At 35.0% G+C, this 72,089-nt stretch overlaps 8 protein-coding genes across 10 annotated transcripts in view; 4 read left to right on the top strand and 4 right to left on the bottom strand.

Moving 5' to 3' along the window:
* The window catches only part of LOC109185821 (exocyst complex component EXO70A1-like), a 1,885-nt gene extending 1,796 nt beyond the window's left edge, over window positions 1–89 (top strand). Inside the window, exon 2 of the mRNA XM_019335769.1 lies at window positions 1–89. This exon is cut by the window's left edge and continues 1,485 nt beyond it. The gene's annotated coding sequence lies outside the window, so the exon portion shown is untranslated.
* A 170-nt stretch (window positions 90–259) lies between these two features.
* Window positions 260–1,939, bottom strand: LOC109185786 (exocyst complex component EXO70B1-like). Its single transcript, XM_019335734.1, has one exon. It carries the CDS (start codon window positions 1,937–1,939, stop codon window positions 260–262), a length of 1,680 nt encoding a protein of 559 aa, XP_019191279.1.
* A 5,436-nt stretch (window positions 1,940–7,375) lies between these two features.
* LOC109185815 (putative disease resistance protein RGA4) lies at window positions 7,376–19,952 on the top strand. 2 transcript variants are annotated; one of them, XM_019335762.1, is made up of 2 exons: window positions 7,376–7,399; window positions 16,607–19,952. In XM_019335762.1, exons 1-2 carry the CDS (start codon window positions 7,391–7,393, stop codon window positions 19,481–19,483), a joined length of 2,886 nt encoding a protein of 961 aa, XP_019191307.1. In that variant the 5' UTR covers window positions 7,376–7,390; the 3' UTR covers window positions 19,484–19,952. The 2 variants fall into 2 exon arrangements, with proteins under 2 accessions (XP_019191307.1, XP_019191306.1); XM_019335761.1 differs by lacking the exon at window positions 7,376–7,399 and adding an exon at window positions 16,397–16,542 and having other exon boundaries at window positions 16,578–19,952.
* Window positions 19,953–21,602: 1,650 nt separating this feature from the next.
* Window positions 21,603–24,432, bottom strand: LOC109185803 (probable pectinesterase/pectinesterase inhibitor 46). The gene is made up of 2 exons (XM_019335746.1): window positions 23,306–24,432; window positions 21,603–22,443 (listed from the first exon to the last, which is right to left on the bottom strand). The coding sequence occupies exons 1-2, from the start codon at window positions 24,369–24,371 to the stop codon at window positions 21,764–21,766; spliced, it is 1,746 nt and encodes a 581-aa protein (XP_019191291.1). The 5' UTR covers window positions 24,372–24,432; the 3' UTR covers window positions 21,603–21,763.
* Window positions 24,433–27,534: 3,102 nt separating this feature from the next.
* On the bottom strand, window positions 27,535–32,638 carry LOC109185931 (ubiquitin-like modifier-activating enzyme atg7). Its single transcript, XM_019335921.1, has 14 exons — window positions 32,257–32,638; window positions 31,477–31,694; window positions 30,978–31,169; window positions 30,839–30,893; window positions 30,640–30,734; window positions 30,292–30,481; window positions 30,088–30,193; window positions 29,664–29,808; window positions 29,435–29,593; window positions 29,165–29,353; window positions 28,808–29,020; window positions 28,602–28,717; window positions 28,348–28,507; window positions 27,535–27,828 (listed from the first exon to the last, which is right to left on the bottom strand). Exons 1-14 carry the CDS (start codon window positions 32,396–32,398, stop codon window positions 27,658–27,660), a joined length of 2,151 nt encoding a protein of 716 aa, XP_019191466.1. The 5' UTR covers window positions 32,399–32,638; the 3' UTR covers window positions 27,535–27,657.
* A 1,490-nt stretch (window positions 32,639–34,128) lies between these two features.
* Window positions 34,129–42,184, bottom strand: LOC109185867 (ethylene-insensitive protein 2). 2 transcript variants are annotated; one of them, XM_019335826.1, is made up of 9 exons: window positions 41,962–42,184; window positions 40,049–40,882; window positions 39,306–39,392; window positions 39,090–39,200; window positions 38,765–38,977; window positions 38,429–38,614; window positions 35,680–38,325; window positions 34,624–35,550; window positions 34,129–34,518 (listed from the first exon to the last, which is right to left on the bottom strand). In XM_019335826.1, the coding sequence occupies exons 2-8, from the start codon at window positions 40,295–40,297 to the stop codon at window positions 35,164–35,166; spliced, it is 3,879 nt and encodes a 1,292-aa protein (XP_019191371.1). In that variant the 5' UTR covers window positions 40,298–40,882; window positions 41,962–42,184; the 3' UTR covers window positions 34,129–34,518; window positions 34,624–35,163. The 2 variants fall into 2 exon arrangements, with proteins under 2 accessions (XP_019191371.1, XP_019191372.1); XM_019335827.1 differs by having other exon boundaries at window positions 41,899–42,184.
* Window positions 42,185–68,539: 26,355 nt separating this feature from the next.
* Window positions 68,540–71,055, top strand: LOC109185921 (pentatricopeptide repeat-containing protein At2g37230). Its single transcript, XM_019335909.1, has one exon. It carries the CDS (start codon window positions 68,629–68,631, stop codon window positions 70,846–70,848), a length of 2,220 nt encoding a protein of 739 aa, XP_019191454.1. The 5' UTR covers window positions 68,540–68,628; the 3' UTR covers window positions 70,849–71,055.
* Window positions 71,056–71,273: 218 nt separating this feature from the next.
* Window positions 71,274–72,089, top strand: part of LOC109185788 (pentatricopeptide repeat-containing protein At1g09410-like) — a 1,205-nt gene continuing 389 nt past the window's right edge. Inside the window, exons 1-2 of the mRNA XM_019335735.1 lie at window positions 71,274–71,279; window positions 71,499–72,064. Coding sequence (XP_019191280.1) covers window positions 71,274–71,279; window positions 71,499–72,064 — 572 coding nt within the window. The remainder of the gene's footprint in view (window positions 71,280–71,498; window positions 72,065–72,089) is intronic.

Consider the following 72,089-nt stretch of genomic DNA (forward strand, 5'->3'; position numbering starts at 1 on the left):
TTCATTTTATGTGTTTAGTCCGGTTGAGATAGAATTAAATAAATAATTGTATTAGTATTTTGAATAATAGCCAATAGAGGATTCTCTGTGTCTTATTGCATGACAATTTACAGATATGCAGTGGCACAAGTGTATAAGCTAAGGTTATACCATCTAAGACAACCTTAAATGTGACAACATACTGCAACAGTATCTACTGAGAGTTAAATTTGTAACTTTATAGTCACTAAATTAACTAATTGCCCCCGAAAAGACTATATCATTTTGATCGAAAGGGTGATGGGGGGCGGCCCTCGAAGAGTTGACAGCAGACTGCATTCTCCAAATCCTCAACAGAGTATTTGATCAACTTTGTGGCCTTTCTGGAGGATCTGCACTGGGAAAGTTGGTGAAGAAAGGAATCATAAGCTGGAACCAATCTCTTCAAAATACATTGACGAAGCCCTTCCCTGAGCTCCCAATCACGCACAACCCACCGACACTGCGTTTGCTGGATCCTCTCAAAGGCAACATTAAAATCTTTAAGGATTCCCTTCCTCCTACAAGGACCCGAAATCGACATCCCCAGAAGTTTTATTTTCTTGGGGACTAATCCCTGCTCCAAACCCTTCAGAACTCTATCCCAGGTTGAGCTCAGGTGGGCAAAGACCGTGGATTGGAGAGCATTTTCCAGACAAGATTTGAAGTCCTCCCCGACAACTTTTACTAACTCAGATTCCTTTAACTTCTGAACAACATGGTTGAGGTTAACCATCATGAAAAAACAGGCAAACCCATCATCCAATTCCTGTTCTTTAGTCTTGCCCCGCAAGTTGCACAGCAGATTAGCAATCACCAGTTTGATATGCGAGGCTAGCGGCGGCTGGTCACAGCAGTCATGAACATTATGCGGCGTTTTGCCGCTGAAAGTGTCGCCGATCCAGAGGATGTCGTCGATGTTCCTCGCCACGATCCACTCGCATTTCCCGTACCCCGACACGATTCTTGTCAGGTAGTCCATTACGTAGGTTGTGAGATGATGAACACCCTCTCTCACGTTGTCCACACACGACAAGTCCCCCACCACAGCTCTCTCGAACCTCAAAAATGTCTCCCTGGCCGCCTCTTCCAAAGCTGACAATATCTGTTTCGCCTGCTTTACCAAAGCCTCAGCTCCCGGCAACTTTAGTAGCTCTAAAGGGGGCAACATTAACGTTAAACAGCCGTGCAAATCCAGCATCCCGAACAGGCGTTCCGACGAACGGCGACCACGCGCCACTGCCGAGACAAAATCCAGGAACGGATTTACGTAAGCCCTTACAATCTGCATCAGAAATGGGGCGTTCTCGACTTTAAAGATTGATTGGCAGGCGTGGATTTCCATGGTAATGAGATGAACATGGAAGGGAGCTGCTCCAACCCAGAGCCCGATCGTCCTGTCCAATTCTTGCCACACCATTTTCTGCACATCACCCGCGCTCAACTTCGCAATACCGAATCGCGTTAAAGTGGCATCGAAAAACGTCTCGCGAATGGCGCTGTAGATTTCCTGGCAGTCCCGGAGGCACCCCATCGACCTCAGCCGCCGCGCAATGGACCGGAGATCATCCAGGACAGAGCTTGTGGGATCATTTTCGAAGCAGAAACCAAGAGAATAGCTACGAGTGGTGCAAGAATATGTACTGGGATTTTCTGAAACGGTTTGTTTGGTGCTGAGAACATGATTGAGAATGGTTTCGAACTCGTCCAAGAGCTGCCGCCGAACAGTTCCAGCTTCCAAGCTCCCGCTTTGCATGAACTGCTGAATTATGTAGTCCACAGCCCAGAGATATTCATCGATTTCACTCCGGCAACGTTGGAAGATCATTTTGCGCCTATAATCATCGCCTTGTGCACATTTGGGATCATATTTGAGGACAATCTCCCTCGCTCTGTCATCATCCGTCTTTACCACTTCCATTTCTGCAGATTACAGTGTTGAAATCAGATTATTATGAGATGAAATCTTTTTCTGTAGAATAAGAAGTGAAATATCAGATGCGTGTGTATCTATTTAACTAGTTCTTGTTCTTGATTTCTTGTTCGGCCATCAAAGGGACAGAAAAGAAGTCATCGGATCCATTGTTTCAACATATTACAGGACAAAAATGAGGAAGAAGATCAGAGGACCCACGCGGCATTACTATAGGCTCTTACAAGGTCATGGGTCCAACAAGAATATATAGACTTGAGTGCAGAAAACTGCAGGTGTTTACAATTTAGTAAAAAAGTTAGCAGTCTCCGACGACTCGACCAGAAAATGGTTTAAAACATCTCTACAACCGAGTGGAAAAAATCATTTTGATTGAAAAGATGGTGGATGGCGATACTCGAAGACTTGAAAGGTCGCCCTGTTGTTAGTGTGTATTTTTGCTTAGATTTTTTGTTAGACTTAGTGTTTATAGGAAAATTGTTGGATTGACTCATTCTGATTTTAATTGATGTTTATTATTTCATATTGAATAATTTTATTTGTCAGTCAAAATTTTAACTTACTCATCCTATCTTTGTTGTCTTCATTAAAGTTTTAGATCTTTAATTATCTTTTCAATATGGTTCGAATCACTTGATTTAGACATTCTTAGGATGAGATATGCTTAAAATATCAAGACGTCACCTGCTTGAGAAAAAAAAAAAGAGTAGAATGTAGTCATGCTAACACTCACAGCATATGAGCCCTGATCTTCACTCTAAAATGCATGTTTCTTCATCTTTTTTGTTCCTTTGGGTCTCACATCATGTCATGACACATCCAACTCGTTCTTTGGCACTTTCTTGACATCTCATGACTCCCAAAAACATCTTTGTACCAAAATGACTTCAAAACACATACAATTGAGCTCCAACTTGCTTGATGTTATAATCAATGCCTCCAAATCACCTAAATGACATGAAGGTCGGGATCAAATATGCATCATGAGAGGTCAAAAAAATGAAAAAGATTGAGGTGGAAGTATCATATATGACATGATCCGGGGATCCAAAGGAACAAAGGAGATGAAAAATATGCATTTTGGAATGAAAATCAAGGTTCACGCCGGTAGTCACGGCGTGACTCCACTCTACTTTGCATTTTTCTCTGTCGGGTGATATCTCAGTATTTTGAGCATATCTCAGGCTACGAGTGTTCAAATGAGGTGATTCAAGTGGCATTGGAACAAAAACTCAAAGTGCTACAACTTTCATGAAGACCACAAAGGCTAATTAGAGCGTCTATAAGGTAAAAAATGGCCTAGGAATCAGAACTATTGCGCAAAGTGTGTGGTCACGATCGAGGTCATGGCGTGAACTTGACCTTGTCCTCTAGAACCTACGAACTGTGCTAAAAATTCATGGTGGAACTCACACCGTGAGCCCCATGACCACCAGAATCCTTTTAAAATTGTATTTTTAGCGCGATTTGAAGGGTATAAATAACCCTATGCAGTTATTTTTAGAAAACTTTTCATTCTCCCCTCTTTCTCCAGGGTTTTCTTGTAGAGAAAATCTCTCCAAACATTTCATTTGTATAATCAATCCAACTTTGAAGAAGATTTGAAGAACAATTTCAAATATTATCTTGCAATTTTCAGATTTCATTTCACTAGTTCTTAATCAAAGCAAGTCTTTCTTGTTGCTTTCTTTGCATTTTCTTTCTTTCAATTGTGATTGCAATGTCTTTTGTTTCAATTGATGCTTTAATTTACATTTCAATCCATGATTAGCTAGATTCAATTAGGGATTCGATTAAGTCATCTTTTGTGATTGATGCTATGTGATTGAATTGAGCTATGAGCTAGTGCAATGACTTGATGATGGCTCTAGTTGTGAGCTTGGTGGTTTGTATTGATTCTTGTATGCATGGTTGTGGCCAAATTATGCAAGATGTACATGGAATAGGTGTTGCCCCTATGAGAATAGAGAAACACTATAGCCACACCTCTCGCTAATCCAACTCACCTTTGAGAAATGGGGGTTGGAAGGAGATGCGAACATCACATGTTTGATAAAATGCTTCAATGGCCTTAAGTCACCATGAGAGTGGGGCTTGAAGCTAATTGAGAGTCCAATGACCACGAGAGTGAGGTTGGGACCTAATAGCATCTCCCTAGTTCCCTTATCAATGCATTACATTAACTCTAACCAATGATACACTATATCATTTATACTTTAATGGCCTAGTCAAAGCCCTTAGTTTTTACTATTGATTGTTAATTGTTGCTTGATCTTTCATTACAATTTGGTTGTCATTTCCTTTATGTTGCTCTTATCACATGAATCACACCTATTCATTTGAACTAGCTACCAAACACTGTACACTCATGTGATTAACCACCTACTATTCAACTCCCTTTCGGTCCACTCCTTGAGACGATATCCGGTGTGAGGATATCCTCTCACACACACTCACTTTCCATTCCACCACTTTTACACAACTTCCAAATGATGCCATTGCCGGGGAGTGGTGTAGGTTTGAATAGTTTGTCCATTTTGGTTAGCATGAGTAGGTGTCCAAGTTAAGGAGTCTTGTTCACCCTTTTTACTGTCTGTTTGCACTTTACATTGTGTTTGTCTCTTTTATTTGTTTGCACATATTTTGTGTTTGTTTTTGTTGTCTTATTGTGTTGTTTCATTTGCGTTTTGCTCTACTTGAAATTTCCATTACACTACTAGCACTTGCAACTACTTTAGGTGTAAAATCTTTCTCTTGTCTTTGTGCTTGTAGATTGATCCTTGATGATGTATTCTCAAGCAAGATTCCAACATGAGGATCAATATGATGACTATGAACCTTCTTTCTCAAGGACATTTAGAGCTTAACAAAAAGAATATCAACTAAGAAGGCCATCACTAAGGACATATGCTGATGAGTATGACCAACCAAAAAGGCAACCACCAAGAGTTCAATATGATTATATGGGATATGTTGATTACAACTACTCAAGGAGATCTACACCACCACCTCAAGAAAGATATGCATATGATGATCCACCGGAGAACTACCAAGTTTCTTATTATAGTCATGATTATGTGCATTCGAGGAGGCCGTGCCCAACCACTAAGGAGAGATCTATCCTATGATCATTCTAGGGACTACCAAGCACTTAGGTACTACCAGAATGATTATGAGGAGGGATATCATGATCAAGAACTCTAACTTCCAATCAAAATTTGGCTCTCTTAAGTTCATAAAAATTAGGTTTTATAATCTTCGTAAATGTTGTAGATCTTTGATTTAACATTTCAATGTCACTAAAATCACCCCAATTAGGTCTTTCTACATCAAGTTATTAGCATTTGATCAAATGTTATTTTGGATGATAAATGTAAATTTAATTTGTTTTACTTCTGCATTGGTTTTCTTATATCATCCAAGATCATTCAATGAGCTAAATTTAAGTTCATTGATGAGAAGGTTTTCATACTCAAATGTGATCCTTGCTTAGTTTCTTCGCTCTAAAATGGCCTAAATATGTCTCAAAATCATTCAACTTATTCAATTTAAATCATTTTAATTAGCCCAAAAGAAATTAGAACAAATTAGAAATCAATCAATAAATACATTCCAAAGTGTGTCAATTTTGTGTGCATCATAATCATTAATTCATTAGAGTACATTCACGAAGATGTTGCCTAAGCTGCGCATTTATCTAATGCCAACCACCCAAGATTAAGTTTGATGGATTCTTCAAACATATATAGAATTGAACTCCCCAAGAATTAATAATAAGTAAACAAAAAGTGATCCCTTAGCTTTTGGACCACACGGCACTATTGCACAGTAGACTTGGTCCAAAGAGGGAGTTCCTCGACTCTTTCCAACACTCAGAATCAAATAGATGTCTTGACTCTTGAGGTTGAAAGTGATGACACTACTAATTTTAAGTAGAAGACATACAATAACAAGTTTTACTAACAAAAATCTTTATTTTGCAAGGGATCTCTGCAGTTTCCAAATTGGCGTTGTGCCTGAAACTCTCATCTATGGAGATACTCAACCATTTCAATTCGCTAAGCTCCTCGCCTTCAAACATCATTACCTTCTCCTTGTCGTGGTCTACTTGTGCAGTAGTAGTAGTAGTATACTTGGCCACCATCTCCACTGCTCTTTCCTCATCTTCAAACTTCTTTGTTGCTTCCATTTTCTACACATTTAAGGCAGCTAGGCACAAATGACAAACCCAATATGCTTATCCGGCCTTGGATCGAGGCGAGGCTAAAATTGATGTTGCTGCTGCTCCATTTCTGCCACTATAGTATCAGTCAACGGAGGAGTGTGTGAACACAATAGAAAGATCGGACGTTGTTAACTTCAAGGATGCTTCCTCGTCCGTAAAAGGCAAAATTTTTTGACTCAAAACCTGTGATCAGACATGATTGTAAAGCTACAAAGAGTATGGTGTCTATAACGAGTCATCTTCACAAATTGTGAAATTCCATAGTTGATAGAGTTTAATTATACGTTTTTACTCACAACTTGTCACTTTAAAATCAATTGATCTAGCCATAAGACATAATACTAAGAATGTTTATATGGTTTTCACCAAAAAAAAAAAAAGAAAAGAGAACGTTTATATGGCTTAACCAGATTCAAAGATGTTTCCTAATTACAAAGGTGTATGTTTTTTTTTCAATTTCTCACTAAAGCATCTCCTCTAAAGTCTTATATTGATTGGGAGTGTACCTAATGGGACAATTGACTTCATAGATAACAATCCAATCTTACCAATTACAGGATCATTTAGTTGATTTAAAATGTTCTCTATGAAACTATCTCAAATTTGTGAAGAGGTAAAGCTCAAACTCCACGTCAAATTATATATTAAGAAATAAATATTTATAATTAATTTTTGAACTTTACCGAATTCAAAGAGTTCAATCAATGACAGAAATTACGACAACTCAATAGCTCAGCGGACAAATCAAATGTCAAGGTTTGAACCTTGGTTTCTTCTTCTAAATACGGCTTATTAAACAAGTGAGCTAAATCCGTGGGTGCAACCAATGCTAATGATAGATGCTTGTCCTTTCCCCTTTCTTTCTTTGTTGCTGCATTTATATTGTAAATCATTCTCCATTCTCCCATCAATTGAGCAAACAAAAAGTTACCAGTTTTGGACCACACAACACTATTACACTGCGTTCATAGTCCAAACAAAAACACGAACTTTCTTGTCTTTTTCCAACAGTCAGAATCAAAGAAATTTCTTTTGAATTAGTTAGTGAATTACCATCCAATTTCCCAGTGAAAGATATAACCAGTTTCTTCTTTCTTGTTGTTGATTATGCAAAGCCCTGGAGTTTCTTGAGGCTATTACCCAGTTCATCTTCAACCACCACACTATTCTTATTCCTTCTTCATCTTCCCTGAACTCACCCTCTCTTTCAGAAAATGACCGAGGCACTGATTACCGTAGTCCCCATCGAGCTAACTCAACTGATGGATTAGCAAATCCGCAAGCAGTTGCGTCTGGTAACAAGAGTGGAAAGAGAAGTCCAGAAGCTCAACAGCTCCTCACCGAGCTAACTCAAAGGTTTTAGGAGCATTATTGATATCAGAGGTAAATGGCACAGCTAGAGCTTCTCAGTTTACCAAAGAAGATTGAAGAGCTTGCCAATGGTAGCTATAAGGATTTCTTGCTTACTTTAGTTGCAAAAGAATCAAAAGCTACATGATCTGATTCAATTAGGATATTCTTTTTAGTTTTGGGGGTCATATTTCCTGTTTTCTCTAATCATGTTATGTAGGACCTTGAAGGCAAATTGACATTGTTTCTTTGTTTTTCTTAGTCTATTTGCAACCATAGAAAGATCATCTTCTTCCTCCATTCCCCCCGGCTCGTCCCCCAGCGGCGCATTCTCAAGCTTTCGGGCACGCAACAAATTGGGTATCAGAGCAACGCTCATCATGGTATCAGAGCAACGCTCGTCATGGTATCAGAACTAGTAGCGGCAACACCATGATGGTCAAGGTGCGAATTAACGCATCCCCAATAATGGCTTTGATTGACTCTAGGAGTACGCATAATTTCGTAGATGCAGGCACAACTAAACGCTTGGGTTTACCAGTATGTGAGTGTCCGTACTTGCAGGTGGTTGTGACGAATGGAGAGCGCATCATCGCGACTGTCCGTACACGACCATCGCATAATCACGAGGCACAGACCCGGTGGCCGTTCGACCTTATCGCTATCCCTAGGCGTAGAAGGATGAAATCGAGCGTAAGTCCAACTCCAAACTCCTCAACAATATAATACAATAGGCGAATCATTAGGATGAAGTTCTTCAACCTCCTTTCGCACCTTCTCGCATGAAATATTATGATCAGTAGATAATCGTTATGTTATAACAAATCTCCTCTCCCCATCAAAACCTCTCCTCCTAGAACTGCTCTTGAATCTCCTAAATTAGCTACATAAAATTCACCATCTGAAATTGCATCTACAAGACAACGAAATCCAACAGAAGCAATCTGTGGCATTACTGGCAACGATCTCTTAACTAATCGAATAAAATCTTCTTATGTGGGATGAAAAGCCTTCTTGATTACATCCGTTGACAGTCTTACTTGCTCCATTGCAAATTCTGACCAAATTAGAACACTCGAATCAGTAAAACAGAACCCCAAAAAAACCTCATATACTGCCTATATACATTTCAAACTTCAAAATTCAGAATGAGCTTATGCTAACAAAAAGGAGCAGAGTTGAAAATTCATGTTAAAGCTAGGCTTCATTTGACCTAGTCGCTTGTCGTATTCCTCCTTGGTTTTACTAGTGCTTAAACACGATCGCTCGTGACGATTTTGTATCGATTACCGGGATTTGAACGCAAAAATTGTAAAAGATAAATTTTCAATTCTTGTGATTGAGGAACTGCTGCATGAATTGCATGGGATGCGTTTCTTCACGAAGTTGGACTTACAGACCGGGTACCATTAAATCTGCATGAACCCAGATGACGGCGAAAAACGGCCCATCCAGAGACACCACGGTCACTTTTGAATTCCTGGTAATGCCGTTTGGACTCTGCAATGTGCCATCAACGTTCCAGACTCTCATGAACGAGGTTTTTTCTTCCGTACTCTGTAAATTTGTTTTAGTATTTTTTGATGATATTTTGATTTACAGCAGGTCTTAGGCGGATCACATCTCTCATGTGAGGACGGTTTTCAATCTCTTGCTTCACCATCAGTTAATGGTTAAACGATTCAAGTGTTCATTTGGAGTCGATATATTTTGTTACCTCGGCCATGTTATCGACGCTGGTGGCGTTTCCATGGACTTAAGCAAAGTCCAAACTGTTTTAGACTGGTCACAGCCCCAATCCGCCAAGGGTCTGTGCGGCTTTCTAGGATTTGCAGGCTTCTACCGCGGGTTTATCAAGGATTTTGGTGTCATAGCAGCTCCCTTACTCTGAAAGAACTAATTTCCTGTGGACTGACAAAGCGATTACGGCTTTTCAACAACTCAAAGTAGCGGTTACCTCAACTCCAATTTTGCAACTTCCAGATTTTTTCAAAAATGTTTGTTGTCGAATGTGACGCATCGGGGGTGGCGTAGGTGCGATTTTGCACCAAGAAAACCATTTAGTGGCTTTCTTTAATTGACGCCTCACCGCTCGACATCACAAACTAGCCTCATATTAACAAGAATTGATCGGACTATCTCAGGCGATTTGTCATTGGTGGCACTACCTGTGGGGTCGTCAATTCACCTCTGATCATTATAGTCTAAATTTCCATCTGCAACACCGCCTCACCACGTCTCCCCAACATTTTTTGAGGTGGTTTCTTCTATCATGGCGCTATTAGCGAGATATCTCCTGTTTTTTATTCCATTCGTCGTGAACTTGCTGCTTCAGATGACGCTCAAATTTTGATTGGGAAGATCATGGACGGCGTCGAAGGCCATCACTAGTCACTAGATGGCAAGCTCATACGTTACAAGGGTAAGCTCTTTATCCTTATGAATTTTCTACTAATCCCGGTTATTACTGCAGGCTTTCACAACGTTTCACACTAAGAGGCGCAAAAGACCATTTTTCACATCTCTTGGGAATTCTTTTGGACTGGAATGAGGGGTGTTGTTCGCGATTTCGTATGGAAATGCCCGACCTGTCAATGTTGCAAATGGGAAAACCTCAACCCTGCAGGGCTCCTCCAGCCACTGCCCATTCTGTCGCTTATCTGGAGTGACATTTCGTTGAATTTCATTGATGGTTTACCGAAAGTCCACGATAAATCAATAATTTTCTCGGTCGTTGACCGCCTAGCCAAGTACGCGCATTTCATTCCCCTCGGCCACCCTTATACAGCGGCCACAATTGCAGGTACATTTTTGCACACATTGTCAAGCTTCATGGCATTCCGGAGCCCATCGTTAGTTTATCGGGACGTGATGATGATGATGATGATGATAATAATAATAATAAGAGTTTTTCGCACTTTTGGTCCCACGACTATGGTGTCACTAACAACTTTGATCCACGACTTTCAAAACTTGCAGAATTAGTCCACGACTATTACTTTCTTAGCGAATTTGGTCATTTCGGTGCATTTTCCGTTCAATTTTAGCCAGAATTTTTTTCATTTTGGACTTTATACTATTTATTCCCTTTCAATTTCAAGTATACCAAACGTTAGAATTAAAATTCTCAATAATTCTATTCCAATTTAAATTTAAATTACCACTATATTTCCACGTTATTTATCTCCCATGAAATTACAATTCTTTTTCCATTTATTTCTCTCCTTCCCGCCAAACACTAGGGGTGTGCAAATTTTAGAGAATTTTCGGTTAACCGACTGAATCGACAAAGTTCGGTTAACCATTTTTTAACCGAATTTTTTCGGTTCGGTTAATGGTTAAAGGAATTTCAAAATTTCGGTTAACGGTTAATTCGGTTCGAAAGGTCGGTTAACCGAATTAACCAAACATCTAACCGAAGTTTTTAATATATATATAAATAAATAAATATAAATAGTAATTGTGTAATACTAATATAAATATATAACGGACTATGGATGTTTAGACTTTGGATTTTTGATTGAAGATTTGAAGTTAGGGATGAATTTATTATGATATGTATTTTATTTTAATTGGATTTATTATTTTAGGTGATTTTTAGAAATTTAAATTTTAGCTTTAAAAACATCGATTAATCGGTTAACCAAAAAAAATTTTGGTTCGATTAATTCGGTAACATAAACTTCGATCCGATTAACGGTAAAAGATTTTAAAAATTCGATTAATTCGGTTCGGTTAACCGATTGAACACCCCTACCGAACATCCGACCTTTCTAGTCTTCGAGTATAGCCCTCCACCATCATTTCAATCAAAATGATCTTTTCCACTCGGTTGTAGAGATGTTATAAACCATTTTCTAGTCGAGTCGTCATAGACTGCTAGCTTTTTTACTAAGGCTCTGTTTGGCAAATCTAACTGGAAAGCTGGAAAGCTATAAGTTTGGAGCTGAAAACTGAAGAGCTGTTAAGATACCTGTTATGATTAAAAGTGTGTGGTAAAATTAACTTTTTGATAAACTGATAAATGTAAAAAGACTAAAAATGAATCTTCATAAAATTTAGAGTTAATTACCGAAATGGTCCCTTGACTATAGTGAAATTACCAATTTGGTCATTGACTATTTTTTTTGATCAATTAAGTTCCTCAACTTTAAAAATCTTAATCAATTTGGTCATCCGTTTGTTTGACCGTTAGTCAACCGTTAACTTGGGACCAAATTGATAATTCACTATAGTCAAGGGACCATTTTGGTAATTAACTTTAAGGGTGGGCAATTCCGTTCAGTTTTCTCGAACCGAACCGTACCAAACTAGTTAGATTCGGTAATATACCAAACAACCGAACGATAATAGATTCTTATATACCGAACGGTTCGGTAAAAACTCGAACCGAACTGAATTGTTCGGTAAAAACCGAACCGAACCAAATACCGTTTGAACTTTGTATTGCTATTTTGTTATATATTAGACTTTGGATATGGATTATGTAAACAACATAACACATAATATAGAACTCTTGATAACAAACCATAAAGAAATCAAATAAAACATTTACGAGAGATACCCGTGAGAATATGAGCTGAACGGTAGAGCAAGCAGCAAGGGACTTGGATTTACTTTTTATTTATTTATTTATTTTATCGAACCGTTCGGTATACAAGAATCCAATACCGTTCGGTTGTTCGGTTTGGTACAGTTCGGTTCGAGAAAACTGAACCGAATTGCCCACCCCTAAAGTTAATTACCAAAATGGTCCCTTGACTATAGCGAAATTACCAATTCGGTCCCAAGTTAACGGGTGACTAACGGTCAAACAAACGGAGGACCAAATTGGTTAAGATTTTTAAAGTTGAGGGACTTAATTGGTTAAAGAAAATAGTCAAGGACCAAATTGGTAATTTTGATATAGTCAAGGGACCATTTCGGTAATTAACTCTAAAATTCAAATTAGTTTTTTTACATATTAAAATTTAACATTTTATCTTTAAAAAAAATTAACATTTTGAAATAAAACTATTAACATAATCATAATCTAGCATCTCATAATGAAGTAGCAATATTGTTGCAAATCTCATAATAATAATAATAATAATAATAATAATAATAATATTATTATTATTATTATTATTATTATTATTTGCGGTGAAAGTAGCGGATAAAGGAGAAGAGAAAAATTATTTTAATTGAAAAGTGTAAATTATGTCATTCCTTTAAAATAATAAGGGTAAAGATGAAAAAAAAAAAAGTTAGGAAGCTAGTAGCTTATTTTGAAATGCTACCTTATCAAAATAAACTCTTATTTTAAGCTAGGAGCTTATTTTAGGAACATTACCCAACAGAACTTATAGCTTAATAGTAGCTTAAAATGAATTACAAGCTCCTAAATAAGCTCTGGCAAACCGAACCTAAATTGTAAACATCTGCATTTTCTCACTCAAGTCTATAAATTATTGTTGGACCCTTGACCTTGTAAGAGCCTATAGTAATGCCGTGTGAGCCGGGTCCTCTTCTTCCTCATTTTTGTCTTGTAATATGTTGAAACAATGGATCCGATGACTTCTTTTCTGTCCCCTTTTAATGGCCGAACAAGAAATCAAGAACAAGATCTAGTTAAATAGATACACACGCATCTGATATTTCACTTCCTATTCTACAGAAAAAGCTTTCATCTCGTAATAATAATCTGATTTCAACACTGTAATCTGCAGAAATGGAAATGGTAAAGACGGATGATGACCGAGCGAGGGAGATTGTCCTAAAGTATGATCCCAAATGTGCACAGGGAAAAAGACAAAAATATGCGGTCAACAAGGAAAAATTCCCAAAATGTGTCGTATTTTTTTTTTTGGACAAAAATATGCAAAACTCCATTCGTAGTTGCGTTTTTGATGTATTTCGTATTTTTCTTGTATTCGTAGAAAACGCAAGAGGCAGTTGCGTTTACGTATTTGTATACGTAAAACGCAATAGGCTCTTGCGTTTTTGCGACAATACCGTATCCCACAATACACAACTATGTTTTGCGTTTTACGTATTATACGTAAAACGCAAAACCAAGTTGCGTTTTTGTGAAGTATTTGTACTCCTCGTCGCGTACGGCGGTAAAAAGAGAACCACGCTACAACTGGATTCATTCCCGTTTCGGAAATGTGGATCAGAGAAATAGACCGCGAAAAGCATACCTTTGAAAAATAATACTCCGTAATAATAATGATAAGAATGCAACAGATAACAGCGATGAAGAAAAAGTGAGGACAGAACTCACAGAAGACTTGGAGATAATATTCTATCGCGAATTGAAGTTTTCTTCCTTCACCTGCGGAATTCTTTTCCTTTCCTTTTTCTTTGGTTCTGACTTCTGCGAGTCAAGCGAAGAACGCATACGAAATTTGGGTCTTGCGTTTTACGGCGGTAAAAAAAACGCATTTGGGTCTTGCGTTTTACGTATTCACAGGTACAATACGTAAAACGCAAGACCCAAATGCGTTTTAGCGTATTCCCTACGTATTTTGAAAACGCAACCACCAGTTGCGTTTTCTGTATTTAACAAAAAAAAAAAAATACGGATGAAATACTTTAAAAAACGCAACTCTCAATAGAGTTTTGCATATTTCTGTCAAAAAAAAAAGTCATTACATATTTTGGCTAATTCCCAAGCTTTTCTACACATTCTAGTCTTTTCTCCAATGTGCACAAGGCGATAACTATAGGCGCAAAATGATCTTCCAACGTTGCAGGAGTGAAATCGATGAAATAATTTAATTTATTTCAACCAAACTAAACACATAAAATGAAGAGAAGAATGAGAGTAGTAAATAAACTAAGAAGAACAACAATAATGCAAGGTTGTTCTTGACTCCATGTATGTTTGACAGAGAACATCATGTGGGAGGGCGGCCCTGAAAGAGTTGAGAGATTGATTTCTTCAAATCCTCAACTGAGTATTGGATTTCAGTGGTGGGATTACCAGAAGTGTCTGAGAGTTGGTCAAGAAGATGCTCATAACTTGGAACCAACCTATCCAAAATAACTTTTCGAAGCTGTCCCATGAGGTTGGCATCAGAACCCGACCACCTAGATTGAGTTCGATGAACTTTACCAAACATTTCATTGAAATTCCTAAGAGTTTCCTTCCTCCTACTCTGCCGGGAAAGCGTGACGCTGAAGAGCTTGATCTTTTTGAGACTGGAGCATTGCGCCAAATCTTGTATAATTCTGGTCCAAGTCGAACCCAGGTATTTCAGTTTTCTAGCACGTAGGCCAGTTTCAAGATCACGCAGGAAATCACCCTCTTCTACTATCTCTCTTAGACTTGGCTGCTCAATCACCGTCTGAACAATGTAATTAAGGTTATTCATCATGAAAAAGTGGGCAAAAGCATCATCGTCCTGGTGTTGGACGGTCTTGGTTTTCAACCTGCGCAGCAACGAGGCAATGACCCAAAGAACGTGAGACGTAAACGGCGATACGCCGCGACCATCAATAGTTTTTTTGTCACAGATATTGCCATCGATCCTTGTGCTTATTTCCACTTTTCTTGGCCCTGAAACTATCCATTCACACTCCTCACTGTACTCAGATATCAATCTGATCATATAATCCATGACATACTTTGTCGTGGTATGAACACCGTCCTCTTTGACGCTACTAATATGCATAACGTCACTGTTCACAGCTCTCTCGAAATTCCGGAAACTCACTTTTGCTGCCTCTATGAGCTGAGAAAAAACTTGTTCCACCTGTGTCGCCAGAGGATCATCTCTGGGCACCTCGAACAATACACACGGGCTCAAGGTAGTGTTTAGGATGCGGTGTAAATCAAGGAATCTGAATAGTTTTTGTGGAGAAGGGTGACTGGTGGCGAATGCCTGTGTGAAATCTAGGAATGGTGAGACAAAAGCCCTCACTATTCCCATCACAAGTGCTGATGAATCGTCTTTGAAGATTGACTGGTGGGTCTGTTTTTCAATGGAGATAAGATCTACACAGAACACAAGTGCTTTCAACCACAGCCCTACAACCTTGTCAAGTGTTTCCCATTCCATCCTCTTCACCTCAACCGCACTTAATTTCTGAATTCCAAATCGCCTTAAAGTGGCATCGAAAACTGCCAGGCGTTTGGTCTTGTAAATCTGCTTGCAATCTTCGAGATATCCCATGGCACTCAGGCGCTGTGCAATGGAGGGAAGATCAGCAGGGAGAGTTGCGGTGAGTTCGCCCAAGGAGAGACTAGCGCTGCTCACAGAAGTTGAATAATTTGCAGAAACAGAACAGCAGACATTAAAAGAAGCAGGGAGATGAGTATTACTATTACTGTTAGTAGGATGAGAGAGCATGGTTCCAAACTCATCCAGCAGCTGCTTCCTCATCCTTGTCCTCTCTGTACTTTCCAAACTCTCATGTATGGGTATGGAGATACTCAACCATTTCAATTCGCTAAGCTCCTCGCCTTCAAACTTCTTTGTTGCTTCCATTTTCTGCAGGCACAAACCCAGTATGATGATCCGGCCTTGGATCCAAGCTAGGCTAAAATTGATATATGTTGCTGGTGCTCCATTTCTGCCGCTCCTATAGTATCAGTCAACGGACAAGTGTGAACTGAAGTAGGACCGACACGGCAAACTCTGGCCTATCATGATTATGGAGAACTTGTTATTAAAAAAAAAAGTGCTTAATCTTAGCTCCAAACTTAAAATCTAATAGTTTACCTTCTTTGTAATTTCCCCTTCCTTTCCTTGTTGCTGCATTTATATTGTTTATCATTCTCCATTCTCCAAACAATTGAGCAAACAAAAAGTTACCAGTTCTGGACCACACAGCACTATTGCACTGCATTCAAACAAAAGCATGAACTTTCTTGTCTCTTTCCAACAGTCAAAATCAAAGAAATTTCTTTTTGAATTAGTGAATTACCATCCAATTTCCCAGTGAAAGATGAAGCCAGTTTCTTCTTCTTGTTGTCAATTATGCAAAGTCCTAGAGTTTCTTGCGGTTATTACCCTTCATCTTCAACCATCACACTCTTCTTCTTCCTTCTTCATCTTCCCTGAACTCACCTATTCTTTTAGAAAATGACTGAGGCACTGATTACCATAGTCCTCACCGAGCTAACTCAACTGATGGATCAGCAGATCCGCAAGCAGTTGCGTCTAGTAACGGGAGTGGAAAGAGAAGTCCAGAAGCTCAACAGCTCCTTCCGATCCATTCAGGCCGTTCTCGCGGATGCAGAGAAGAGGCAAGTCAAGGACGAGTCCGTTAGGGTTTGGCTCATGAAGCTTCGAGACATTTCCTACGACATGGATGACTTGTTGGCCGAATTGAGCACAGAAATCTTGAAGATACAAATCGAAGGCGTTGATGAAAACCCTACTTCTTCTGCTCCTAAGAACAAGGTATCCTCATTTCTCTCATGCTTCGGATTCAATAAGGTTGTCCAGCGTCGCGATATAGCTCTTAGGATAAAAGGGATAAATGAGAGACTAGATATTATAGCTGTTGAGAAAGATAGGTATAAATTTGACATGATTATGGATAAAGAAGAATATAGGCAATACCATAGTACATCTTACGTTGATGTGTCAAAGATATATGGTCGGGAGGGAGAAAAGGGTACCTTAATAAGCAAGCTCTGTAACAATAATAGCAGTGAACCAGAACAAGAACAAGGCCTCCATATAATTGCAGTTGTGGGTATGGGAGGTATCGGGAAGACAACACTCGCACAGCTTGCTTACAATAGCCGCGAGGCGAATTCGGGGTTCGAGATAAAAATGTGGGTGTGTGTATCCGAGCCTTTCGATGTGGTAAAAGTTGCAAAAGCGATTGTTGAAGAGGTCCAAGGCAGTGCACCGAATGTGTTTGAACTCGAGACCATATTGTGCAACCTTAGGAACTCGATTTCCGGGAGGAGGTTCCTGCTCGTGCTGGATGATGTGTGGACGGAGGATTTTAGGAAGTGGGAGCCGTTGAGGGACTCCCTAACGACGGGTGCAGGCGGGAGTAAGGTTCTGGTGACCACACGCAACGAGAGAGTGGCGAGGATAATGGAAACCACATACACATTGCGTTTAGAGGAGCTGCCGAGTGATGATTGCTGGTCGTTGTTCAGCAAAATTGCGTTTCTTGGGAGGGGCAAAGATAAATGTGAGGAGCTAGAAGAGGTGGGGAGGAAAATCGCGCTGAAATGCAAAGGATTGCCTCTAGCTGCAAAGACTATCGGGAGCCTGATGCGGATGAAAAACTCTGTTCAAGATTGGAAGAATGTTTTGGAGAGTGAGATATGGAAGTTGGAAGATGCAGAGAAAGGTCTGTTTCCACCTTTGTTGTTGAGCTACTATGATCTTCCCTCAGCTCAGAGAAGGTGCTTCTCGTACTGTGCTAACTTCCCGAAAGACTACAAGATCGAGGCCGATAATCTGATCAAACTCTGGATGGCTCAAGGCTACCTCCTCAACCCGAGAAGCACAGAAGAAATGGAGATCACGGGACGAGGCTACTTGGAAGATTTGGTCTTGAGGTCGTTTTTCCAAGAAGTGGAAAGATCTAAAGATGGCGAGACGATACTAAGATTCAAGATGCATGATATGGTTCACGATTTCGCACAATATCTTACCTATTGTGAATGCCTTATCATGGAAGTTCATAGTAACTTGGCATCAAGGTTGGATAAATTGGAACGAAAGGCTCGTCATCTTACCTTAGTTCGGGCAGAGGAGGTGCCATTTCCTGCTTCGATTGGTGAAACAAGAAAACTTCACAGTTTTTGGGTTCAATCGTTCTATGACTCCCCACCAATCGTTAGCGAAATAGATAGAGTGACTTCTGAGTTATTCCAATCTTTAACTTTCCTGAAATCCTTAGATCTTAGCCGGAACAGATTGTATCAGCTTCCAAAAGAGCTCGGGAAATTGACCAATTTGAGATATCTCAACTTATCCCACAACCCATTGTGGGAACTCCCAGAAACATTATGTGGTCTCTACAATTTGCAGACTTTGAAGATCATTTCCTGTGATCATCTCCGAAAGCTGCCTCAAGGGATTGGAATGTTGAAAAACTTAAGGCATCTCGAGATAGATCGCACTGAGAGCCTCAAAACATTGCCAAAAGGTGTTCGAAACCTGGATAATCTTAGAACACTGAGCAAATTTATCATGGTTAGTAGCAGCGATAGCGGAGACTCAATTTGCTGCTTGCAAGACTTGAAAAACTTGAATCAACTGCAAGGATACCTTAAGATCGAGGGGTTGGGATTCGTGGAAGATGCGATTGAAGCAGAACGAGCTGAACTGAAGAACAAGAAGCAGCTGGTAAATTTGCATATGGATTTCAAGCCTTCGGTTGAAGATGAGAAGACAATGGAGCTGATCGAAGCTCTCGAGCCACCTCAAGAATTGAAGCATTTGCAGATAAGTTTCTATGGAGGTTCTCAGTTCCCGAGTTGGATGGTATACTTAAGCAATCTAAAAAAACTCCATCTTCAAGATTGCCAAAACTGTGTCCATTTACCTCCACTGGGAAAACTGCCCGCCTTGGAAACACTCACCATAGAAAACATGCAGAATCTGAAAACCATCGGGCTCGAATTCTTAGGAATTGCAGATGAAGTAAAGAACAATGGAAGCACAGAAACAGGTTCACTAAAGGGGGCATCATCATCAACCATTATCGGGTTTCCTAAGCTAAAGAAATTGAAGATTGTAGGGGCAGGAAACTGGGTAGAGTGGGAAGTGATTAGCAGAGTTGGAGAAGAAAATATGAAGATCATGCCATGTCTACTTTATCTGAAGCTTTCTGATTGCTGCAAGTTGAAGCAAGTACCACTGGCCCTTCTCCAGAAAGCGCCCTTGAGAAAATTGAGAATACAGAAGTGTCCAATTTTGCAGCAGCAATACCGGAAAGTAACTGGACAGTTATGGAGCAGCATATCTCACATACCAAAGATCCGGATATCATAGGGAAATTGACTGTTATGGAAAAGTCAGCCCCATATTTGACAAAAATACGAGGCTGACAAATTATGGACGGTCAAGGGAAAACTGAGTTTGGGAAATACGGTTGGGCTGAAAAACGCATTTCCCAAACTCGGTTCTATTCTTCTCTCTCCCCGTTAATATCAGACGCATTTTCCAAACTCGATTTTCCCTTGACTGTCCATAATTTGTCAACGTCCTATTTTTGTCGAATACAGGGCTGACTGTCCTATAACAATCAATTTTGTGCTTGCTTAGAGGAGTTGAGAGGTTCCTTGGATGCTGGTAACTTTTCTCTTATTTGTTGGTTTACTGCATACATTTTTTTTCCCAATACTTGTGGGTCGCACGCAAGGTGAAGATATGCAGTAAATGAGACTATGCTATCACTTGTATTCACCATGTCAGCATATTATTACAGGTAACATGTAGAAAACTTGTAAAAATACTAGACAAAAAAAAAAAATTAATGGTAAGTGACTCAAAATGAATGTTATAAAAGACTATGGTGCGGCTTAAACAATTTGATATAGTTCATGGTGCGGGATAACATTTAACTCATTTTTTATTAATCACTTCTTAACATATCATATTTCCTTAAAAAAAAAAAAAAACATATCATATTTGAATACATAGATTTGTTATTAACTCATGGTAGGATCAGTCAATTTATTAGTAATTCATGAATATTTTTTTGAATGTTAATGACTCTATTACATTGTAATCAGTGGCGTATCCAGAAAATCATCTGAGTGGGGGCCAATATTAAATGACATTAGAAATGTTGACAAAATATCAAACAATCATAATAAGGTTAAAATACAAAATACATTATAAATTACAATATATTTATGAGAAAATATGAAACATAATCAATTAGATAAAATAATTTGAATAACAATATATTCATAAATACTTTTAAATTTTAATTTCTTTTAGTTAGATCGATTTTTCTAAATTAATTCGAATACAATAAAGTATATTATAAACTTGTATACTACATTAATTAAATGATTTATAAAAACTAGACTAAAAGAGCATTTAATTTGTTAATTAAATGATTCATAAAAAAAGTAGACTAAACATATTTAATTTATCTTGGGAAGAAATGAAAGAGAGTTTTCAAAAAAGTGAAAGAGGGAAGATAATGAGATTTGACCCCATGTCATAAGCCTTTTATAGCATAAAATTTGGAGTTAAACTAACTAACTACTCAAACTATTAATATTTTCAACATAAATATAGATTTTATATAATATTTCATGCTATATATGTATATATACACATAAAGGGGTGGGGTGGGGGCAGCTGCCCCCACACTAGGTCCACCCCTGATTGTAGTATATGTTCAAGAGTGAACAATGCCTTCACTGAAGCTCAATATCATGACCTTCCACATGAAAAAGGTCACTACATGCCATCTCAGCACAAGGTGCTTCGTAATTCATAAATATAAATACTTTTTCTTTTTAAATTCGGAAGCCATAATTGTATGAGTATAGTGGGAAGCATTTTACTAAATTGAAAATGATGGTATTGCCCAAACGGCCCAATGATGGTGAAGACCCAATATACATAAGACAATTTGATCCATGAAATTAGCCTAGTCAAAGACTCAAAGTAATAACAATTGTTATACCATGGACTATGGTTTATATTGCATTGTGAAATTTGATACAAAATTTTTGTACTTTTAATTAACACATTTTGTACCTACATATAAACAAATAACTTATAATTAAGGATAGCTACACTTACAGAAACTACCAATTACAGATACATAATTTTTTTTTGAACCCAAGAAAATATTAACTGTAGGTACATGAAAATATGGTAAAAGCTTAAAGTTATAGATACAAAATCTGAATGTTGTTTTTGAACCAGGATCTAAAATGCAAGGGAGATCCCGGTCCATGGTATAATTTGCAGCAAGGCAATATAAAGCTTTAAGCTTTTATCCTAACTATACAAACATAAATACAAAAATGTTATATTACATGGGAGAACTAGTTTCAAAATTTTAAGTTTAATTTTGGATTTTTTGGGGGAATCGTTGATTGTTATTTTTTGTCAATTAAGGTCACAAGAGAAAACATTTTATAAGTGTAGAACTCAAAATCTGTATTTCAAGCAAATACATTAAATAATGTAACGAACATTACAATAAAAAATGAAAAGCAAACTTACATATGGACCAATTCAAAAGAATATATTGCAGATAAATAATCAAGAACGCAACTTCAATTCATTGCATTCCAAACTGAATTAAAGGCCAGCTTTGAACGGAACACCGGCCGCCGGCAGCCACCTATCGCCGTTAATGAAAGGTTTAACGGTGAATCTGCTAAATGTTCTGGCGTTAAGGTTGAGCCTCAATCCCCTCCACTTAACCCTGTTCTTGGTGACAGCCCCTGGGCCCCAGTTCTGAAACTCAGCATAAAATATGGTGTTGGGGGCGGTGGTCCCCACCCACGGCATCCACCCACTGGGGTGGATGAGCCCTCCCAGTTCCGACTGCATGAAAACGGTGGTGGAGTAGTTCTTCCACGGCCGGCCGAGGAAGGTGTTGACGCCGGTGAGGTTTCCGAGCGGCGAAACGGTGCAGTTTTGGATTGAAATGCCGGTGTTGTGGTTCGGGTCGGATTTTCCCTGGGCGGTGATGGTGTCCTGCTGGCCGTGCATGGGTTTTCTGGGGAGGATCCGGCAGTTCTGGAGGACGACGGCGGAGTTTCCGAAGATGAAGTCGACGGTGCCGTAGACGGTGCAGTCTTTGTAAAACTGGCGGTTTGAGTGTGCGTAGAGAGTGTCCTGGAACCCGTCCATTTTGCACCGGTAGAAAACGGATTGGTCGGCCGTCGACATTAGCGCCACCGCTTGGTGCTTGGCTGCTCCGGCGGTGTTCTGGAATCCCATGTCTCGTGCTATAAACCCCTTGCCGAAAACCGCTGCATGCAATGCAAACTCAGTTATTAAATAATATAATGACCACATGCATGCTTGCTTAGCACCATGTATATGAACATTCTTTTAAGTTTTAACCCTTTCATGGTAGAGGTTTTTTCCACTATTGATAGGAATATAATGACTCAAATTGATTGGATCGCTCAAACCAACAAAATCAATAGACAGACGGATTAACTGTCTAACTAATAATTTGATTAATGTTGTCCTGAATTTGTTAGATCAAAAGTATCAAAAACTCATTTCAACTAATATGAAGTTGAATTAGAACTAAACTTGTGTATGTTTAGTGAACTCTAGCCAATTCAAGTTGGTTGGAAGGTTTCCAAATTCAAGTCCTCATGAGATAGTTTATTGGCCTTCTCAATTTAAATCGTGAGACAGGGCCTATGGACTATATGCTAGTTTATCTCGTGAGTTTTTTCTGAGGCACCTCAACTTCATATTAGTTGAAATGAGTTTTTGGTACTTTTGATCTAACAAATTCAAAACAACTTTAATCAAATTAGTTAGACAGTTATTCGGTCTATCTATTGAATATATACTAATACCATAACAAAAAAGTGCACTAATAAAATAAAAGACTAGGGGTGTAAATGAGCTGAGCCGAGCTCGAGCTCGATAAACAAAAGGTAGACTCGAGCTCGAAGTTGAATGAGCTCGAGCCAAGCTTTGACCAGCAACTCGAAGAGCCACGAGCTTAAAATATTTGAGCTCGAGCTCGGCTCAATTACGAAACGAACAGACTCAAATTCGAAATTGATCGAATTTGAGTCGAGCTTTGATCCAACCCCTCGCGAGCTGCTCTGATCCCCTCATTTACACCCCTACCTATAAAAGACTTACCAAATGTAGCGGATTGGAAAGTTGGAGTTCCATCAACAAAGTTGAGGTTGGCAGAGACAATGGTAGCATCCATGCCATCACCAATCATCATCACATTCCACATATTCTTCTCAACCCTAACATTCTCATTGTAAACCCCTTTCTTCACATATATCACAAACCTCTTCTTGCTCTTCTTTGGAACATCTTTCAGGGCATCTTTAATCCTCTTGTACTTCCCCGAACCGTCCTTCGCCACCACCACATCCGCCTTGATCTTCCCCGGCTTCGCCTGAAGCAGCCGCCTCCCCTCCGAAGACAACCACACCTCCGGCGAGCTCATCATCAGCCGTCTCCGCCGCCCAACGCCGCCGAGGGCGCTAATAGACTCCACCACAGAGCTCATAATCGCCAGGCTGTTGCTTGTGTACTGAGTAACGTTGCTAAACGCATGAGCCGCGGCCGTTTTCACCGCCGCCTCCGTCACGTTCTCGAACCCGTCTATGCACGTTTCCTGGAAGGTCCCGGCGGCGCTCAGCCACGTTTTCAGGTCGTCAAACGCGCCGGCCACCGTGCTCTTTTCAACCGACAATGAATCGTTGAGATGATCCATGGCTAACGACAACAGCTCGTCGCAGCTCTCCAGAGCTTTCGCCACCACCGGATCTCCGCCGCCGCTCTTGTTCCACGCGCCGCCGCGGAGGAACTTCTCCGACGAGGCGGAGAGCTCGTTAATGGCGACTTGCACCGACAGTTTATAGACGTCTTGAGGCGTGAGAACCGACTTCGACTTGACCAAAGGAGCGAGGCTACTGTAACATGAGTCTGGGTACAATGTAACGTCGCAAATAGCTTTGATGCTCGCATAAATGGACTTGTCGCCGTTTCCTTGTCTGTCGCCGGAGTCTCCGTCCTTGGCGGCGCGTGACACTACTCCGACGACGGCGGAAACGGTGATGGCTACAAGAAGGACTGAAGAAATGGCGATGATTATGATTCTCTTCCTAGTCTTTCTACGGGCCATTAGCCTCTCGTTTTCTTCTTCGTTGATTTTTCCCCATGGACTGGGAGAAGAGACGGCGGCCATGACGGGAACTTACAAGCTGAAATTATTGATAGATAAATGGAAGTTGAGATGAGACTTGAAGTTGCAGTATAAGTGGTTGTGTTTTATAAAGAAAGAAGATGAGTTTAATATGTATATTATGTTAGTTTATATATAGTATATTATATGTATTAGGTGATAATACGTGAGTCCATGATCTTCCAAGGGAATGATAGATCAACGTGCATCTCATTACTTTTTTCAATTTTCAAACCATATATATATATATATATATATATATATATATATATATATATATATATATATAATTTATGAGAAAGCTCACAGATACTTACTGGAATGTGTGTTATCGGTAAAATTAGTTTTGTGATAGCCGAACAAAAGATTAAGAAGTAAACATGCATTTATATGGGTTGTAGATTACTTGCTCAAACCCGAGAATATACAGCAAAAGATCATACAAAAAAATAAATAAATATGGGTTGTAGCTTACTAGTTCAAGTTGAGGAAATACTACAAAAGATTACAAAAAAATAAACAAACATAAATTGTCCATAATTAACTGGCTCAAGCATCTGGGTATATATATATATATATATATATATATATATATATATATGAAACATTTTTATATTATATTATATTATTTAGTAAAACTTATAAAGGAATTGGAAATTATGTACTTGTATGTATAAATCTAGCCATTTAATTTGTTTATTTATGAAGGCATGCCATTATATTACCCCCTTTCTTTACTTTCCTTTAAACAGATAGAATAATATGTATATTAATTTTTGGGAAAATGACACTTTTTACTCCTGAGTTATATACTTATAGCACTTTTTCCCCCTCAATTCTTTAGGTAAGCACATTAGCCCCCTCAATTATTCTAAAAGTGGTTCTTTTTCCCCCCTGATATATTAAATTGACATTTATACCCTTAAAGTAAACATTTTATTTATTTTACTACTCCAACAAATTATTGCGTATACGTAGGGATGACCACGGTTCGGTTTGAATTGAACCGGATACTAAAGCAATAGAATTAATAGTTTCCGGTTATAATTCAGATCTAGAACTCAATATTTAAATGTCAATTTATTAAAATTATGTATCAAAAAAATTGAATCTTGAACCGTGAACCGGCTGTTCCGGATCCGATTCGCGATTTTGCACCGTCTTTATTTTAAAATTTTATTTTTTATTTTTTATTTTAAAATAGTCTAAATTCAACAATAAATGTATTTTTTTTTCAGTTCGTAACATGAACCGTCCGTTCCGGTTCATGGTTTTAATAAGCTCTAAATATCGAATTTCGATTCTAAATTGTAATTGGAATATTTCAGTTTGGTTGCTATAGTGTTTGTTTAGTTTGAACCAAATTATGGTCATAATTTCTTGAAAAAAAAATAAATTAAATATTTAGTTTAAGGGTAAATATGTCCATTTAACATTTTAGGGGAGAAAACAGCCACTTCAATAATTTAAGGGGAAAAATGCTATAGGTATTTAACTCAGGGGGAAAAAGTGCCGTTTTCCCTTAATTTTTTTACTAATGTATAGATTTTGGAAAGAGTGATGCTAGATTATGGTACTAAATCAACTTGCAATTAATATTGTGCGTGGCATATAACTTGCATACTTTTATACTAATTGTTACCATGTAAATTTAGATCGAAGATGAATATTATGAGATAAATTTATAAGGAAAATTTAGACTAACTTGCAAATTCACTCGCTTTCAATAATACTCCCTCCGTCCCAATTTATATATCTGGTTCGGTTAATGAGACTTGACTGAAGTTATTTTTAATCTATTCTTTCATAATATTAAGTTTAGTATTAGTATACAAAATTTATGTATTTAGAAATTACACTAAAAGTACTATTAAACACAAAAAAATCAAATTTAAAAATAAGTAAAAAATACTAAAGAAAATAAATAAGAAAAAATTAGTTTGACCAATGAATAGTAAATATGACAGATAAAATGAGACAGATGAAGTAATAATAATAAAGTATGTACAAAGTAGTCGTCATGTTTAATTCATTTGTCAAATCAATTATTTCTACTCTATTTATTTATTTTATTATTTTTAATATTAATTTTGTGTTTAATAGTGTTTTTAATGTAATTTTTGAATATATGAATTTTTTATATGTTAATACTTGATAGGGACATAGGATTATAGGGCAATCCACTTGACCTATAGAGCTCATTAGTGTATTTTTCGACCTAAGTAGTGCACTTCCCGAGCGTACCTACTTCCCGATCTCATTATTAGTAAACCTTCCCGGTCTCATTATCATTAGACCTTCCCGGTCTCATTATTAGTAGTCATTCCCGGTCTCATTAATTAGTAGACCTCACCGGTCTCATTATTATTAGACTTTTCCAGTTTCATTATCGTTAGACCTCTCGGTCTCCAAGCAGCCCTTCGCGTTTCAAATCTCTAAGGACATTTGGCAAGCATATATAACCTCACCATCAAATCTACCTAGGACACGTGGAGAGCATGTCGAACACCCGACATGTGTCCCCACTTCTTCCTCTCTATATATAGGACATTTATTGCACACCTTTGGGGAGGACTTTGGATTCCCAACCTACACCACTCCACTCGGAGCCTCCCGACCTCGCACGAGGTCGAATCCTTACTTATTTTTCCAGTCACACCGATCACATCTATTTATCTTTCTGACCATATCCTTTTAGTCCCAATTAATTTGCCGTTCACATCCAATCCGACCTAAATTATCTACCACTGGATTCCCGATGACATCCAACCTTACCGAAACAATTTACTCTATCAATACTAAACTTAATATTATGAAAAATTAAATTATAAATAATTTTAGTCAAACTTTGTGAATCGAACTAAACAAATAAATGGCAATCCTGGTGGAATGGCAAAAACAATAATCTGTGACTAAATTTGAAATTAAATGACAAAAACGATAGTATGGGACTAAATTTAAAATTACCACCAAAGAATTTAAAATTAAATGGCAAAAACGATAGTATGGGATTAAATTTAAAATTACCACCAAAGACAAGAGACCTGTGGAATTAAATCTTCTTATTTACTACCAAAAGAAGTAATTCATTAGCATGGATTCTCATTACCATTCTGATTCAAAAATTTGAACCAAACAGGGCCATAGTCTTTAAGCTGCAGCTTGATTTAGAGCAAACAAAATAATAGGAAGAAATGAGAGGAATTTGAGGATAAAGCTTTGGCAATCCAGCACAATTACTTGGTAAAATGAATGAGTTAGTTTATATTACAGTACATAAATATATTTACTATAATTCAACACAATCTTCATCGTTTTCAATCTCCGGTTCCCAGTCGAGTTCAAAAGATCCAGCAGACTTCATCAGCTCTGTCAATCCAGTTAGATCCTCTAGATATGTAGGGTGATTGATGGCTTCAAGGACAAAATCCATCCCCCTCTTCTCATATTCTGATACAACCTGTAATGTCATATGATGAGATTTAGGGCAATCGAATATGGAAGTGTTCAAGAAACAAGCAATGAAATGGTGAATGATCTGCTAAAGACTTCGATGTCACCCAACCGGACAACATCCTAAGAGACACCATACGAGGATATTAAAAGGATTGACGCTAATGTCAGGGGAGTTCAGGTCATAAACTACTGTAATCCGAATCTAGATGACAAACAAAACTGAAAGAACGGTGAAATATATGTCTGTTTAAGGGAAATTGAAGCATGTGCTCCATCACATTTATATTTGTATATATTATATGCTCAACACGCCCCCCCACGTCAGTCACGTGTGAGGTTCTCTTTTTCATCGGGTGACGCGGAGATTCAAACTCATGACCTTTGACATGGATCTGATACCAAATTGAAACATCTATCTCAACTAAAAACCTAAGCTTATAGTTGGATTGCACATTTATGTTTGTATATATTATATGCTCAAATGCTCAACAAGGGATTGTTTGCATTGAATCACGAGACTCACCTTGGAGGAACAAGCGGTGCAACTAGTAGAAGCATGACCTACGAGCATCATTTGAGAGAACTGAGACAAGGAGCCGCGGATCTGATGAGGTAGTATGCCAAGAGGTTGTTCGTTGCTCCCGTTATCAACAGAATTCGCAAATTCAGCTTTGGCATGTAACCTGTCAGTATTGTTCAAGAAGAAAAGAGTTTAATAGAAAGGGAAAAGACGTAAACCAGTTTTTATATAATGAAAATCTCGGTATCTTCATTTACCCCTGAGGATGGTGCAATATTCCCACCAAAAGTTCAGCAGCAAGGGCAGATGCAATGGGAGCAAGCCCGGGACGAGTAACTGTGCACTGCTGGTCCAATGTACGGTTGGCAGTTGACTACACCAAAGACCATAATAGCAAACATCGTTATTTCAAAAAATTTCTGATCTACGATGACCACAACTATTTTAGTTTCAGAGTCGTTACATCAATAGGCGCAACTACATCATTGCAGAAGTAACACCCCAATCTCTCGCCTCCTGGATTTTTGTCGGTGAGTGTGAGGTTTTTCATATTGGCAGTCGTGGCAGGGCTAGAATCAGACGTCTCATCGAGTAAATTTTGTGTAGTGCTCGTAGGACCCGCTCCGTGACGCATGACAAGAAAGCTATCGAAACCTAAAGCTGCAGTAATAGTTATCTGCAGGTAAACCAGCACAAGAACGAGTCATGCAACTATATTAATGTGGGGTTCAAACATTAGTTGCAGAATAGACACAGAAAAATAATCAAAAAAATAAACTTTCAAAGAAAATATTGATAAGAGAAAAGAATAGCGACAAACCTTGTTGGCACTGGCACAAAGCAGACTAGGAAGCCACCGGCTTTCTCGAGTATCAGTCAATAAAAAGATCACATCATGTGAAGAGATCAAATCTTGCAGGCGCCTACAGTCCTCGAGTATATTATTCTCTTCTTGTTTCGGCACTGGGTGACCTGGCATTGGAATAGCCATCACAACGCTATCGGGTTCCTGAGGAGAAAGTATAGCACATCAACATTTGAAGGGAAACCTTCCTCGAGGCTAAATTATATGGAGAAAACATGTCGGTACCACAGCTGGAAAAATTCGTTTCAGACTTTCAGCAGCAGCCTCTGCCTTAAATTTACCCCCACTCAAGCAGTCATCCAGTATATACAGAGACTGTCTCAATGGATTTGACATCGAGACCTTTCCACTGTCAACCAATGTAATTTTTCGAACACCCCATGCCTGCAAAAATACCTGACTTCAATGCTGCCTCGCATAGTACAGTAGCTTTGAATTCAGCGGGAATACTCACCATAAGCATTCTAGCCACCTGGCATCCAAGTGTACCGGCTCCCAGTAGAAGACATTTAGTAGCAGACAAGATATTAAGATTCAACGAAGGCAATGCACGCCATCTCATTAGTTTTAAGTTCAAATCCGCAGCAGAAATTGCCAACCTGAGAAAAGTGCAAAATAAAATTCTGAGATGACATGTATAGTTCAGTTTAATTGAAGCATATGCTTCATCTCAACTAAAAGTCTAAGCTGATAGTTGGATTGCACATGGCCGATTACTTTTTATGGGCTCCAAGCAACACGTGGCATGACTCTGATACCAAATTGAAGCATGTGCTCCATCTCAACTAAAAACCTAAACTGATAGTTGGATTGCACATTTATGTTTATATATATTATATGCTCAACAAATACGACATCTTCAAGATCATTATGCAAACCTTGTTGGATCCATAGATTCGGCAAGGCTGACACATCTTGAAGCCATCTTCCCCTTGTTGGTCTCCCACCCCACAACTTTAGGAATATTATGATGATCCTTCCATCCTAGATTCACATGTTTGAGAATACGAAAGGCAAATAAATACCGAATCCATAAAGAAGTATGGATCAGGATAAAGCAAGTCACCAGTTTCTGTTGCTACCTTGAGAAACGGATATAAATGCTTCTCCAACAAGGGACAATCCCAAATCTGCACAGCCACGGTTCTCTCGGTAGCAGAAGAATTTAATCTTTTCAATTCCCCACCTTGTACAAATATATGCAAGATAATTGCGCAGTGGCCAGCCAGGATTATTTGGGAGGTTACAAGGATCATAAAAACCAAAAAGAACCTGACAGGGATAGAAACCTCTGTCAACAATACTCCCAAAAAAATAAATAAATAAATAAATAAATAAATAAAATCACCTACCATATTTGACTCCTATTTATTAAATGTACATTTAATTGTTTAAAAGAAACTTTCAAGTTAGAGATACTGTGGACAGACCTCATGACCCTCATCTTTACAAGTTCCCCAATCTCCCAGTGGCCTTAGAGTGAAATGAGAATTTGAAGCAATAGATACGAGGAAAAATGGAACATCTGCAACAAACTCATGCTTTAGTATCCCATGAAATTGGAAGCGGTGTGAGGGATACATAAAGATTGATAACAAGACCACTATATGAGAGCCAGAACATTTATACCTGTTCTGGAACTTGTGTTACGCCAATCATTGCAAGCTGCGGTTAAGTATTCAACCTAAACAACAGAAGAAGAAAATAAACATTAAAAGTGATTTATTTCCGTAATCCAATAAATGTAAAATATCCATAAATACAGAACCTGCACGGGGCTGAAGCACTGGGAAGCTGGCTTCAAATCAACTAATGTTGCAGGAGGATCAAGAACTAGAGCAGGGAACGCAAGCCAATAGTGGAAGCTCCACTTCTTCAAGTCTGCAAATGATATAATCAAGAATCTCAAAAGCAGACCACTATCTTCCTCCACTTTACCAGAGTGAATGTCATCCCATATCTGATTTGCAATAAAAACGAACATTAACTGCCCATATAAGAATTACTTTGTAAAATGACCTTTCTGCATTAGTTACATTCACAATAGCCTATTTTGACCAATAACCGACTAGGAAAATTTTGTCCCAGACTAATTTAAGGCTACATTTGATTGCATGTCATAGAAACAAAAGAATAATAAAATTGGAGAATAAGTTATGCGCAAGATAGCTCTTTCTCTATTAATTTTTAAACTACCGAGCATGGTTAAAGAAACAACTTTCACATATAAATAGCAGAATTTAGGAACTGTTACACAAATACAATACCTTTTTAGCTTCTTCCTTTATTAGGCTTTGCTTATCAAGTGCGTGGAAGGCCTCCAATGTGTTTGTGTTGTAAAGGGTGCCAGGAATAGGGCATCGGTTCCTATTCCCCTTACTTCTCAGATTCGATTGCGATTGTTCACCATGCTCAGGTGGCAAAGATTCAGAAAGAAGAGTCAAGTGATTAGAAACTTGACGATACGAGCAAGGTGCATAAAAACCTGCCATAAATCATTAAAATTGGCTTACATACTTATCAATTAAAATGATTAGCAGATAGAGGGAAACAAAGAAGAGAACATTGGGACAACCCCAGCCAAATTAGTCGGGTTGTTGGCTTGGTAACCAGAAGGTTACAAGTTCAACTCCCAATGGAAGCAGTCAATTGACCATCTTGATTTGAGCCAGTCAATTATAGCCTATTGGCAATCTAGGCTGGTTTACCTTCTCGTGGTCCTTTGTCACTTAGGGTCACAAGGCAAGGTTACCAGGTGCACAACCTTATAGCCCAAAAAGAAGATAAATCACAGAAACCTCAGGGAGACTAAATCAGACAAAGTGAGCATAACCTTTAGCTCTCAAAAAATGGGTAAACTCAATTTAGTTCCATAGTTGTTCTTTAGGAGTAAATGCTATGAATTATACATTAGGGGCATAATTTCACCTCCCAATAACTGGAAAATTTCCATTCAGCTCTAAATTGTCCATTAAATTTTACAATTAAAAAGCATAAACAGAAAAAAGCAGAATTTTGATCAAAATAAAGACGCAAGTAAAGCATACCAGTGATGGGAATTGGGGAATCATCGAGCCCCAACTGGTTGAGCTTGAGCGAAGAGAATCTGTGCCAGAAACCCACATCTACCAAGCTCTGAAACGGCGAGAATTGAAGAACCTTGCTTGCCTTCTTCGCATCATCGCCCATGCCTCCGATTTGCCTTTTCTTTAAATTACTATTATTGCTTCAGATGCATCAATGGCGTCTTTGCTTTAAGCTATTTTCTTTTCTTGCAGTCTTGCACAACAAAACAATAATTTTAAACTGTGAAATACAAACAGTTGTTTTATTCCCTTCCTTGACTCCAGTCTCCAACCAGATTTAAACCTCTGAAGTTCAGAAAAGTTTTACACCAAAAAGGAATAGAAGAAAACTCCAAGACCCAGCCCGTTTATAAAAGATTTGTTTTTTTTTTATGTATTTTTATTTTTATTTTATTATTTTTAAATGAACTTTTACTATTTAAATTTTTAATATATTAAAGTAGTATTTATTAATGGTCCACTTAAAAATATAAATCGTGGTATACAATATAATTTCATCTATTTTATGTGCACAAATTTTAAATGTTCAAGTACTTACAAAATTTATTAAAAAAAAAAACTATAAATATATGTTGGTGGTGAATAAGTCGATACACCAAAAATATAAGAAATATTAGATTTTAACCCAACAAAGGAAAGGAGAAGAAGGAGAAAAAATTTGAGTCTGTGTGATACTCACACTTTCCTTAAATCTGATCCGCTACGCCCTGAGGGTGCTAGGAGCGTTGTAGCATCAGTCTTCCAAGATAAAAATGGAATACAACTTTAGTGTTTGAGCACTTAAACCTAAAGTTCGGCGAACTAGAACAAAGTTGAGAACTCCGTACAAATTTACGAAATTATTGGTAGAAATTTTATCTGTAAGAAAAGAGTTGAGAGGAGAAGAGAGAAAACAAATTTTGCAAGTTGAACTAGCAAAAAAAACAATATACCAACAACTAGTTTGTTATAAGAGAAAGAGGAGTTAATAATATTAACACATGGCATTAACAAATGAAATAATTTCAGCTTTGTAACCTTCGTAACTGACAACTTAATCTAGAGTTAAACACAGCTGTTACAATCATTAATATTAAACCGCCGTCAAGTTAGACAGGAAATACAAGTTCATGCCATTTTGCTCCAATTCATTCTTTCGTAATTATTTCTCCATAACTTTGATTGTGCAGCTTATACTACTTGAGAAAATTTAGGAAAATGATGAATCATTCTTTTTCTTCTCATGCAAACTCTTCAAGTGTTCCACAAGAATAAGAATAAAAAAAACAGTGTAATGAAGAGAATATAATGAGAAATATATGAGTTACAACTTCTCTTTCTCTAACAAAAAGAAAATAATGAAGAATTTCTCTCTTGATAGTAAGGAGACAAAAAAATAAAAATAAAAATAAAAAATAAAAAAATCAAGGGAAGATTAGAATGATTTTTGGATAATAAGAATGGCAAATGGCTAGACTAGGTGGAGTTTAGGGTCTAATATTTTAAATAACCTAAAATCCGGATATAGAAATTAATTTTTCCCTCAATAATTTGCTATCACTTTGCATGGAAAATATAGTATCTCCTCCATGATTTGCCATCACCTTATATTCAATAATTTGTCATCCACTTGCATGATAACTATTGCATTTCATGTCATTTTTTACCATGGTAACATCCGAATAAAACCCGATTGTCTTCATAAAAATTGTAGCCATTCAAATTGTCTTTCTACTAGTTCAAGAATCATTCAATTTAGACATTTTTACGACGAGATATGACCAGAATACAGAACAGTTGCCAAGTTGGGTGAGAAATACTTCTATATTTCCAAAGTGAAGTTGAGACCGAAAGTGGAATAAATTCTATTTATTGTATATATGCAATAATTCCTCAATTTGGTTAAAGCACGTTGGAACCATATTATACAACTCCATATTTACAACAATCCATCCACACACAGAAATAACATAAAATCTAAAAAAAGTTAAAATGTAGAGTTAAACAGACTAAGCAGGTTCATGCTTTCCATGTGTGGTTCACACTAGAGTTTCAGTGACCAGAGCCGAAAAGATTGCCGGTGTTCCGGTCAGGCGGCGACCCCTTGACCTACCAAATAGGTAACAAACAATGGCCACAATCAACACAAGGAGGATAAGCAGCAATGATATCACTACAACATTGCTCCTTATGACATGATCTCTTCTTTCCCCCTTTCAAGAAGACGATCGCGTTTGCTCTCTTCTGCATTCAGATCGAAATGGGCAAACCAAAAGAGCAGTTTATGAATCGGTACAAAACGAAATGAAGGGATCAAAAGAACATTGAAGAGATAATAACATAGCGTACCTTGCTCGAGTAGACAGAGATGGCCTCCTGGTTGAACTCTTTCATGGACAGAAACAGAACATGGGAGCATTGCATAGGAAGGAGTGAGGGACAAATATAGCAGAAGGTAAGGGGAATATGAAACTTTATGCATATCATCCCTGGACAACAGGACAAGGATACCTTGTAAATGTAAGATTTAGCATTAGCAGAAGTCAATGTAAACACTTTTTGGCACCCTTTTCCTGCTCATTTCCCCATACTACTGCAGTTAAATAGCATTCAATAACACTTGCAGCTGCAGTAATATACAATTCAAGACAAATTTCCCCTTTTTTTTTTTCTTTTTTTTTTCGTTTTTGGATCCTGTGATGCATACATGATAAACGTACAGAAGGAAAAAGAGTCAAGACCAAAAAAACTACCACAATACACACAGGAGAGGGGAGGAGTTCATAGCAACTGAGCCACAGTCTGAAATTGAGAACAGGATACACAAGAAAAAAGGAGTGAATACATAGCTATCCTCTGTATACTCAGCTGCTGTGAACATCGCAAATGCTACAAGGCATAAAGGGTTGTTGATGATGGTGCTTTCCGTGACCCAGGCCCACCCTCCTGAGATGCTACTGGCTTATTTGATAATCTGCGTTTGTAGCGCTTGAGTACTGGGGCCAGATTTTCTTTTCCTTTCGGAAAAGCCACATCACCAGCTGCAGTACCGGTTCTCCCCTTACGACAAGAGATGGCAATCTCAACGTCTTTGATTATTTCTAAGAGCATTGCTGCTGTAGTGCATTTTCCGCGGTTCTGTTTTGCAGCAGGTGGGGGCAAACTTCCATTTGAAATAGGCATGCTGGACCGTGGTTGCTGGCCAACCGGAATTTGAAGGCAAAAGCAGGGAATCATTGGCGAATGAGGCTTGGAGAATGCCAAATCAATTATGCCCTACAGTGGGTAGGTAGGTAAAGATATAATTATAGTTATACAAAAAACAACCAGAGAGCCAAACAGAAAAAAGAGAATATAATCTGAGAAAGCCACACAAGCCTAAACTCCTGCAGAGGGAATTTTTACCTGAAGACGATTCAGTACATAGGTGTATTTTCCCCAAAGCTCTGGCCTGCTTTCCATGAGTGAGAGTTCGAGAATCCTGTGAATGCACCAGATCCCAAAGCTTACTATCAGATCTACTCTCCAAACACAGCCTTCTCCGCAATGAGGAACTGACATAACCAAGAACTTGGTGAAATCTGCCTCAGCACTTTTCGCTGCAGAGCCAGGTTTCATGTTAGATTGAGATTCCACAATGTTAGACAACCTATTAACCTCCCTAGTTTCAGCATCATACAGAACTCTTTCCCTTGCAGCAACACGAGATATTAGATCCTCGTCAGCTCCATCATCCTGCTTAAACAGCCAGTCAGAACCTTCGAGCTTCAGAAGCTTCAATATACAACTTCTAAAGGACTGAAGTAGCTTTGCCTCCAAAGTTTCCTGTGTAGATGAACTTTGCATAGCTCCAAAACTATCAGTACCAACACTAACACTTTTATCAACGCCAAATTGCTCAAAAGGCTGTGTAGACCATAGGGACCCACCAGTCCCAGGATTTGGATTCAATTGCAATGAAAAAGCCTCTCTGCACACTTTGGAAGGAGAAAGTTGATCAAACCCTGAAGGGCGATAAGCCATCTGTGAAGCACGTGAATATGCTGGGGCATATACTGTGTGCCCAACTGACGGCCCATATCCCATTGAATTATCCAACTGAGCAGTCCTCTGTGACAGTGAAGAGTTGCGATGAGGTACATAGAGTCCTGATATGTCTGGTAAGCTGTAAAATTTCTTAGTGGTGGCTGCACTCTGACCATTACCAGTAGAGTAGAGATCATTTAGATTTTGTCCAGACTGCAATGAATTATTTCTGGATACAGACACATTTGCAAAACCAGGAGGTGCCCTAGTACTCGAGATGGTCTGTGGTTTTTGCCTGTAAGCACCAACATATGGCTCCACATAGTTTGATGTAATAGGTGCTGTAGATTTTGGAATTGGTGACTCCATTTGACCATTAACATAATCAGCACACCTTTCTTTGCTGATTCGGTTAAGGTATGAGGCAAATTCATATCCATGAATAGTAGCAGGCTGTTGATCAAAGCTTGCAGATGAAGCTGGAAAACGCATACTGGAATAGCGCTTCTCACCAGTCTCAAGAGAATTATGGTTTGAACTTTGTCTGTATGCATCTAACATTTGCATACGACCAGACCATGAAGATGGCTCCTGAGCTCCATAAGGTGACTCCCTGCCAGTTTTCCCCATTTGCCTGGGAGAGTATATATCTGAATTCATCATTGAATCAGATCCTAGGGAACCCATAGTTGATAAATATGCATTAACATCCTTCCTAATGCTATCCAGTTTCAGAGATCCAGAAGGAGGTTTTGGATCTATCTTTGAGTCGACACCCAACAATGCATCCAATTTATTGGATTTTGCTTCTGATGTGGCCTGCCCATGAAAATCAAAAAGTTGCCCCCAAAACTCATCAAGAATTGTTGTTAACTGCCGTCTTGCTGCACGACCAAGTCCTGCTAATCTTGATAAACTTCCAGTGCCACTCCCTACATCATCAGTTTTTCCACTGATACTCTTAAATGATCCCGGGCTGTCAGAAGTCAAAGATTGATTATTTGTAGAGATCTCTTTTGTTGCTTCTTCAGGCTCCCAAGAATCTCTATCATCATCCTTATCATTCTGAATATCACCTTCAATTTGAAGTGTCTTTTCTACAACATCAAATGGTTCAGCAGGCAGGATTTCAGCATCTGTTAGTTCACCAATTGAAATTTTGTCAGGAGTTTTGCTGACTGGATCAGCATCTTCAGCTGGTGTTGTTACCTGTGGATGGCAAGTAGAATTGCTTGCAAATGTTATTTCAGATTTGTTCTCATCAATGGTTGTTAGCTGAGGACCCCTTTCAAAATTCAACAGAGATTCAGGCAGGTTTGAATCAAGTTCTCGAGTAGGTAAATCTAAACGACAGCCAAAGGATTTATCAAATTGTAATGCAGGTTCCTGACTATGCATAGGAATTCCTAAATTAGATATAGATTCATTAGCATTAGGTTCATCCCCGACTAGAGATGACTCGGGCATAGGAGGATCAAATCTAGAACTAGCAGATTTCAGTGGAGTAGCTGCTAACCACAGCATCAAACAAAGGGAACTAGAGGCAGCAATGAGAAGGATAGCATAAGGGCTACTCCCAGTATTCCACTTCAAATTGTTCACCCAATCACTATTTCCAAATATCATCTCGGTGACAAATATAATTTTGAGGCCAAGCATGGCAAAAAATGTACCCAGGGCTAAGAGCTCCAAGATGTGAGAAATTTTGTGACTGCCCATTATTGATCTGGATGAGGCAACTCTGAAAAGGGGGATGACAGCAGATGGAAGCACAAGAGCAACCCCAACCTGAGTATATATCAGCAGTTGATAAAGGCCTTCAGCTCCAGAATTCCAAACACAATACAGGGCTGGCACAATTGCAATAATTCGGACGGTGACATGATGCAGCCAGCCTGGAAGGTCCATTCCAAACAAATCATGGACTACTACTTGCTTACCAAGATCCCAAGTTAATGCAGTGATTTGATTTGAGGAAAGCAAAACCAGCAATATCACAAATGGTGTCATTGAACTCCCAAAAACCTGCATTAACAGTTTGGTAATTATTCTAATAAGCATCTAATGTGTTCAGAAAATCAAGTTATATCTAAATGAAAACAAATAGGCTTGGTTGTCAAACTTGGACCTGATCAAGCAATGACAGCGCCTCATGGAAGGTAAGCAGAACAAGACCAGTACTGTAGAATGCACTAGCTGCCAAATTCAGTAGTACATAATTCACCAGGAAAATGCCACTGAAGACACTTAGAATCGCAAAAAAGTGGTCTTGGCACAGTGCTCCCTTGGAAATTCTTTTTGATACCTGGTCTTGCTGCAAAAGGAAACTCTTGTATAAATCTCAGAAGCAAACAAAACAAGAGACTACATTTGTAATTATGAAGAACCAAAATTTACACATTATAAAAGCAGCAAAATAATATTTTTCACGTGCATGCATGAGAGGTAGTCGTAGATAGAGAACCTGTACAATTGAAGAATGCAGATAAAAGTTGTGGGGCATTATGCTTGCTCCAAGTAGACTCATCAATGCAAATGCACTTTCTCCATTTAATTTAGTCAACATTCCGCCAATGGTGAATGGATTTTCAGGTTTACTTATGAGCACTCCAAGAACATAAGCCAGAAGTATGAAGCTCGTCCAGCCAATGCATAGGAGCTTTGCACGACCATTATCCTAAAAATTGTATGAACAAAATAACATTTTCATCAATTCTTTTCCAACCCTTGGTAAAGGAGCAGCGTAAGATAGCAAGGATAGAAGATCAATCCTGGAGAGCAAGGCTTACCACAAGAGAAGAAATGAGTGGAAACAGAACAGCATTAGTTGCTGTCAGAAAGACACAACTAAATAAATCAATTCCAAATATGACATTTAGTCCATGTGCAGTTCCCAAAACCTGTCAGAATCAAAAAATTATTAATATAGGAATAATCAAAAGTAATTAGAATGGAAAAGCAACCAAATAACAAAACCAAGGGGGAATCATGGAAAGGTGAACTACCATTGTAAGCTCCAATGCTACAATAGAAATCTCAGCTTGAAGTCCAAGAAATATGCAAGTTATTTTGTCATACTCCTCGCTGCAAATCTTTAACAACAAGTAGCAAAGGAGTTATTACATGGCTCACTGATAGGAAAAAACTTTAAAAGAAAAAAGAGAAACATAAGATTAAGGCCATATGTTGATGCAACAAAGTCTAGAGCACAATTTTTATTTTAAAGTTCACAGAAGCAGTGCGTGGAGGAGGGAAGAAAGAAGTTACTTCAAAACATTAATTATGGCATCCCTCAAGCCACATGCTTACTTTTAGGTAATTATCATAATCTATCTTTGAAATTTACGTCTACAACCTTACCATCTATAAAGGTCTAGCAGTTTCATGGCTAGTTCATAAAGGTCTAAAAGTTAGGTGAGAAGAACTACTCTATAGGTTATGGACATCACCTTGTAATGCCACATTTTTAAATGTGTTGGAATTACTTTCAAACACTTATAATTGATAGTGTAACATTCAATTCAAATTTGTACTAAGGTTAGAAAGATCCCAAATGCTCCATAAAAATACTGACAGCAACAATACAAACACAGAAATAGATCACACGATATGAAGGACTGAAATCAAATTACAAATTAGGTTCACAAACAGATAGAAATAACAATCATAAATATAATCCAGGTCACTTAATTACAATGTCCACAGGCATTATAATACAATCAGTAAAGCAGCACATGGAAATTACTACCTGGGCCAGATCTCTACCAGTGACCACTGCTATACGAGCTGACAAGTATTGGCATAGAATAGCACCTAAATTGAACAGCAGTAAGACCATTGTCAAATCAAACCCAAAGCGACCTCCTCCCTCAACAACTGCAGCCCATTTCCCTGGGTCTACATAGCCAATTGTAATAAATAGCACAGGTACAACGGCAGAAAGAAATCGCTGATATGTGCTTGTTTGATGGTGACCAGTTAATGCCTCAGATTCCATTTTTCAAAAATTCCACCAATAGAGACCAATTCTTCCTTAAAGGTTGTAGTTGACTATCCAAAAGGGTGAAAACTGTGCAAAACTAACTAGCTATAATTACATTGCCAGAAGTAGCAAACTCAGATTTATAATAGATCCCACCTCAGACAAGGATCCTTCTGTAGCATTAGCAACAGCTATGATAATTCATATCTGGGTGTGGCCAAGGAAAACAGGATTGTGAAACCCTCACAGTATTTGGAAATTCTTATGAACAGTTGCATTTGAGAGATTGAGATAAAGCAAATCCTGTGGGCTAGAATTTGTACCCATCTATTTAGAATTCAACACTTATAACACAATCAGTGACATAACTATAGTCAACAGAGAACAATTTGGATATTTGAAGGGCTGACTTTTAATAGCTCCTTCATGCCGATATCTAAAATCACCTCATACTCCAACAATCTCCGAGAGAGGTCAAACAAAATGAAACATAATCATCTCAGTGAACTTCAGTGAGGCATTTAGGTATCAAGCACCAATCCAATGATTACTTCCATACAGCTGAAATAACCCCCCCGGCCAAACAACATTTTGCTGAATCTGATTCAAAAAGATTATCAATGTTAGCATGCAATAAACAATTTTTAAAAACTATTCATTAAAAAACAACTCCCTTAAGACCAAGCTGCAGGGGAGGCCTCTAATCTGAGTAAAAAAGGGTCAAGCAGATTAAGAAGAAAAATAGGATGTTCACAATTTCATGCATCATGAATAAGCTATTATATCTAATGTCAAGAAAAATACCTCTCAAACAAAAAGAGAACTAGGGACTTAGTAATTAAATTAAGTGGCATACAGCTCAACTCATATAAGTTTTACTCCCCTAAATAGTTGGGGCTAGATTCGTGGACTGAACAGCTCAGCTCTAACTTCAGAAAAGTAGGGATCCGGGGGAATGGACCACCACAATAGTTGAGATAACAGAAGGTCAACAGGTAATGAATGATGAAAATTTAAGGTGCTTTTAGAAAACAATACAAATACACCCATAGGGAAAAATGTAGGACTTCAGGCAAGATTATCAATGACCTATTCCTAGCTTTTAAATATATTGGTAGACATCACATGAACTGAAAGAACCATCAAGATAAAGCAGATAAGAGAAACGTCAATCCAACATTATTAAGCACTGGCAATGTCAGACACAATTTCATTTTAGGGGCAACGACACAAAAGTAAACCCAATCCCAAAGAGAAAAGGGATGAAGCAAAAGATAAAGATTAGCACCACAACTTCACCCAACCAGATCCTTATTACATACCCACACAAGGGGAGGCTGGGAGAGAGGAGAAAAGAGAAAATTGACAGAGCAAAACAGACATATCACCAAAGAATTCCCAAATAAAAACCCTAACTTCCCAAACAAAAGAAACACGAAGACCCAAAGACCTAAACCCTGAAACGGATAACAAATGACAAAAATCAACCCCAATCAGCTACGAATTCAACGCCGACCACCATGGATCTGAAACTAAAGGAAACGAAACACCCATTTCACAGTCATTTCACACAGATACCAATACACACACACAACATAACAAACAAATTGAAGTACTTCATCAGCTTCATCGAACACAGACAAGTGGCCAACGCCCATTAGGGATTCCATTGCTTTTACCTGGCGCTATCCGTGCTCAGAGTTAGATCAGAGGCTTTAAAGAAGCCACGCGTTGATTGGCACCTACAGATATAGTGCTCAGGCTATAAACCTATACATACATGTATAATACAACCATACATACAGAGAGAGAGAGAGAGAGAGAGAGATAAAAGCAAGAAATAGAGAGAGAGAGAGAGAGAAAGAGAGTGAAGAGTTATGGGGTCTGAAGCTCCCTTAAGACTGAAGAGAGAGAAAATACGAATAATCTTTATATATACATATATATATATATATCTGAGCGTATTATATCCAAGCTATCTTGAAGACTGAAGAGAGAGAATATGGGAGTTTTCACTTTTAACTTCACGATTGGAGCTTTGGGTTGTCCAAAGCCATAAAAGAGAGAGACCCAAAGACAGTTAAAAAGTTCTTTTTCTTTTTCTTTTTATTTTCTTTCTTCCCTTTACATCTATCTATATCTATATTATTATAATAAGATAAGATTTTTATTATTATAATAATCTGAATCGATCTTAAATTATGTATGAATGCATCATATATTTAGTTATACAGTAACGGATCAAATAAAAATGCAATGCCTACGTGTATTATAAAATTACTAAGTGCATTCGTTCATATATAAAAGATATAATTGTATGAAAGATTTTGATCATGGTAAAAATAGTTAGTCTATTGATTAATTTTAATTTGTTTGATCATTATTAATTATTTAATTTAATTAAACAGTCAATATTAGTATTTGATTAATTAACTTTTGTAAAAGTTTATTGAGCAGCTTTTTTGATCAGTTTTTTGATAAAATTATTTTGTATGTAATCAGCTAACAGCTAATTTACTAAATATTTTTCTATAATCAACTAGTCAAATCATTAACCTAATAAGCTAACAGCTAACAGTTATTTACCAAACACCCCCTTTATAATTTTGTGCAATGCATTTTTATAATTCAGTATTTTTTGAGTTACACTTTTTTAGTATTATATGATGCTTTTTTTTGTTCATGTTTATATTTGACCACTTATTATCAACTCAACGTGCCTTTACCAGATATTATTAACACTAATATTTACATTATTTAATATAACAAAAAATAACATATATAATTATATCATATTGTATCTGCATTAATGTCGATCACGGTAATAAAAAATCTAATTACATTATTATTATTGTTGTTATTATTATCAACTCAACGTGCCTCTACCAGATATTATTAATATTTACATTATTTAATATAAAAAAATAACATATATAATTATATCATATTGTATCTGCATTAATGTCGATTACTGTAATAAAAAATCTAATTACATTATTATTATTATTATTATTATTATTATTGTTTTTGAGACAAATTTCAGGTGAGTCACACCCCACTCGTGTACTGTGTATCGCTAATTGATAGTCAAAAAATTTGGGAGTAATCCCTATATATACTCATATATAGAGTTGACTATTATTTGGATTAAAAGTTGTGTGGGTTCGACCCGATTTAGTATTGTACAAATGACCTAACATTAAATGTTGATTTGTCAAGTAACTTGTGATTTGATGACATAACTTTATATATATATATATATATAAAAAAATCTAAAAACATAATAAGTTTCAATTCAGGTTATGTTTCTGATTTTATGTCCGTTTTTCTGTACCTTATGCTATAAATGTTGTACTACGTAATTTTTAGGACAAAAATATCTCTAGCGTTATAATTTCAGTTAACTTTTCATATTATTATTACCATGCACATGCATACACAATATCTTTTTCTTACATTCTTCAATAGTAAGTTTGATTTTATTTATATTTTAATTAAATGTAACGACACATAATTATTTAAAAAAATATTTTAATATAACTAAGATTTTAACATTAAGTATTAATACTGGGCATATATTTTTGCGCATCGCGGATATGAAATAATACTAGTATATATGTGTGTGTGTGTAAACTATATAGGGCACCTCTATTTAGTTTTGAATTATCAATTTAATCAAGTTTAATTCATTAATCTTTTAATTGACCAAAACCATTCAAAATTATAATTTATTTACATGTTGATACAAGTATACAATGGGTCTGTTAATACAATAATTTACAATTATACAATGGGTCTACTAATACAATAATTTGGTGCCGATCAAATATGAACACTCAGTCTCCAAGTAAAAAAGTCAATTACAAAAGTCCAGTGTCATCAGAAAGCAAGTTAATTCCGTCACGTATGTTACAATGCCAATATCCAACACGCATCACAATCAACTTGAACCACTAGTCACACACTGTCACGTCAGACCTGTTGGCGAGATTTCAATAATTTGGTGCCGATCAAATATGAACACTCATAGTCTCCAAGTAAAAAAGTCAATTACAAAAGTCCAGTGTTATCAGAAAACAAGTCAATTCCGTCACATATGTTACAAATATCATGCCAATATTGAACACGCATCACACCCGACTTGAACCACTAGTCACACACTGTCACGTCAAACCTGTTGGCGAGATTTCAATAATATGCTCTTTACTCCACCACTATAAATAGAATATCCTCCAAGTAGTTCAAAGATCTGATTTCTTACTTCCTTGTACACTTTCTTTCATAGCAAGCTACCGAGCGACTCATTGTGTACTTAGGACATTATACTTGGACCCTTTAATACTAATAATAATAAACACTTTTTCTACATTATACCATTTCTACCTCATTTATACTTGCATTATACCTCATATTTTACATTGTTACAGATTTCATATCTAATTGCGTTATTACATGAAACAAAAAAGAAAAGATTTTTTATTTTTTTTGAAATATCACAAAATTATGATGTTTCAAACATTTTGCACTGAAATTAATTGCTTTGAAATGTTAAGGATCACGCTTAGTTAAGTTGATACTATGAAAATATTATTACAATTGAGAGCTACTAGCCTAGTATGCAGAAATTAAAAACTCTCAAGGGTAATCATTTTTACATTTCAAAAATATTTCCTCCCACCATATTTATAGAAACTCGATAAAACATTTTAAAATTGTTTCCTTAATTTTTTTAAAATCACAAATCATTCCCAGGGGTGTTTGGTTGGATGGAAAACATTTTTCATGGAAAATGTTTTCCTAAAAGTGAAGGAAAATGATGTTTTATGTTGTTTGGTTGGATGGAAAATTTTTTTCATTGGAAAAAGTTTTCCTTAAGAACAAGGAAAACAAATTCCTAGCTTATGCTAGGTATTTTGTTTTCCATGGAAAAGGTTTTTCATGAAAAATTAATATGACAATTTTACCCTCACCATTCTTTATTAATTACTCTTATTATTATTATATTATTATTATTATTATTATTGTGTAGGGTTATAATTTGTCATTATACTCATTATTCCTTACCCTTCCAAACTCAACCAAACAATGGAATTCATATTCTCAGTAATTTCTTTTCCACCAACCAAACAATGAAATCTGTTTTCTTGGAATTTATTTTCCATGAAATTTCAATTCCATTTCCCTTCAAATATTTTCCAGCGAACCAAACGTAAAAATAAATAATAAACAATTAATATTTATGTATATTTATATATTGTAGAAAAAAAAAACATTTGAAAACACACACTTGTATTTTTTTTCATTTTATATTGGTACGTGTCTCTTATTTATTCACTAGTTTTTTACGCGCATTGCGCGATTGGAATAATGTCCAATGTTTTTTTTTAAAATAAGTACTTTAAAGTATATTATCCAATGTTTTTTTTAAAATAAGTACTTTAAAGTATATTAAGGCAAGATTATATTGAAATTGTTCATGCATAGATAATTGAAGGTTGAATTTGCGTATTTAAATAGGTAATTCTTCTCCCAAAGGTTGAGTTCCCAACCCCAAGGCCCCCCCCCCCCCCACACTCCGACCCGACAGAGCATTGTGGGAAGTTGTAAATCACGGTGACTCAATGGTTCAGCAGACATGGCCAAATGCTGGTACGCACAAGGAATCTGCCCACTTTGGACATAACTCACGCATTGCCGCCGCCGAGGTTCAAACCTTGGTCTCTTCTCCCAAATACTACCCACTAAACCATTGAGCTAAGCCCGTGCAGGTTAAATAGGTAATTCTAAGTTTACAAATGCAAGATAATATAGTCAGATTATAATTATCAATAAAATAATTGTATAGGTATGGTTGAAACCAAATACGGGACATAAGGGAGAACAAATAAAAATTAGGGCATAAAATATGAAATATATATACTAATATTGTTTGAGGAGATTCCGACATTAGGATTTGTGGTTAAGTTCTATTAAGACTTTAATATTAGAATTAGATTAATGATGTAGTTATAATTCTATATTAGACTTTAATATTAGAATTAGACTAACGGTGAATTAACGGAAAAGTTAAATGGATAATCATATAATTAAGGATAAATTAGAAAATCTTAAAATAAAAAAATTAAAACCTGAACAATATGAACCATTCATTTGATTTAATAATTTGGCGGTCATTTTTTCTACCCAATGTTAACAATTAAATAAATTCGCTGGTCAAATCCGCTTGTATAATCCGCTAACGTTAACCGCTAACTGCTGATTGTCAAACAAGGACATTGCGAGGTAGTTCTCATTTCAATTTGTTGTGTGATTTGAATACTCTCTTTGTCATAAAATCTCTCAAGTAGTTAATATGGTTGGCTTTATTATTTATATTTTTTTTAATTTTTTCATGGTATTAATAAAATACTTGGTAAATAAATATATAGCATTATTTTATGTTATAACTTTGATATTTAATTAGAAAAATAGTGCACAAAAAAGATAATAAATAATGTAGTGAATATAATCTATTAATGAATTTGAATGTAAAAATTTGTACATTTGAGAAAAATAAAGACAATATAACTAATGAAAATATTTCTTTTAATTAATTTATTGATAATTAATAATTTGTTTTTCACTGAATAAAGACATTGTAAGGACAATGTAGCGAATATAATCAATTAATAAAATTGAATATAAAGAATTTTTATATTGAAGAGAAATAAAGACAATATAACTAATAAAATTATTTATCTTATTTAATTTATTGATAATGAATAATTTTTTTTTTTTGAATAAAGACATTGTGAACACATAATTCTAAATTAAAGAAATGCATATGTATTATTTTTTGTTGTAACTACTAAATTATTATTTATATAATTTAATAAGAGTAAAATAGAGTACTAATTATGCCAACTTTGATTGGGATGAGGTTCGAACCTAAGACCTTTTTTTTTTTTTAATTGAAATCAATGAGTAAGTTAACGATGAACTAACGGCAATTCTTAAAATTTTAACGGAATTAGTAACGGTGTGTGGGTATTTTAGGAAATTTTAGTGTAAAATTTAAATCTAATCAATATTTTAATCAATCTGAGCCATTCATTTGATTAAAATCTGTGACCGCCATTTTTTCTACCCATTATAGGCCTAACTCCCTTGGGCTCTTATTAGTATAGTAGATAGTAGATATAGATATAGTAGATAGTAGATATCAAGTGTTCTGTTTTCATTTTCTATTTTTGTGCTACCTAAGTTGAGAGATTAAATATGATTTTAATCATTTTTGTTGATTACATACCATATTAATTCACTTACTCCCCACCCCCTCCACAAAAAAAAAAAAAGAAAAAAAAAAAAAGAAAAGGACTAAATCAAAACTTCTGATTAATGTAATATCAAAACTTCTGATTATACCAACAAAGAAAGATCTGAACATTTAAATTGTTAAAATTCGGTGCAAAATTGAGAGTTGGCACAAATTAAACATGTTCCCAATCTAGATTGGGTTTGATAAATTCAGTGATAGATGATTGATGATGGCACTCAAATATTATATTCCTTCCCATTTTAAGAGTTGACTATAGAAAGAAAAGTATAGAAGTACACTGTTAAAATGATAAGCCTCCCGATAATTTAATTAGTCGATTAATCAACATTTGATATTGTATTTAGCAGTAGGGTGGGTCTCGAACTCCATTGGGAGCATGAGGGTACATAAACCAAGGTGGTGGATACCTATTGTACACAAAATTGTACAAATGATAGGAGAACCCAGCTAGAAACATTTGAACAACTCAGAATTTATCGATAGACCTTGGGACAGGTTCAATTCAACTGTCTAAGAGCATCACATCAGTTGGGGAGAATTGGGGGATAATGTAAGAGTGATTAGGAAAGAGAAAGTGGGAGGGGAGAGAAAAAAAGAAAAAAAAAATAGAGAAAACTGAAATTAAAAAAAATAAATAAATAACAAAAGTGAAGCGTCAGGCGCGCTGTCAGCGCGCCTGACGCATACACCGCACGCGCCCGTGTGGCCATGCGCACAGCCTGTGTTGCTTATTTTTTTTTTTTGTGTCTTTTTTTCTGACATTATTTGTGTATTTGCAGGAGCATTCTTCCCTCTATTAACTCTACTCCACATCTCTTAATATCTCCATCCAAATTTATTCATCTGACATTATCCCCTCATTCACCTTTGGTGTGGATGCTCTAAGAGGTTTAAGATATTGTCTGGCAAGACCGGGAAACCTATGTTATTAAATAATAATAATAATAATAATAATAATAATAATAATAATAATAATTAAAATTAAAATTTGTTTTTGGTAGTAGGATCAACGGTATTATGTTACGTGCATACTAACTAAAGTTTTAAAAATCCCGCCTAGATACCAATTAATTGACGCTTAAGCACTAGGCGCTGGCCGGTCACTTAGCGTATCACCATAATCGGTGGTCTAGACGACTGACTAGGCCACTTAGGCGCTGACTGCCTAGGCCTTCTAGGCACCGATTAGGCCAGCTTGGCACCGACGGCCGATTAGCTATTGTTCTCTTCTTTTTAAATAGATTATTTCGAAATAACCCTAAATTATTCAAACTCTGGATTTTTGAAGATAAATATTTAATATTTTAGTATTAACTATTAAAGTATTAAATAGTTTATAATTATTTACCCTAGGTGCTTAACGATTTTTTCAACCATGATACTAACAACATGTTTAGTTCATAACATAAAATAATTGAGGAATAATTGAATTTAAATTCCATATAAAATAAATTATTTGGAATATTAATTCCATTGTTTTTTTAAAGCTATAATTCCATTGTTTGGTTAGTGAGAAATAAATCCTTAGAAATAATTAGTATAAAGATTCAATGTTCCTACATAATAAATATATTTGGGGGTAATATAATAATTCATATTGTATATTTTATCCCAAAAAAAATTTGTGGAAAATAAAATACCTAAGAAAAAAGAATTCATTTTTTTTTTTAAATTGAAGAATTCATTTTCAAGGGAATAAATTTTCATCAACCAATCTGATCAGCACTTTGCTCATTAATGGACCGGCTCAATGCGAATGCGGATTAATCTAAATATGATACGAACTTAAAGGTGTCTGCTATAGTTAGAACATGCTTAAGACACTTCATGGTCTGACCAAAAAAAATTATTCATCAATCAAACAAGGTAAAATGTATTTATCTCTCATTTTTCTATGAACCAAACATGACATGATTATGAAAATTAGAATGGGGAACTAAATGAGTTTAACCAAGGCTAGGGAAAGGCCCTTGATTTATGGTATGTATATATATGAGCTCTAAACTACCTTGGTGGCACTAATTGTTACGGAATACAATCTTAATAGGATCACAATAGATATGAAACCTCTCAAGCAAGTTTCTAATTCCTAATATTATTCGAGTCATAATTAATTCATAATATTTACATCACGAAAACGTATTAGGGTTCCAAAAAGTTAAGAAAAAATAATAACAATAACAATAACAATAATAATACTAATACTAATAATAATAATAATAATAATAATAATTATTATTATTATTATTATTATTATTAGGCTCACAATATTAGTTTCACTAGCATAATTAACTATGTATTAGTAATTTAATATAAATATGTCTGATGTATTGTATTGTATATGTATATAGTTAATTACTAAGACATAGTTAATTAAGCTACCACAATTATCCTAACTATACAAAGCGATAATTCTTTACATAATTTCCTCATAATCGATGCCTATAATTTGCTGATTTCATGGTTATTGTCATTTGTCATGATCTAAAATAAATAAACAATAGATTAACCAAACAAAAGGGGACAAATAGCCTTCCAAATATTTATATACTAGTTCACATCAATATTTTACTCCAATCTATCTATCTATCTATATATAAAAGTAAAATCCTCCAAACCAATTTTCCCCCCAAAACTTAAGGCCATTTATGTAAATTCATATATATTTTGTTTATGGAAATAATAATTATAGATATTAAAAATTTATATATATAGTCATTTATATATACGTGTGATATTATATATATTAGATGTATATATTGGTAGTAATAATATATAAATTAGGTAGTAAAACAATAATTAAATAATTAAATATAGTAAATATTCTGTGTGATATATATATATAGACATTATATACAATTAATATTTAATTTAATCTATATATACTAATAATAATAATAATTTTATTACCTTACTTTACTTTCTATATTTTTTAAATAAATTATTATACTTTCCTTTCGAATTACTATTTTCACCTATAAATACAAATTTTTAGACTTTAACATTCATTGATCTTCCCTCACACTACTGGTTCTTCATGATTTTCAATATATTCCTACGTTTTCTTCAATCCTAGCAAAACTCATTCACTTAATCTTTACTTCAGGTAATTGTTACTACTCTCCAAATTCTTTTGTTTAAATCTAAGTTTGTTGAGATTGATGATGATGATCAATGAATAATATGCTTCGCTTATTATTATTATTGGATTTATTTGATTCACATGCAGGTTTCTTATCAAGGTGATATTATGAGTGGTGATTCTCGAAATATCGAGAATGAGTTTCGATTTGTAGAACTCGTGCGTTATGTAAATACTTGGCTTGAAATTTTTGGTGTTGTATAGATAGTAGTATTGTGAAATTGTATTAACATTATTATTTCTAGTTTATCATTTGTCCATTTGAACTATAACTTGCAGTATTTATTATTTAGGCCAATATCTCAAATTTTGTAGGTAAACACCAATCACATCATTCTCCATGATCCATATAGTAGGGGACTAGGAGAGACATCTTACTTAGGTAATGGATATTATTTTGTTGTGATTTTAGTATGAGATAGTAACACTTTTCATGCATATAAAAATTATATTATGCATATCATACTTCTATTTTACCTCATATTTTTATCAGTTTAATAGTCTTAATTCATTATTTATTTATTTATTTGTTTTTCCATTACCTTCTACTCCGATCAATACATGTTACATAGTAAACCAAAATATTTTCGAAACTACAAATAATATTTCTTCAATATAAAAACCTTAAAAAGAATAAGTAGTTCTGTCACTGTTCCCCTTTTCTCCTAACAAATGGGAGAGAGGCCCAAATTTTAATTATTTTAAGATTCAATTTTAATTATTAAGGAAATAATGTATAACATTGGCGAATAAAGCTAAACATGTACGTTGTCATGATTTCAGTGAAGTTGAAACTTGATTGTCTTCAAAATTGACTTTATTCAATGAATCAGATCTGAGAGAGAGTTGATCTTTGTTTGAGTGGGAAAGAGCCTTTCATTGTTCACTTGCATATACTGACGTTGGTGTTCCATCAAACGATTTTGTTTTGTTGCAAGCCTATAATAAAAATAACGTAGACCAATCAAAATCATTTGTTTTTCTTCCCCCCCCCCCCCACCCCCCCCTCTCACCCCACCCCACCCACCCACCCTCTCATCACTTTGGGTCTGATCTATTCAAATAACCAGAGAGAAAGAGATTCAAGAAGTTCTTGTCTTTTTCCTCTTTGTCCAATTACCCATCCTTATCCTCATTTTCATTGCATGCCCACTTCTGCTATCCAAACAATGGCCGAAAGTGAAATTAAAAAAGACTCATAAAGTACAATCTTGCTAAAAATACATAACATAAAAGAACACCAATAAAAGTATATTTAATAGTACTTTTTTGAGGGTTATGTAGGTATATATAATTATATATGAGAGTAATCACTTAAATATGTTGTAATATTTGTATTCGTTGAGTGAAATATATACAATCTATTCGACCCATTTTATATATGATTCGATTAACGACACTTGACTTGAATTATTTATAATTTGATTTTCATAACGTTTAATTTAGTATTAATATATGCTTCGACAGCTCCGCATAGTACAATTTATATATTTAAAAACCACGTTAAAAATGCTATTAAATATTAAAAAATTAAACTTAAAATTATAAGAAAACATTTTTAAAAATAAGTGGGGATGAAAATAAATAGTTTGGTTAGTACATAGTAAACAAGACAAATAAAAATGAAATAAGAGTAACCTCCAGGGCAATGATCTTGTGAATGAGCAACTACATTTAAAACTCCTTTCCAGTGACAAGGTTGGAGTTTTGAACTTTGAACTCCACCATAGATGATCTGGAGATGAGCTCCACCAATTTAATTTGAAATTCGGATTGGATTCCTTGTATGCAGAATGAGATAGTTTGGTGTGAGTCACAATAACGTATGTTGCAATTGCGAGAAGATAGGCACTTTACTCTCTCTCTCTCTCTCTATATATATATATATATATATATATATATATAGTTTGGTGTGGGTCACAATAACGTATGTTGCAATTGCGAGAAGATAGGCACTTTACTCTCTCTCTCTCTATATATATATATAGACTTAGGATCCCATCCGAAGTATTCCTCATGTGAAAAATAAATATGGTGAAACAATAGCCACGGATTACTCTTGATCTAACGACACACAGATGCTACACTTGTTTTATTTTTTAAAGGCAAATAAATACTTTATGGTCTTTTTCTTACTTTCCATAAATGCTTTTGTTAATCGTCTTTTACTCAACAAAAACTTCACCATTAGTTCCTTTTCAAAGCTATGTTTACCTTTCAAATCTAGTTTTGTTTAACATCTGATCAAACAAGTTTCGGTTACCTTCGCGTATCAATTATAAATTGATTGTTTTTTTTTATATAAGTTTTTGAGTAGTTTTTCTTTTGAATTGATATAGTTCAGGATAATGTGCACTTGAAAATGAACAAAATGGAGCACTTGAAAGCTAAAAATATGCACTGAGAGCCTAAAAATTAAGAGGCATTTACCATTTTTTAAAAACTTTCTCTTTTAAATTGATATAGTTCATTATTAAATACACATTAGGTAGGGAAAATGCACTTGTGCGCAGACAAAAAAAAAAAAAAAAAGATCACTAGAATGAACAAAAATGTTCACTAGAAGGCACATTTCGAAGGCAAGTAAATGTGCACTCGAAGACAAAAAAAAAAAAAAAAAGCACTAGAAGCAATAAATAAATGATGTTGGTTAGTTTTTTAAGCAATTTTTCTTTTGAATTAATATATAGTTCAGGATAATGTGCATTTGAAAAAACAATATGCTGCACTCGAAGACAAAAAAAAAAAAAAAAAAAAAGTTGGTTAGTTTTTTAGTTTTTTAAGCAATTTTTCTTTTGAATTAATATATAGTTCAGGATAATGTGCATTTGAAAAAACAATATGTTGCATTCGAAGGCTAAAAATGTGCATTGGAGCATAAAACTATGACTCTATGAGGCATTTACTATTTTGTTTAAGATTTTCCCTTTTAAATTGATATATATAGTTCATTATTAAATGCACATCGAGTAGGGAAAAATACACTTGTAGGCAGGAAAATGTACACTTGAAGGAAAAAAAATAAAAAATAAAAGGATCACTAGAAGGCACAAAAATATTCATTAGAAGTCACATTTTGAAGGCAAGTAAATGTGCACTTCTAGATAGAAAAATATGCACTCAAAGACAAAAAAAAAAAAAAAAAAAAAAGATGTGCACTCGAAGCAATAAATAAATGACATTAGTTTTTGTTTTTTTTTTTTGTTTTTTTGTTTTTTTTTTTTATATAGCTTTTTGAGCAGTTTTTCTTTTGAATTAATATAGTTTAGGATAATGTGCACCTGAAGAAACAAAATAGTGCACTCGAATGCTAAAAATGTGCATTAAGCCTAAAACTAAGGGGCATTTACTATTTTTTTTAAAGACTATCTTTTAAATTGATATAGTTCATTATTAAATACACATTGAGTAGGGAAAAATGCACTTGTAGGTAGGAAAATATGCACTTGTAGGCAGAAAAATGTGCAGTTGAAGGAAAAAAATAAAAAATAAAAAAAATCACTAGATGGCACAAAAATGTTACTAGAAGGCAAATTTTGAAGGCAAGTAAATGTGCACTCGTAAATAGAATAATACGCACTCAAAGGCAAAAAAATGTGCACTTGAAGGAATAAATTAAATAAATGACATTGGGTTTTTTAATATCTTGTTTGAGCAATTTTTCTTTTGAATCGATATAGTTCATGATAATATGCACTTGAAGGAACAAAATGTTATTGCTCATGTGCGACATTCTCCTCAGAAACCATAGTTACTCTGGTTGTTGCTTTGTAGTTGCGCACACAATTCCTTCACGCCTGAAGTCGTATTCTTCTCCTCGCCTTATAGAAGTCAAGATGTTCAAAATCTTCAAAAACCTTGCAAGATAGGTTATTTATAGAGTGGAGATAGTCAGTAGAGGTGAGCGCGATTTAGTGGAGAGAATGGAGAAAGCCGGGAAAGGAGACATTAGCGTTGCTGTGTTTGAGTTTCATCCTTTGTTTTTTACTCGTCTGCCTCTCAGGCAAGCTTAGTAATTAAGTTCGATCAACTTAATTAGAACAATGCCACCGTCTATCTCCTTACAATCAATGGCTGAGATCAAAATTTACCTTTGATCCAAGGATTACCGTTTGTGGGCATTTTTTACCTATAAAAAGCTTTGCATAAATATTACAAAATTTTAAAATGGACGGAGTCATTTTTTCATAAATATTACAAAATTTTATTTATTTTCAATTGTTAAATCTGCTGGATCAATAGTTTGGATTTGTCCACAGGTTCTCACCTGGTTATGGACACACACACACACATACATACATACATACATACATATATACATACATACATACATACATACATACATACATACATATATATATATATATATATATATATATACATATATATATATATATTTGGACACGTGGAAGGATATCAGGCATTCGCATATTCGCACATGGGCGCTCCATTCGCACCAGAGTGCAATTCTATGTATATAATCCTAATCATATGTATGTATGTATATATAGAACACATACAGGAATGAACAAAATAATTTATTAGTGAGTTAATACCCAAAATCGTCCTCGACTATAGTGGTTTTTCTCAATTTCGTCCTAAACGACTTTGGTGACCTAATATCGTCCCAGACTTTTGTGTTTCGCTCAATTTAGTCCTCCATTTGTTATTCCGTCAAATTGGTGTTAAATTTAGGGACAATTCAGTAATGTCAATATTGATCTCTCTTTACTTTCAACTTGTGAAGTGCGAAATTCCTCTTTCTTGTACGAATTACACCCAGAATTACTCCCGGACCTGCAAATCAAATTTTATATTTGCAGTTTTAGGAGTAATTCTGGGACTAATTCGTAAAAAAAAAAAGGGATTTCGCAGTTCACATGTCTATGAGTAAAGAGATGTCAATATTAAATTACTTAATTGTCTATTTATTTAACACCAAATGGATAGAATAACAAATGAGGGACTAAATTGAGCAAAAACACAAAAGTATGGGACGAAATTGAGCGAAACATAAAAGTCTGGGACAATATTAGGTCATCAAAGTCGTTTAGGACGAAATTGAGAAAAACCACTATAGTCGAGGACGATTTTGGGTATTAACTCATTTATTAGTTGATATAATACAGAGACACATGCATATTGTGCACATGCTGGAATCAACGGGTGGCTTTTCAGTGCATGAAAACAAACACGTTCAACTCCAAACACTTATTTTATAATAATTGAACCCTAACCCTGCAGCTAAACATACAACACTAAATAACAACATTATTTTATTTAGTTAATATAATGCACCGGCAGATGGACAGGAATTATCACATTCATTGAACTTCAGCACCCTCATCTATTGAACCCAATTTCATATCTTAATCCTCATTTTACTGTCCTAATTACCTAGGAAGCATAAAATTAAGGTTAATAATCCCTCACTTTGGGCTGTTAATGATGTCGACGTGGCAAGAGACAAATAAAATCCCCATCTGCCCAAGTGCCCAACACACCTCGTCCCCCCTGCTTTCTCATCCAGAATCTAGTTTGGGTTAATATTGATAGTTTAGTAGATTCAGATTTTTAGGGTTTCGAGCAAATGTTTAAGTTAAGAGTACTTTGATCTGATTATTGCTGCATGTATGTATTTTGAATTTTGATGGTTGGTTCATGAATCTTGTTGCGTTCTTCTATCTAAACACATGGCTAATAAAAATAATGGCATGGCAATACATACTATATACTATACGTAGTACGAACGTACATAGTAAAATTAGATATAAATTATATAAAAAATTTAAGTGGGTTGAGGTTTAATTTGTGGATAAATTATACCATTGACCAGAATCTACCTTGCATTGTGGTTCCTGATGTAAAAATAATCTTTAGATTTTGTATCTATAGTTGACACATTCTATACCTGCATTTAATCGTTTCTGTACGTGTAAACAAATTGAAGGCACATCACATGATAACTACATGCAGACACATAACATGATAACTACTATATAGACACAAAGTGTTAACTGCATGTACAAAATATGTTAAATGCAGATGCATAACACGTTAACCAACATCTTATGTGTCTATATAGTTAACATATTTTGTACTTTCAGTTAACAATTTATGTGTGAATATTCATCATATATGTTAACTGCAGACACAATTTTTGGTATAGAGTTACGTTCACAATGCAATATGAACTCTGGTCAATTGTATAACAATTTAGGTTTGTGTGCTGATCCTAATTAGGATGTATGAGACTCAAATTTAAGACTTTTCTTGTGGAAAGTAAGAATGATATATATATATATATATATATATATATATATATATATATATATATAGTTAATACCATATGAGGTCCTCCGAGTATAGTGGTTTTGTCATGTTTAGCCCTAAACTTTTAAATTGACCATTTATAGTCCTTCGACTTTTAAATTTAACCATTTGTAGTCCAAGTTAACCAACCATGGTCCTTTAAGTTTCGAAATTTAACCAGTGGTAGTCCTGTTGAAAGGACCATAGTTGGTTAAATTTTAATAGTTGAAAGACCATGGATGGTTAACTTGGACCACGAATGGTTAAATTTGAAACTCGGAGGACCACAGATGGTCAATTTGAAAGTTTAGGACTAAATGTGGAAAAACCACTATACTCGAAGGTCCTCAAATGGTATTAACTCTATATATATACTATGAAACCACAAGATAATTAACATTGATAAGGAATTTTGTATGAGCCATCATGTGAATTTCAACGACAATTAAGTTTAATCTATACTATATATAAAAACAAAATCCTGAAATTTTAACTTCCCGCCCAATTCCTAAAAAATCTCTCTTCCCAATAAAATATATTGATTTCTACTTCCCCATTCGTACAATAATTCTGGGTAAAAATTCTATTCTAAAATTATAAAATAGTGAAATACAATTCTCTTTGCACATCTAATCTATACTATATATAAAAACAAAATCCTGAAAGTTTAACTTTTCGCCCAATTCCTAAAAAATCTCTCTTCCCAACAAAATATATTGATTTCTACTTTCCCATTCGTACAATAATTCTGGGTAAAAATTCTATTCTAAAATTTTAAAATAGTGTAGTGCAATTCTCTTTGCACATCTAATCTATACTATATATAAAAACAAAATCCTGAAATTTTAACTTCCCGCCCAATTCCTAAAAAATCTCTCTTCCCAATAAAATATATTGATTTCTACTTTCCCATTCGTATAATAATTCTGGGTAAAAAGTCAATTCTTAATTTATAAAATAGTGTAATACAATTCTCTTTGCACATCTAATCTATAATCTATAATCTATAATATATATAAAAACAAAATCCTGAAATTTTAACTTCCCGCCCAATTCCTAAAAAATCTCTCTTCCCAATAAAATATATTGATTTCTACTTTCTCATTCGTACAATAATTCAGGGTAAATATTATATTCTAAAATTATAAAATTGTGTAATACAATTCTCTTTGCACATCTAATCTATACTATATATAAAAACAAAATTCTGAAATTTTAACTTACCGCCCAAATCCTAAAAAATATCTCTTCCCAATTAAATATATTGATTTCTACTTTCCCATTCGTACAATAATTCTGGGTAAAAATTTTATTCTAAAATTATAAAATAGTGAAATACAATTGTCTTTGCACATCTAATCTATACTTTATATAAAAAACAAAATCCTGAAATTTTAACTTCCCGCCCAATTCCTAAAAAATCTCTCTTCCCAATAAAATATATTGATTTCTACTTTCCCATTCGTACAATAATTCTGGGTAAAAATTCTATTCTAAAATTATAAAATAGTGAAATACAATTCTCTTTGCACATCTAATCTATACTATATATAAAAAACAAAATCCTGAAAGTTTAACTTTCCGCCCAATTCCTAAAAAATCTCTCTTCCCAATAAAATATATTGATTTCTACTTTCCCATTCGTACAATAATTCTGGTTAAAAATTCTATTCTAAAATTTTAAAATAGTGTAATTCAATTCTCTTTGCACGTTTAATCTATACTATATATAAAAACAAAATCCTGAAATTTTAACTTCCCGCCCAATTCCTAAAAAATCTCTCTTCCCAATAAAATATATTGATTTCTACTTTCCCATTCGTACAATAATTCTAGGTAAAAATTCTATTCTAAAATTCTAAAATAGTGTAATACAATTCTCTTTGCACATCTAATCTATACTATATATACAAAACAAAATCCTGAAATTTTAACTTCCCGCCCAATTCCTAAAAAATCCCTCTTCCCAATAAAATATTTTGATTTCTACTTTTCCATTCGTACAATAATTCTGGGTAAAAATTCAATTCTAAAATTATAAAATAGTGTAATATAATTCTTTGTGCACATCTAATCTATACTATATATATATATATATAAACAGAATCCTGAAATTTTAACTTCACGCCCAATTCCTAAAAAATCTCTCTTCCCAATAAAATATATTGATTTCTACATTTCCATTCGTACAATAATTCTGGGTAAATATTCTATACTAAAATTATAAAATAGTGTAATACAATTCTCTTTGCACATCTAATCTATACTATATATAAAAACAAAATCCTGAAATTTTAACTTCCCGCCCAATTCCTAAAAAATCTCTCTTCCCAATAAAATATATTGATTTCTACTTTCCATTCGTACAATAATTCTGGGTAAAAGCTGTGAAGTGTAAAAAGTTCAGCAATGCATAAGTTTTGACTCGGTTGTCCGTTTTGGACAAATGTTTTTCTGAAATTGTGTATTTTTTCGACATATATCCATCGCAAACAGCCGTAGGCGGTTTGGCCCACCAATTTCTAAAAGAAATGCGTTATTAAATAGTTTCTAAGAAAAAACTATAAGAACTTTATGTTTTATTAATGAATTTTTAAATTTTTTAATTAAAAAATTGTCCCGTGCATTTTTTAATAATCTCTCTTTATAATTGGTCAAATTATTTAATTATGGTAGATTAGGGATAATTAATGATGGTAATAGAAATCCTATAAGCGACCTCTGGTGAAATTAACTCTTAAATAATTATATATCTATTTAAATATTCTTAGTATATTACAACAATTCCATTCCGTGCATTGCACGGGTGAAAATACTAGTTTGTAATAACGTAACAAACATTGCAAGATCTCCTATATTGTATACCTTGTTTGGTAAACGACTTTGCAACTATACAAAATCAATTAGATAAGTGCATCTATCGATTTTGAGTAAAGAATAATGAATAACAAATGTCATATCCCATAAATTAAAGACTAAGAATACTAGCTAGTACTAGCCATTTTGTTGGTATCTAATCGCAAATATGTGATGACAAAAGAAATTAATAAAGAAAAATAAAGGACTAATCAAATAAAATATAACAAGTGAAGAAAAATCAAATGACAAAATAAGGAGCAAACAATCAATGGTAAAAGGATACATTGAACTTATGAAACTCCTAGGACCTTATTGACCACAAAAAATAAATGTCACAACACAATTATATTAAATACGCCTAGCACCGCAACACCTCCTCTTTTATGCTAATAATATATATTTCTCAAGAGTCTTAATTAACAACTAATTAATTCCTAATTTGATTAATTAAAATCTCTTATCAACTGAAACACCAAAGACCATCTATATTAAAAATGTGTGAGTTTCACTGAACAATTTGACTCAAACATAGAGAATTAATTAATGTTATCCTATCTTTATGGTTGCATTTTACTCCTTATTGTGTGGTGATCTAAACATGTAAGAGGATAAAAAAGAAAGTATAGATAAACTCAATAAAACACATTATTTATTCCATTATACAAGCGCAAATTATGTCGTGCAACTCATGGTGCACACGGTTGCAAAAAGGACATCGTTTTGATTAAAAATGATGACTCCGACTTATAAAAAAAATCAGTTCCGATTGCTGTTAACGGTGTTATGTTATGCATAATTTGAACTATATATTCAGAATTAATGAACTATATATCCAGAATGAATAAACTATATATCTAGAATGAATGAACAATATATCCAAAATGAATGAAATATATATCCAGAATGAATGAACTATATATCCAGAATGAATGAACTATATAGTTCAAATTATGCACAACATAATGCCGTTAACAGCAATCGAAACTTTTTTTTTTTTTTTTTAAATCGAACGTCAAAACGACGTCGTTTTTACAACCGTGTACACCATGTATGATGCACACAGTTGCACAGCATAACGCTTGGCCTTTTCATGGAAAATTAAATAATAAACAATTATGTACCAAAACTCTACTAAACATAATGAAACACAAGCAAATTAAAATAATACAAACGTGAGAGTAAGAATAAGTGTAATTAAGCACTTATCACATTATATTGCAAGATTGTATATACAACATTGAAATTCATTCCAATGCCGAATTATGTTCATATTGTCGATCAATTTGTGCATTGTGTATTATTGTCGAATGCTTACTTATTTATTAGCAACTTTGGTCTCTAAAAATTTAGAAAAAAATGTGCAATAACTTATTTGTAAGAAAATTATAAATGATACGAATCAAAATCATTGAAAGTGTGTAAAGATGTATTCAATTTAGAATTTCAATGACTTTTGTATACTTTTTAAAACAAAAAAGTTAACAAAAATTTATGAATGTTTTTTATATAGATTTTTATACAGTGTTACAAAGTTTACAAAAAATTTAAACGATTCTATGAAAGTCAATAAAAAATTATTAAAATCTATCATTTTTAAAGTTTTAAAGTCTACAAAAGTTATGATGGAATGCACCCCTTACTCTCTTTAATAATACATCAATCTAATCTTTTATTATTGATTCAATGAATGTTTTTTTTTTCTTCATTTTCTCAACATATATAAATAGATGGTTGTCCACTTATGGTTGGTTCATTGGTCTCCTTGATGGGGTCTTTGAAAGTTTGCAACTCATTTCCATTAATTGGCTGAATTATATTCTTTGAAATATCTTACTTCCTTTCCTGTGACTTTCCTAATTAAGTTATTCACGTAATTAAGATTAGGGGTGGCTAACAAACAATTATTGATATATTCTTTGTGTAATAATTATCAGTTTGGCGTGGACAAAGACCAAGAAAAATGGTTACAAAATATAATATTCCACGATGTATGTATCATATTATTCTGATGATTAAGATGAAACTTTGTATAGTCTTCCAAGGACGGAGATGACAAGAAAAACATCATGTTACTTAGCGAAGGAATCAACTTTTTAATTTGTCAGAAGATGAAAGGATTCTGGCCATATAAATTTAAATAATATTTTTATTAGGATTATATTAAATCTTAATTAAGTTCGTTGTAATTTTAAATTATCAATTTTTCACTTCTTATTTCTATCTCTTTTGACGTGGTTGACTGGTTGGTATTATTATTATTATTATTATTATTATTATTATTATTATTATTATTATTATTATTATTATTATTATTATTATTATTATTATTATATTGAATTCTTTTTATATATTTAATTATTGTATGAATTTTTATGACATCAAGCCACAATTAAATTCATAAGAGAATGAATCAAAGATGAGTAATTCTATAAATATTTTTGTTTGTAAATATATTTTAAAATAAAATAGTAAAATATTAATAAATTTACAAAGTAATAAAATTATTAAATTTTTTATTTATTATCACATTCATTATGCAAGTGACTTAAGTTCCACTACAAAATATGTAATTAAGTGACGACAATATAAAAGTACTTTTTATATTTAGACTTTTTATGTACAAAGTGTTCATTTTGAGATTGTCTCTATTTATTTCTTTATGGGATTTTAATATATAGTTTGGTAAAGCTATCTAAAAATTAATAAGTATGAATAAAGGTTATACATTTTATTTATGTTCCTTTTTTTTGTTACTTTTTTTTTTAAAAAAAAAATACATTATCTATAAGAGTTGTATTGTATAATATTTTGGTCAAAAATACCACTATCGTTATAACTTCTGTTATCTTTTCCAACTATTGTTGTCACGGATCGGACATGCATCCACCACATATTTTCTTATATTCTTCAATGGTAATAATATATAGACATTATATATTGCAGTACTATATAAATTATTTTTGCAAAGATCTTGTGGTTTAATGGCACTCAATTTGGATCCTCATATAGAAGGTTGTGAGTTCAAGTCTCAAGATGTGTGTGTGTATATATATATATATATATATATATATATATTTATTTATTTATTTATTTATAGAAATGGTTTACATTATTATTATTATTATTATTATTATTATTATTATTATTATTATTTTACAATAATAATAATATAAATATCTAAAATTTAAATAAATCTAAGGCTGTCCTTACCCCTGCAAACATCTCCCACTCTCAAAAATGGGTCTCACTTCCACATCATCCCATTTGCAAATTATCTACTATTCACACTACATTCCTGCAAATCCAATCAACCTTCAAAAGTGGACCCCAATTTCACATCACTTTAAAAAATTAATATTTTTTTTCTTAATAAATATTATTTTGTCTTCAACATTATTTATTTATATCAATATATAAATTATATTTAAATATTAAATATAACAAATGTGAAAACAACTAATTACGTATGTATTAATGGAAAAACTAAATGTATGTATTAATGAATTAATTTATGTATAGTAATGAATGTATGTATATCAATCTTACAAAAAAAATGTATCTTTATCAACATAAATTTTAGACACGTAATTTTAAAAAAATATTACACATTAAATATAAAAAAATTAATAACGCAAAATACAAATAAAATAAAAGAAAGAAAACAAAATTAAATAAACTAAATAAAAAACTAAAAAAAAAAAAAAACTAAAAAAAAAAGTACAAAAAGCTGCCGCAATGCGGCAGCTTTTTGTACGGTTGCAAGTTTGCATGCAGAGCAAACTTGCAACCCACCTCACTATTTAAAAAAAAAAAAGAAAAAAAACAAAAAGCATACATGGCATTGTCCAACTCATCTTGCCAATATGATATTGGCAGGGGTAAGGACAGCCTAAGATTTTAATATAGATTATTAATATTGGGCGTCTATTTTTACGTATTGCGCAATATAAAATACTAGTACTCAGTAATATATATATATATATATATATATATATATATATATATATATATATGCACTCAGGTGCGAATAAGTGCTCAGGAGGGAAATGCGAACGAATCAGCGCACGACACGTGTCCAGCTCTAATAACTTAAAAAAAATGCGGTGGCATTTTCGTAAATAATTGAACATCAAAGTGCAAGTAAAATTACTTACAAGTGCACCTACTTTCACCTATAAGTGCATGTAATTTTGCCTTATTAACATTCACTTTCCGCAAACATTCATCCACCTGGGTGTGCTTATAATTATATGTGCAACTATTTATAACTATTGGTGCAACTATTTATAACTATAGGTGCACCTACTTTCACCTATAAGTGCATGTAATTTTGCCTTGTTAGCATTCACTTTCCGCAAACATTCATGCACCTGGGTGTGGTTATAACTATATGTGCAACTATTTATAACTATAGGTGCAACTACTTATAACTATAGGTGCACCTACTTTCACCTATAAGTGCATGTAATTTTGCCTTGTTAACAATCATTGATCTGAGTTCAGCGGGTAGTAATACCCCTGAAAACCACTCGCAAACATTCATACACCTAGGTGCAACTACTTATAACTATGTGTGCAACTACTTAGAACTATAGGTGCAACTACTTATAACAATAGGTGCAACTAAGTATTGATGCTCAGTGTAAATTTTTACTTGCACAGATAATACATTTTACATGCACTTGTAATACATTTTACTTGCACTTCGATGTTCAATTATTTACGAAAATACCACCGCATTTTTAAAAAAAATCAATGTTTCTCATCCATTAGATCTGGACACGTGGACAGACAGAATCCATTCCTATTTCGCGCCTGGGCGAAGCATTCGCACCTGAGTGCGATTATATATATATATATATATATATATATATATATATATATATATATATATATATATATATATATATATATATATATGCGAGTTCAGGTGCGGCATCACCAATAGTTCAACAAATATACACCATCAACGTTAGAAAAATACACCACAAAAAACATAGACAAATTAGGTACGCATTACCAAAAACACACCATTAGGTGTGAGTAAAACACCATACAGTGTTCGAAATACACCATTGGGGGTGGTGAGTTATATGGTGTATTTTTTTTGGGTCTGTTGTATATTTTTTGATGTTTTGTTGCATTTCATTGTGGTGTGTTTTCCTTACACTGTTGGTGCATATTGCTAACACTGTTGGTGTATTCTAAAATTCCGCCGCACCGACGCACGGGAAGACCCCGCCGCATTTGAACTTTTTCATACACACACACACACACACACACACACACACACACACGAGATCAAATGCGAAGGAGATCTTCAGTTAAAAAAATGTGAAATCTCAACCATTGATCTAGTCAAAATCAATAATCCAGAATGAAACAAAAAACTTTTAAAAAAATGTGGTGGCATTATAGTAATTTTGCTTAAGTTCAAAGCTTAAAGTGCGTAAGTTTAAAGCTTAAGGTGCGTAATTAAGTTTATAGCTTTAGGTGCGTAAGTTTATAGCTTAAGGTATGCATGTTTAAAGCTTATTGTGCATTATTTTTCAGCTTAAGGTACATAAGTTCGAAGTTTAAGGTGTTTAAGTTTAAAGCTTAAGATGCATATACCAAAACTATTTGGTCTAATGGTATCCAGGTTGGACTTCCATTTGGAAGGTTGTGAGTTCAAGCCTCAGTGGAGGCGTTATTGGTTCTTTGTGTTTTAGTAGGTTGAGAAAGTATATGAATAGATACTACAATGTAATAGGGCTTAAGGTGTGCATATCCATGTTGTCAGGAAACATGTTTTTTTTTTTTTAATAACATTTCCTTCATTTTGAACCGTTGATCAAGATTAGATTAGATCATTCGCATCTATGTCGCCCTCTCTCTCTCTCTCTCTCTCTCTCTCTCTCTCTATATATATATATATATATATATATATATATATATATATATATATATATATATATGAAAAAAAATTACAAAAAACACGCACACACACAAAATCAAGTACATATACTACACTCATTCATAGTAATTCCAAAAATATGAACTTCAAAATGAACAAGTAGTGCAAAATGGATGTGAAAATTGTTGATGAAACTGAACACATTGCGGAATCAGTATTCGGACTACTTCCAGAGTCATTGATGTTACTATGAAGTAAACAAGTTATGGAACTAGAACAAGAGATACTACTCATGAACCTTCTACAAATATAATAAATATTAACATTTTGTTCATCAATACTTTCACATGTGAATCTGCGACACACCTCACAACACATGAAACATGTAGGGGAAAAAACTAACATTGCCAAATATCAACATGCGCTTGCAAAATCAAGAGTTAATAGTACAACTAAGATCCCAGTCATATACCCAAGAAGGCAAATCTACAACCTCCTACACCATAATCTCATTGCATGTACGTTGTCCTCTACGTTATCACCAATAACCAATTGCACATGACACACTATCAATAAAAAAAGAAGAAGACAAGTACTGAAGATGAAAAAAATGACAATGATACCAAAAGACAATTACGATGACTTAGAGAAATTCAAACCAAAAGTAATATTTATTTAGAGTATCATTTTTACAAAGTCACAAACATTTATTTTAATGTCAATTATAATTAATCTCTCTTATATTATCGATCTTGTATTCATATACTTTGAGTTACTCCTTTAAATAAACAAATTTCAACATTAATTTACATATGTATGAATATCTCCTATATAATCTTGTATTGATATACTTTAAAATACTTATTTAAAAATAAATATTGAGTATTATTTGACCATTTGCGTGGAAAACTAGTATATGTTATAAAAGAAAATGATATAACTCTTTGATTCCCTCTTCGCGTTGACCTTCTTCTCGTGATTCATCAGTTTCATTTAAATTTGATTATCTTTTTGTTTTTCTTCCTCTATCTTTATGTTCTTTTTTTCACATGAAATGAATGCATAATCCATAACAAATCAACATACCTGCTCATTTAAACTGTCCACTTTGTTCATTAAATTATAGTTTTTTAAGTGTTTAAAAAACTGGAGGCTTGATGTCTCAATTAGTCGAGAGATTAAATTTACAAACCATTTAATAATTGAATTAAATGACCAAACTTGTAGAAATTAAAGGGTACGGTATAACTCATAAATAATGAAGAGACAGAACGTATGATTTTCCTTTAAAAAATTAAGAGATCGCAAGTGATATAAGGAACCCAGTGTAAAAGTTTAAAAAATAAAAAATGCACTATAAGTCTATACTTATACAATTATACCTCCAATTCGATCTCTTTTACTTTAAAATCTGAACATACTCTACCATATTAACATATTTATAATTCACTATCATTTTCTCTATATTTCTAGAATTCTAGTTCACTCTCAAAATATAATAATAATAATAATAATAATAATAATAATAATAATAATAATAATAATTAAATTTATTATTAAAAAAATTGCAATTGAAATAGTGACTTGGCTTTTAAAAGAACAAAAATATTTCTAAATCTATTGTATATTTACTTTTTTTTTTTGTGTAACCCAGATTTTCTACCATTAAATATAGTGATTAACTTTGTCGCTAAATTGTACTAATTGAGATATTTACTGCCTTATATATTATCACATACAACATTGAACTATTCATAGGCTGTGCCCTTGGGGAGCAACTGTGGAGTTGTGACTTGTGAAATGTGAATGTCCACTTTTTATCCCTCTCAATCACAAGATTCACATCTCAAAATTACTTATGAGATGGAGATTCAACAGACTGCTTAATCATTAATGGAAAACAATGAGCAAATGAGGAATTCATTAATATATTCATGAGAACTACACATGATAGATCATCTTTAATTTGAAGAGAAGCAGAAATTATTGCATGATATTATGTTGTCGATCTTCTCTCATAAATTAATGTTATATAATGTCTGCATGCATGTGAAAGATATGGGAGAGCTCACATCAGAATTTAAACTGCTAAACAAACACATTTTTCAGTAAATCTGATGCTGTTAGATCTGGAATTAATTTTTGTGATAGAGCTAAACTGTTAAAGTATCGACTCCAGTACCTATTTGAAATTCTTTTTTTTTTTTTTTTTTTTGACGACAATGAAAACCTGTAACTACTACCTGAAAGGTGTATATTTTGTTTATGAATTTCGTATTGTGTATTCGCAAGAATTATTGGGCTAGTCTGCACACGTAGCCCAATTGGTTCATGGGTAGTAGATTCTGAGATTTGTAGGAGTTACACTCAGTAATTATTGTGCGGACCACGGCTCAATATGATGTCATTTTTGTGTTAAAAACAAATTATGTAAGGTCAATAATGACGTTTGTTGCAACTATTTATGTGTTAGAATAATGAACTTTCTGGGATAAGAGAATGTTTTATAAGTTAGAATAATGTAGTTTATGTATTAGAATAATAAATCTTCTCGGATAAATAATGTACTTTATGTATTAGAATAATGTTTCGCATTCAATTTATACAACGGGCTGAATTACAAAAAGTATGGATGGATTATACTCGGCCCGATTAATTCAATAGGCCCAACCCATGATTAAACCCTCGCTAAACCCCACAATCGTACATCGAAATGACCCGGATCCGCTTAAACCTTAACCCGACATTTCGACGCCTCCATGAAAGCCTGAGATTTGAGCTCCCATCTCCGTCTTCGATCAGTAACCTACGCCCAGAAAATGGCATCTCTCTCTGTATCAAAAGCATCCCGTTTGAAGCCTAAGCTTTCATCGCCATTTTCCCTGAGATCCACCGCCTTCTTCTGCGCATCTCCTTCATCGTTCTCCCAAAGTGCAGAGCCCCAAGTCGCCGGAGTTCAGGACGCCGGCACCTCGCCAGCTCCCGCGAGGCCGTTGAGAGGTAAGCACAAAAACCCTGAGAAACTCGAGGATGTTATCGGTAGAATGATGGCTAATAGGGCATGGACGACCCGTTTACAGAACTCGATCCGGAACCTCGTTCCGGTCTTCGATCATGACCTCGTGTACAATGTGTTGCACGCCGCCAAGAACTCGGAGCACGCTCTCCAATTCTTTAGGTGGGTGGATAGGGCTGGGCTTTTCCAGCACAATAGGGAGACGCATTTTAAGATTCTCCAGATTCTCGGCCGAGCTTCCAAGCTTAACCATGCTAGATGCATACTTCTCGATATGCCGAAAAAGGGGGTTGAATGGGACGAGGATTTGTGGGTTGTGATGATTGAGAGTTATGGCGAGGCTGGGATTGTCCAGGAGAGTGTGAAATTGTTTCAGAAAATGGAGGAGCTTGGGGTTGAGAGAACTGTGAAATCATACAATGCTTTGTTTAAGGTTATATCGAGGCGAGGCCGTTATATGATGGCTAAAAGGTACTTCAACAAGATGGTGAAAGAAGGGATTGAGCCAACTACCCACACATACAACCTTCTGATATGGGGATTCTTCCTTTCTTCCAAGGTTGAAACTGCAAGTAGGTTCTTTGAGGAGATGAAAAGCAGGGAAGTTAGGCCTGATGTGGTTACTTATAATACCATGATTAATGGATTTATACGTGTTAAGAAAATTGAGGAGGCGGAAAAATTCTTTGTGGAGATGAAGGCAAAGAATTTTGAGCCATCAGTGATTACGTATACGACGTTGATAAAAGGATATAATTCTGTTGGACAAGTTGATGACGCGTTTAGATTGTTTGGAGAGATGAAAAGTTTTGGGATCAAGCCGAATGCAATAACATACTCGACCTTGCTCCCTGGGTTATGTGAAGCAGAGAAGATGTCTGAAGCTGAGAGTATATTGAAGGAGATGGAAGAGAAGTATATTGCTCCAAAGGAAAATTCCATTTTTGTAAGATTAATAACTGGGCAGTGCAAGGCGGGTGATTTGGATGCTGCTGCAAATGTACTCAAAACTATGATTAGGTTGAGTATTCCAACCGAGGCTGGGCACTATGGTGTCTTGATTGAGAACTTCTGCAAGGCGGGCAGTTACGAGAGGGCAATTCAATTGCTGGATAAGCTCATTGAGAAGGGCATCATTTTGAGACCCGAGAATACTTTTCATATGGAGTCAAGTGCTTATAACCTGATTATTGAGTATCTCTGCAACAATGGCCAGACTGGAAAAGCCGAAGCCCTTATGAGACAGTTGATGAAAACAGGTGTTCAGGATCCGGTTGCATTAAATAACCTGATCCGTGGGCATGCAAACGAAGGAGCTCCTGAATCAGCGTCTGAACTTCTGAAGATCATGGTTAGGAGGAAAGTTCTTACAGAAGACAGTGCGTATAAGTCACTTGTTGATAGTTATTTAAAGAAACGAGAGCCTTCTGATGCCAAAACGGTTTTGGACAGTATGATTGAGAACGGGCATCTTCCAGACTCGTCCCTGTATAGGTCTGTTATGGAGAGCTTGTTCGAAGATGGAAGAGTTCAAACAGCCAGCCGTGTGATGAAGACTATGCTGGATAAGGGAGTGAAGGAACACCTGGACTTGTTAGAAAAGATATTGGAAGCTCTCCTGATGAGGGGTCATGTTGAGGAAGCTCTGGGTAGAATTGATCTGATGATGCAAAGTGGCCTTGCACCCGATCTTGATCGTCTTTTATCTGTTCTGTGTGAGAAAGAAAAGACAATTGCTGCTTTGAAGCTCTTAGATTTTGGTTTAGAGAGAGACTTTAGCATCGACTTCTCAAGCTACGATAAGGTGTTGGATGCACTTTTAGCCGCTGGAAAGACCCTAAATGCGTATTCAGTTTTGTGTAAGATAACGGAAAAAGGAGGAGCTACAAACCACAGCAGCTGTGAAGAATTGATCAAGAGCCTCAATAAGGAGGGTAACACAAAACAAGCAGATATTCTATCAAGGTTGATCAAGGGAAATGGCAGCAAGAAAGGAATGAAAAAGGTGCCCACTGCCTCCTGATTTTTCTAGTTCTGTTTTCTCTGGAACTTTTGGCTTAAATTATTCTCATATATTGGAATTTTCTTATGTAACACAATAATAGAACCGAGTTCAATATGACAACATTAGTGTATTCAGGATTTATGAATTTAGCCTAACTTTTGGCTCAACTTTATTGAAAGTTTTCCCTTACATTTGTTGTTGTTATCTCAAGGATTGTTTTGCAAAGCCATTCTTTGTTGATTTCTTTCTATTTCATCCATAAGTCTTTCAATATGAAGGATACCCAATGCCGTAATGAAATCTAGCCAAAAAAAAAAAAAAAAAGTCTAGCAAAACCCCAGCATATATTCCTGTCTCCTCGGGACATTAGTCTAGTGGATGAGAAGCATCACTTAAAGATTTGCTTCTAGCAATAAGTTAGGATTTGATTCCCGTCATGAACAATGGAGGTTTGGGTTGGGCTCTTTGTGTGCAAAAGTGTACAATTTGGTGTTGAATTTTGAAGCTAGATTGACATAATTTATCTTCTCATGAGTCTGGGGCGGGTTCATAGGGTCCAAGATATAGTCTTCGGAAACTTGGGTTATCAAAAAAAAGAAAAACTTTACAACCTTAAACTTTGAAGCCAAGTTGATTCTGTGTAATTTCATGCCCTTATTCTTTGTCAGACTTGTCGTGATGTTACAATTCTTTGGTTGAGAAACAGAGTACTCTTTCCAGTAGAGAGTTTCGCGAATAGGAACAGTTCATATGGATTTTGTACTGCAATGAATAAGCATTTAGTGAATCTAACAAAGCAAATATCAGCTTACGCCAAGAAGGGGGACATGGGACATGCAAGAGTACTGTTCGATGAAATGGGTCACAGAGACACCGTTTCTTGGAATGTTATGATCAAGTCGTATATAGAAAACAACAGACTAGATGATGCAAGAGAACTGTTCGACGAAATGCCTGAGAGAACCTCATATTCTTGGAATTCAATGATTACGGGTTACAAAAAAGATAGCAAGCTCTACGCTGCATTGAAGCTCTTTATTACAGTTATGCCGGAGAAAGGTGTTGTGAGCTGGACATCTATCATCACCGGGATGTGCCGGGTATCAAGAGTTGACGAGGCGTGGTGGTTGTTTAAGCAAATGCCAGAAGCTAATTCGGTTTCTTGGTCCTCAATTGTCTCAGGGTTTCAACAAAATGGATTTCCCGAGAAAAGTTTACATGCGTTCAAGGAAATGTTGGTGGCTGGATTTCAGCCAACT

Source organism: Ipomoea nil, unplaced genomic scaffold (genome assembly GCF_001879475.1).
Source record: "Ipomoea nil cultivar Tokyo-kokei standard unplaced genomic scaffold, Asagao_1.1 scaffold1361, whole genome shotgun sequence".
In the NCBI taxonomy this organism is placed as follows: domain Eukaryota; kingdom Viridiplantae; phylum Streptophyta; class Magnoliopsida; order Solanales; family Convolvulaceae; genus Ipomoea; species Ipomoea nil.

Coding starts and splice junctions, on each gene's coding strand:
- LOC109185786 (XM_019335734.1), bottom strand. CDS start 1,939: ATGGAAGTGGTAAAGACGGATGATGACAGAGCGAGGGAGATTGTCCTC.
- LOC109185931 (XM_019335921.1), bottom strand. CDS start 32,398: ATGGGCGATGATGCGAAGAAGGCAAGCAAGGTTCTTCAATTCTCGCCG. Junction 30,194..30,291: donor ATTTATATCCGTTTCTCAAG/GTAGCAACAGAA, acceptor ATGTGAATCTAG/GATGGAAGGATCATCATAAT. Junction 27,829..28,347: donor GCACCGCTTGTTCCTCCAAG/GTGAGTCTCGTG, acceptor ATGACATTACAG/GTTGTATCAGAATATGAGAA.
- LOC109185921 (XM_019335909.1), top strand. CDS start 68,629: ATGGCATCTCTCTCTGTATCAAAAGCATCCCGTTTGAAGCCTAAGCTT.
- LOC109185867 (XM_019335826.1), bottom strand. CDS start 40,297: ATGGAATCTGAGGCATTAACTGGTCACCATCAAACAAGCACATATCAG. Junction 39,201..39,305: donor TAGCATTGGAGCTTACAATG/GTAGTTCACCTT, acceptor TGATTCTGACAG/GTTTTGGGAACTGCACATGG. Junction 38,615..38,764: donor TGCATTCTTCAATTGTACAG/GTTCTCTATCTA, acceptor TTCCTTTTGCAG/CAAGACCAGGTATCAAAAAG.
- LOC109185803 (XM_019335746.1), bottom strand. CDS start 24,371: ATGGCCGCCGTCTCTTCTCCCAGTCCATGGGGAAAAATCAACGAAGAA. Junction 22,444..23,305: donor TTTCCAATCCGCTACATTTG/GTAAGTCTTTTA, acceptor CATTGCATGCAG/CGGTTTTCGGCAAGGGGTTT.